Source organism: Notothenia rossii, assembly GCF_949606895.1.
Source record: "Notothenia rossii genome assembly, chromosome: 7".
NCBI classification, from domain to species: Eukaryota; Metazoa; Chordata; class Actinopteri; order Perciformes; family Nototheniidae; genus Notothenia; species Notothenia rossii.
This window is the reverse complement of record NC_136905.1, coordinates 12,119,223-12,191,311: the sequence shown is the minus strand read 5'-3', so window position 1 is coordinate 12,191,311 and position 72,089 is coordinate 12,119,223. Positions and strand designations below refer to the sequence as shown.

The window sequence follows — 72,089 nt, the reverse complement described above, 5'->3', positions numbered from 1 at the left end:
GAAGCAGTTTATGACATTAAAGGTGGGGTAGGTAAGTATGAGACACCGGCTCGAGATACACTTTTTGTTATATTCCATGGAATGCTCTTAACATCCTGATAGCAATGAATATCTGAAGTGCTTTGACAAAAAATCCATAAAGAAACTTAATCTCTGGAAGCCGTGGCGCTGTAAAAAGCACGACCAATCATCTGAGCCGGCCCGGCTAAAGTAACTGGATGGCCTACCTGCCTGTCAGCCTTCCATCTGTGCACAAACTTATCTTGTGCCCTCATTGGTCATGTGCGTGTTCGTGTGTGTTGGAGGAGGGGCTCTGTAAGGAAGTGGCAGATTTTTTCCGGCTGTGTATTTTCAAATTCTAGCGCACTCGAGCTGGTTTCTCCAAAATTACCTACCCCACCTTTAAGTATTAACCAATATAAGTTAACAACAATCTTCAGGTACCTGCTAACATCTTTCTTCAAATACCTCAGCATTTTTGCCTTAATCCGTCTGAAGCAATTTCCTCAGAGACAGGCATGAAGGCCCCTTCATGCAGCTCCTGTTTACACATGTTATCTAACATGAGGGAATAGGACACCTACAAAAGAAATCTGGCAAATATTAGAAGTGAGGTTGTCATGTACTTTCTATCACTCCATGATGCCTCGAAGCCTTTTGGAAGAAAGAAACACACACGCATGGCCACAGTTATTGTATAAAACAACTATTCAGGGGCCGCAGGGTTGAACAGAATCACACACACACAAACGTCCACTTGTATTTTCACTCTGTAGGTGTGTGTGAGAGCTTTGCTATCTTTGGAAAGACACATTTGAGTTTTAAATCCTGATAGTGAGATCAGGAAAGTAAGGACATGTTGACCGCTTTTTTGTTTGTTGGATAAACAGAGTTAAAGGGTCACGTTGTCTAATTGTTTTTCACTTCAAAATGTTTTAACTGTGAGCAAGAACTTCATTTATTTGTTTACTTTTTTCATTGTAGATTTGGATTTGACCCTTTAAATAATACGTTGAGTGATATTCTATAAAAAAACTATTTTGAAACACATCACTGAGCCCCTCTGTTAAACTGAATGGCAACTCTACTCTTCAGTAACGTGAACGTGGACATTGTAGTTTATTTTGAGTTTATCTAACATACATTTTCATGCTGCTGTGAATACTCAAAAGTGAATTGATCCTCAGCTGAAAATAGTCCCTTACACATTCATATTTACTCCGGTCTGAGTACATTTTGTAAAAAAGCAACAGTGCCCAGCTGTTTAAAGGGAATACTGAGCCTTAAAAAATAATGTATCTGAAGTGCAATTGCCTTGGGACTGAGTGCCATAGACAGTGAGGCTCTTGGTTTTGTTCTTTTCAAGAGATAATTTGACAAAAAACAAAAACATAAAATATCAAAATGTCCTCACTCTCACATTATCTTACATTTAATACGAATAGCTAGATTAAAGAGCACACACACACTCACACAAGTACACACACACACAAACTTGAGGATTAATGACACTTCAAAGAGAGGAAGCTGCACCGTGGCCGGCTTCTTGCCCCATCTTGGACCATTTGCTGGCATCTCTGTTGCTGATGCCGGCCTTGTGAGCCATGTGGTGGCTATTTGGAGCCACAGAGGTAATCGTCTGCACCAGCACTTTGTCTTCCGCAGGTTAAGTTCAACAATAAGGGGCCTGGGGCAGCTTAACCTGCTGTGGTATGGCTCCAACTTGATAGAGCCCATTTGTCTGGGAATGAAAAATGCTGAGCGAATGGAGTGAAAAGAGGAGGTTAACGCAATTCCCAACGTAAATGTATCAGATGGCAAGAACACAACTCCAGCTGAATGCTAATGTTGCCCAAGGTTGTTGTTTGCAACACAGTCACCATTTCAAGTTTATGAGATAACCATTTTTTTTTGTCTGCAACGTGTTCCTCTGTTGTATGAAAAAAAATACATAGAAACTGCTCTAATGTTAAGGAAATATGATTTTTTTGGTTAGATAATGAAAAAGTCAACACACACTGTCCTGCTTCAAGTCAGCATGAACCTTCATTAATATTTTAACCAAAAGAGTTCCCACACTTTCTACAAACATCAGAGCCTTAACATAACCATGGCAATGGTAATCAGCTTTAAGTATGTGGAGCAGAAATGGTAGGGAAACAAATAGCTCTAAAATTAGTGTGAACAAATTATGTTTGCACTGACCAGTCTGCAGACCCATTCAGTTTTATTTTGAGGCAGCATTAAGAGTCCCACAAAACAAATGAGCCAATGCAAGTATAAAAGCATCTTTTCTGGCAGCATTGACTCGTCTTCAGTCACTTAATCTTCACTTGTAGGGACCTGATGGTTGACCCAAACATGCTCACACTGGTGTGTCCTCCTCTGTTTATCTTCCCCTTTGTGCTGACCTTTGACCCTCTCCCCACCACACTCCTCCTGCCAGTTACGACGCCTTTTGTTTAGACTTTACATCTGGTGGAGGAACAGCATGTCCCTACATTGTTTTGTTTTAGTGTGCACAATCTTCCTCAGAGAAGAAGAATAAGGATAAAAGGAAATGTGTGAGACAGTATATCAGAACTATGAAGCCACAGTTGTTTGGATGTACATGAAGCATTATTTTTGTTTGATCTCCAACATGCAGCAGCTTTGATTGACATCTGGGTTTCAGCCAAATCTTAGTGTGTTGTGAAATGCTGTGTTGTGGATCGGAGCCATCTACCTGCATGTGTCTGGGCAGCACATAGCCTGTTTTATATGCTGAAGGAATGTACGATGAGAATGGCAAGAATGTAATATTTCCAATTATGAAATATCAATATTTGTGTAAGTACAGAGAGAAGCAGCTATTTCATCACATAGGGAGACATTCACTGGGTATTTCCACTTGGCTCAGGAACTCGTAGCCTTTGGCAGAACATATTTCCTGGGATGAAACAACAGCAGACGATGAAGGGCATTGTGAAAATATCTTTACAACCAGACTTAGAGGTTAGTCAGCCAATTCGTTTTCACATAAACAACCCGAAACAACACATTCATGCCTTCTATGATAACATACTCTTGAAAGTAGGGGGATTTGTTTTGTATGTGGGGCACTGTATGTCAGCTGGATGGTTGTATATATGGCAGCTGAGCCACCTGCAATAATATTGAACACAGTAAAAGTTTGTTGGAACAAGACAAAAAATGAGGACTCTTTGAATTTGGTGCAAGAACCTTTCTATGTTGTCTTATTAAAGTCCTGATAATAAATTGATACTCCACACAAAATCAAACATGGTTGTATCAAAGTCTTCTCTCTGATGTAGGGTTTAAAAGGAGCTGTGGTCAGCTTGAAATTCCAACTTTATTTATAATGCATCTTCCTCTTAAAGGTGGGGTAGGTAAGTTTGAGAAACCGGCTCGAGATACACTTTTTGTGATATTCCATGGAATGCTCTTAACATCCCGATAGCAATGAATATCTGAAGTGCTTTGACAATAAATACATGAAAAAAAATGTCATCTGTGGAAGCTGTAGTACTCTAAAAAGCACGACCAGTCATTTTAGCCGGGCTGGCTAAAGTAACTGGATGGCCTACCTGCCTGTCAGCCTTCCTGTGCACAAGCTTATCTCGTGCCCTCATTGGTCATGTGCGCGTTCGTGTGTGTTGGAGGAGGGGCTCTGTAAGGAAGTAGCAGATTTCTTCCGGCTGTGTATTTTCAAATTCTAGCACACTCGAGCTGGTTTCTCCAAAATTACCTACCCCACCTTTAAAAAGCTTTTACAATTACCACAACATACAGTATACCCTCTGTCCTAATGTTCTTAGTTTTCCCAACAGAAACGTTTTCAGGAAAAAAAAAAAAAAAGAGGTTAAGTGAGTTGTGGTGTTTTTTAGTGTGAAATCGATGTATAGGCTACATGTGACTGATATCTAGAGTTAACATGTGAACAATGAAGATATAAATTGTGCTTCAAGATTAATTCATACATTTAGTGTAACCAACATAATATTTCTAGATATCATGGGTGCTTAATCATAGATGTGAGACTCTATAACCAAGTTAAAAAAGTTTGAGCTTTGGATTTCAAGTGCATTTAAATGATCATGCAACATTTTCTTTTTTTATGATCTCCTTGTCAATTGAACTGTGAAAGCACATTTTCTATTTTCAAGTGTTACCTTTCAAATCACATTTCACACTCTTTGAGGCGATAGACGTTTGGAAAGAACTAGGAAATCATGTGAGGGTGTTTTTCATAATTATAAAACACTGTAATGCCCCATTATGGAGGATGAATCTGGACTGTTAGGAAGCGAGACAGACTTCAAACAGCTGGCCCAAAACAGATGTGGATCTCAATCCAAGATAATCCTCTCTAGAACAACCTTCCACTTAAGACACATCAGAACCAACCTATAAACCTGGGCCTATTTCACATCTACACCACCAATTAGTATCATTATGGAGCGCTCCACATCCGAAACAGGCCACTTCCTCCTCCACAGTACAGCACAGAACCAGGTGAAATCAAAATGGTTTCCACATGCCGGGTGATGTAGGGCCAGCTAATGAGCTACATCGAGCATTAGGGTCATCCGTGAGATGGTTTGCAGATTGGGTCTAATTCCCACAGTGAGCGAACAAGCTAAACAAAGCCTCATTTAAGGAAAGTCACGCTCCAACAGCTTTTCCTGTTGTAATTCACCCTTGGATGAAGTCGAGTGAAAGAGGATGCTGTCCCTCTCTCTGTGGTCCCATGGTTCTCTCTGATTTATCCTCATCCCCTGAAGGAAGACCTCCTCACCTGTGCTGTGGCAGAGGTGTTGAGCAGGGTAAGTGTCCCTGTGACAGGCCTTATTGTCCCCTCAGGGATGGAAGTCCGTCTCTCCTTTGTGCTTGTCCCTCAACAGGAGACGCAGACCTTTTACCATCGGGGTCCCAGCCTGTGGGGACATGCATGGGTTCACATTATGCAGCGGCTCGGCTTTTTGAACAGCGAGGTGGTCGGATGTGGACAAACTGGTGCTTGTCAACACCTATGTTGTCCCAAAACATGAGACTAAGTGGACATACCTTGTAGGGATGTGAAGCGTGGAGACGTGGCACAGTTTGCTCGTCTCTCATTTGTTCCTCCTCACACGAGTATGTCTTTCATGAAGTTGATTTAATCTTTAACAGATCATTTGGAGAAGAACTCTGCATACTCAAATTGTTTTTTATTACAAAGACAGCAAGCTTGCATTATGATATAATTTGAAAACTGTGGTAGGGTAAAACTCAGTTCAAATGTATTGAGGGCTTGTTTGGATGGGCCATGTGTTCACCACACGTTTCTCTGGTTAATGACGGTGGGAGCGCAGCAGCTTGCTTCCAGGCCAAAGGCTTCACACCCAGGTGCCAAAGTGTTTGTTGCCTTTTTGACCAGGATAGTGACAAGCAACCGCCATCATTGCCAACATATGAGTTGTAATTGAACTACTGACCAAATGAGCACCAACCCACAAGTCATGGATCAAAGTCAAGGGAATAAAGCTCTTTAATGTTCATCTCTTCTTATCGGTAGGTCTTGTTCTGTAATGACAGCCACTTATTAAACACACCATTTGAATTTACAACTTTTTATGATGTAAATTCTATTGAGCGAATGTCTGTTTGTCTCTAATGAGTCTGTGGCCTCGGGGGAAACTAATTTACAGCCGCTTAAAAACAACGACGGCAAATGGTTAACTTGTTCAGCTCAAACATGTGGGTATACTTTACATAATGTGTCCCAGTAGGTTATCTGCCAGTTCTTTAGGAACTCTTGCAAGATCTCACAGCGCTCGCAGATCTTTGATTCTGCTCTTTGGCAAATGTCACCGACAGTTTGTGCGCTCCCATGTTTCATGGCTGTCAGTCAATGAGGTGGTCTTAGCTTTTAACCCCTTGGAGGTTCAAAGAGAATGGATTTTCCCAGTGCCATCAGCCTTAATGAAAATCACATTGTGTGCAGCTATTGGCCCATGGTGGAACTTGGAGGCTTATCCAGAATTTAACTTTGATTAGCCTTCGTCCTTGGATTGAGTTGCCCACCGTCCTCTGCTCTTTGATCTGCTGGAGCTCCTGCAGGAAGCTTCAGTACCCCCTAATCAGCAGTGTGGAGCGGTCCAAGCTTCCCTGAGGGCTGCATGGGGAAAAATGACCCACAGTGTGAGCATTAGGGGCTGAGACTAAGCGAGAAAAACAGAGCCAGATTGGCAGACGCACAGACTGGCTCCAGCCAAGGATAACCTCAGGGTACTCCCAGGCCGAATGTCACATGGTCATTAAATCAAGGAGCCTCCATTAAACTGGACACAACTGCTTTTAACGCCATTGTCTGACACACTGACACCCTTTATCTCATCATTACAGGGATCGCTGCCCAGTGACCAGTTATTGAAATAAACGGGAGGTTTGACAATGCTTGAGGGCAGTGTTAAATCTACAAAACACTGGCTATTGCAGTAATTCCAGGTTAGGCTTTGGTTTAGTGTTATCGGGGGTCTTGTTTTGCTTATTGACTTGATTCTAAAACTTGCGCTAACACAAATGGTTAAAGGAATAATTCACCAGCAAATTGACTAACCTGTAGAGACAAGAATTCAAGGTAACACAGGGTGAGTAATTGATATGTAAACACTCATGTTGTGGGTGAGTTTGATTTCCACTGGGACTTGTGCACTTAATCCATGTATCTTACAAATGAGGAGTTCTAAATAATACTTGAGTGAAGTCAAGTATTTGCCTTTTTGGCGAATCCCAGCAGCCTGTACTTCTCATCTGTAAAATTTCCTTCAGAGGTTCTTGGGGGTCAAATCATTTGGGTTAGGCCTTGGTTGGAGTCCCGAGACCTTTCTGTTCTAAAAACATTTCAAATGGAGCTTGACCTAAATGTCTTTCTTTTGCCTCAGACCTCCCACTCACAGGTTGCTTTCAAAGGTCACAAGTCTGCTTTGGTCAGTGTCTTGTGTCATTTTTTGCGCGAGCTTTGCCCTAATAGAGTGACAGAGGATCCTCTCTATCTTGTTGTTTACCTGTTCCTGCTGAAATGAAGACATACACGTGTGGGAATCTTTTGCAGATTGCAACAACAGATTGCACATTGAGTTTGACAGAGTCATATTTCAACGGTGCTCTGCTGCACCTCATGCCAATAACCTTTAATAAAATGTTGTGCTCCAAGGTGAAAAAGCAAGGCAATCAATAAAGTCAAGAACAGATTCATTTCTAGAAGGCAAGTAGCACCATGTTTACAGTTAGTGCGACAAGATTACTGTTGGGGTATCACGAATAAGAGATTAGCTATGTTAAAAACAACACCATCGTAACTTGAAATCTGTTTGTCCTCTTGTTATTCTTAACCCTTCTACTGCCTCTTTTATCAGCCTGAAGTTTCTGTTTTGTCTCCAGGGACAAAGCATTAACCAGGAAGATGCTATAAACAGGAAACAGAGGCCCTCTCTGGTTTCGTTGCTCATTGCTCCCAGGAAGCGACAGCCCCATTTCAGTGAGTGACACAAACCAGAACACACACACACACACACACACACACACACACACACACACACACACACACACACACACACACACACACACACACACACACACACACACACACACACACACACACACACACACACACACACACACACACACACACACACACACACACACACACACACAGTCCTCAGCATCTAGTATCAGGCTTTGTTTATCTACTTGACACCTCGATCCTCCACTTGTCGACGCAGTTAGTGGAAATATACCTTGAGTTTTGCAATGACTTCCCACTCGAGCATTGACTCTGCCCAAGAAAAGTCCAAAAATTCATCATCCAAACAAAAACACAAGGTGAGACATACTTACTGTAAGTCACAATGTTTTGTAGTGATCATATTTCTGGGACAATGTAATGGTAATCAAGTGATTCGTGAACATGGGAAACAAGACAGCCCTGTTATTGCTTCACTTCCTTGTTAACTTAAGGTCGTAGGAGTCATGTTTTCTTTTTGATTCTCTGAATCAGATATGTTGGTAGAAGGACAATAACCTGAGTCTGAACAACACCTATGAATCAGTGGGAACATTGTTATTTCAGACGAATAATATTGGGAAACCCCAAGGAGCATTGCTTTACAGACTTTTCAAACCTGTGAATTATAGCAAATGGCAGATTGATGAAAATTAAGGCTTTCATTAGGGAGAATAATTTGTCTCTCTCAAACTCTCCAGCTTCTATCACTTGGACAAACACACACCCACACACAGATGAGGAGTCCAACCTGACTGACTTGCAGCTGTGTCAGCATAAAAAAGAGAGTAAAGGAGGCAAAGGAATAACTAAAGATAAGAAGAAAAGTGGGAAGGAAAAGCAAGTGTTTATGTTGGCTCGCCTCTTCCTTCAGGCCCTTCAGTTTCATTTGTGTAAATATGGGTGTGTCTGTTATGTGCGTTGGTACATGATTGAGTCAGTGCACACCCTCCTCTGCGTACCTGCATCACGGTTTTGAGTGAGTGAGTCAGTGTTTGCAGGTAAGTGTTAATGAGAGTGATAATGCTGGTGATGAAGTGCCTCTAACGGACAGACTGCTGTAGGCTGATGTGAGGAGGACTGTCAGGTATCAGTAAGCTGTATAATGATGACTCATATCTCTTCTGACTGAGTCTGACTGTAACTGTGTTTGTTCTTTTTATGACTTTCTTTTTCTAATTTTTATTGGGATGACGACAGCTGGCAACAAACAGTAAGTGACATTGTACACTCCAGTTTGGATGCCAGGTATATTCAAGCTGCTAAAAATATTTTCCCCTTCAACTTTAATGGGCTCCACCCTGGATTTCTCATTGTGTTGAGCTCGATGCATCACAGTTGGCTGTTGCTTAGATATGTGTGTCTTTAAAGCTGGACCACTATAGGTTGTTGTAACCCTTAACTCACACATTTTAATTAGCCTATCTGTGCTACTTACTCCGATACCCCAACATTTTTGGCAAACATCAATGTTATTCAATTTCCTTTTTATACAAGAAATGTAAAATATTTCTTCAATACTTTTACAACATTTTTCAGTAGTTTATATAAAATTAAGAAGCTGCACACCTGGATCCGACCAAAGTTTCAGACTTGCCAGGAATCCATCGCCCTACAGATGGTTAATCATCCTGGCAATAATTTGGTTTTGTGACAGCCCTCAAACTGCACATCGAACAGCAACTGATCCGGCAGAAATTCCCAAAATAAATCGAAGGAAATCAGCTTCAAATTGGGAATATAGTCTTGAAACAGACCAAGAAAATACAAGTTGGTAGATTAGAACATGTCTTACTCACATAAGCAAATGAGATATTTTGATGGTCAAAAAGGTCATAGCATGCTCGTGACCCAAAGATTAAACAGTAAATGTGTTATTTTTAAAGAACGACATTCCTATCTGAGGTTAGCAATAATCAACATTTAAATTCAGAGTGAACATTTTGAAGGCCCACTGTGGTGCATTTCAGGTTAATATGACATGGGAGGATGACATTGGAAAAAATGCACCAACAGTGCCTCACCATTTGTTATTTATTTGAGAGATGGGTCTCATCAATAATTGTGCATCTGATGGAGACTGTGATAGACGGAGGCTCTTATTACATACACAGACTGAGTAACATGAGCAGCGATCCAAGAACAACAAGTGTCCTTGAATAAACTCTGGAAGGCTCCATGGAAAACTTATCATTGAATACAGAAGTTCAAAATTAACAAATACACCGAGATCATGCAAAGGACTCATGTGGAGCTGCAGCCAAGCAGGTTTCCTGAATTATCTGGAGAACTTTGCTGACTTGTTAAATCATTGAGAGTTTCCAGGTTTAACCAAGCAACGTTTTCCAGATAACTTGGTAAGCAGAGCTGGATTTGGATTGAAAGGTTAAACCCTAAAATAAGTATTCAAGTATTTGTCAAGAGCTGTTCTTTTGAAAACATTGTATTCGTCCATCGGGCAAAATAAGCAAATGATACTATAAGCATAATGAATATACCTAGCATTCTTATATCACAATGTATAAAATGTGAACTGTATCATGTTTCTGAATATTTGTACTATTATACTTTCTCTGTTCATTGACATTAAAGAAGAATATAATCAGACAAATCTGAAAACGTCAGAATTTCTTTTTTCTTCCAAAGGGCTATGCGCGTAACATTTAAGCACCGCACAGCATGTTTCGTTAGCATTTTACTGCGTGCGTGTACAAAGTGCTGCTAAATTAGCTAAAGGGCCTGAACCTAAATGAGTCCCTATAAATAAATAATAGGGTAGAGAGCTTGAAACTTAGCCAGAGCGCTGCAAAAGCATGCTATTTATATACACAATGTGCAGTGGACTCAAATTGAAGACTAGTTTATAGGGACATGAGGTTCAGACATGCATATATTTTCTGTTTCTGTCACTTTCTCCTTTTCGTAATGCAGACATAGGCCCATAAAATATTTTAATTGCTGTTTTTTGTTATAGCTTGGATTAGATTAGATTTATGTGTAAAATGCAGTCATACAATAAGGTTATCACACCCCCCTGCTCCACCCAAGAACACACACATGCACACACCACATCACACAGCCGCCCTGCTCTCTTCAATATAAGGGACTGCGGTTTAAGTTCAACCCCAAACGAGCGCCATGACATGTTTCTTTGTTTCTCTGCCCCCCTTTTTCTCAGGACCGCTGACGTGGATAAACTCAACAATGGCTGACTTTTTTCTCCTCTTCCAAAAACAGTACAATTGTTATTTGTTTCTGCCGTCTTCCTTTGCTGTTGTTGTTGTTGTTGCTGTGGACCAGAGACTCCAGACAATGGCTCATTCAGAAAAGGTCCTGTGAGTGCATCTTTCCCATCAAGACGTAGACGATGTGGTCCAGACAAAAGAGAGGTTCCTGCGGCGGAGATTAAATACATCTGGATGAATTATTTCAAAAGGCTTACCTCCAAGTACAGTAACTGTCTTTTTAGGGCCCTTTTCTTTGATGTTTGGTGATTAAATATAGCACCTCGACAGTTGCTACAACAGATTTTTAATCGGATGTTAATCATCTAATATCCTAGTGCACTTTGAGTCATCTGAAGTATTCCAGTCAGAAGCCGTTTTGCTCCAGACACCTTCCTGTAAACATTATTGTTTTCCATGCAGACTTGTCTAGTAGATGACATCTGCATTTGGAATCTATCAGTGGGCAGGGCTGATCACAGAGCAGTGTTTGTCTATTGTATTGTCGCGCTGGTTGCCAACACGTCTGGCTCTCCAGTGGGCATTGTTAGTGGCTGTGACTCAAATGAACACTCAACATAGAGTTTTTTAGAAAAGCATTACTGTATGTCAGCTGTTGTGGTTAATGGTTAAATCCACTGGAGCGTGGGGCTTTGTACTCATGTTGTAGATCATGTTGCGTTGAGTTGACAGATGTGCCTTCAGCATCTGTCTTTTACATTTTTCCGAGGTGTTGTGTCCTGCGACCTATACTGTCAGAAATAATTTTCTTACATAATAATAATAATAATAATAATAATCTTACACAACCTATTGAATATTAATTCCTTCCACATTCACCTGTTTCTGTGTCTGAATGTTCTTACACTAATGTAGTTTTCCCCTGAGGAATTCTTAACATCGTCCTGATTCTCATGTGCAGATCTTTATCCCCATTCTACAATCCTGCAGAGTTCAGCCCAGCCCATGCCTGTGTGCTCCCACCCTACACAGCTCTAAATACACTGGGCTTTGTGGTTTTAGGTTTTGTCCAGACTCCAACTCCGAGGTCAGCCGCTACTTAGAAAGAATGAATGAAACAGTGTTTACAGTGTTAATTTTCCTTTCCTCACAGTAGCACCTACATTACATGTCATCAGATTAACACAGACAGGTAGACATACGTCAGCAAACTGTGGCTCACACTCAACTATGAGAAACTCGGACAAAACAGAGGAGTAGGAGCACCTTGTCAGCTGAGTAGTTAAAGTGCATTCATGCATCAACAAAGTCCTCTGTTCCAGCCTTTGGAACTTCGTTCCAAGTCACTTTCCTCCTCACCTCCCCCCAATTCTGCACTGTCAAATAAAAGAGAAAATGCCCCAAAAAAATGTGCTGAGGAAGGAGTTAAACTCTACCAGAGTCATCGTGTTAACTGAGGATGAGTCTCTGTGGACCTTCCCCCAGATAGAGGCTGAGTTGGAGCTCCACAGAGCCTGGGGGGCTCGCTAAGACAGCCCCAGTGTTCTAATGCAATATTCAGATCCAGCCTGTGTGTGATGTAGCAGCGTGCCCGCCGCTGTAGAGCTGTCCTGTCTCATCACCGTCCACGCTGAGTCACGCTCCCTGCCTCCCCGCTGCCTCCGCAGCCTCTTGACATTCTCTGTACTGCTCGAGGGCCACAGGGGTGAATACACATTCAGGAACACGGACAACACACAGGCATGCACATGTGCTGGAAAATGTAAGTTAGCGCACACACTTATTTGGTTGTGATTGCAGTTTAGTGACAGTGTTCATATTTACATTAACCTTCACACAAAACAACTCTTACATTTCAAACCTTTTTGGCAGTAGCAGAGAGAAGTAAATACTTTGTTGTACTCAAATGCTGCAATTCAGCACAGCTTTGAGGTTCTTATTTGTATTGACTTTGTGTTTTACTTTATCCCTCTACATTTCAGAGAGAATAATTGTACTGTATAGCCTACACTTCAACACATCTGACAGCTACAGATTCTACATGTACAGGCCTTAAGGGCATTTTATAAACTTTATTTTATGCATGCTTCTTAGTTTACATTAAGCTGTCTTTGGCTCCTTTCTGCTGCAACAAATGTAAATGTAAATTTCCCCTCGACGAATAAAGGTATTCTGATTCTGATTAAAATGCAGAAATAAGCAGACTTTCAGAGCTCATCTACAATGAGTGCATTACATGTAATACTCCGTGGCTACTCCCACAGACTTACTACTCAGGAAGTATGATTCAGATAGTCAGGACACTGGGCAGAGATACAATGAGAGCCAGGAAGGATGTGGCCTCTGCTGCCCTGTGCTGTGCTGGCCTGTTCTTCCTGTCTCTGTCCATGAAGCATACACTGTACGTTCACAAGGTTACGCTTCACATTCTCTCTTACTCATAAAACAAGTCATCACATTGTAACAGTGAGCCTATAAACCAGTTTAAGGCATGCCCCAATAGGTCCCATAGCTCCCTTTAGCACAAACACGCTGTCTCCCAAAAATAGCCCCCTGCATATTTTATGATGACTTTTATTTTTGGTCTTTTCGTGATCTGAAAACGGGGTGAAGACAGAGTTTTGTGGCTCTTTCTGTGCAACGGGCTGCTCCCTTTATAGACTCAATGGCCACTGTGTGTCTCTCATGTGGTTTCAGTACGCGGCACAGTGGCAGTGATCTCTGGTATTGACTCGTCATCCTGAGCTGACACAGCGGCAGCGGTTATGTGACCAAAACGGAGAACTGCTGGACTGATTAGAGAGGATGACAGAGCATGGTGACATATTTCGCAAAGCAAAAGTAAATGACAGTTTACTCAAGAGCAGCACTGTTTAGAAAGAAATGCATTGTATCATGACATAGTGACCCAAGACCATGTGTGTGTGTGTGTGTGTGTGTGTGTGTGTGTGTGTGTGTGTGTGTGTGTGTGTGTGTGTGTGTGTGTGTGTGTGTGTGGCAGTGGGGGTAGACATTCAGTCAGGAAAAAAATTCATCACTATGTAAATTATAGCTTCTCTGCCCTATCAGAAAACATCCCATGATGGGCAGGACAAAAATGAATTCCAGCTGGGAACAGACTGAATCTGGAGGCTGCTGCTCAAAGTTATCACACATGCAGGGTGATATCATTCAAAGGATGATTCATTTTAAAGTGTAATGTACATAAAATTATACTCATAAATGTAAGTGTCTTGTTAGTAGCGTATAGTGGAAATGACTAGGTTAGCTATGTAAGCTAGCTAGTTTACAACCGCGATGACCTTGTCAAAATGTTGCCCAACTATAAACCCCAAATATTAACAAGTACTACAGTCCCAGCTGTGTGCATCAGTTTTTAGTATCCCAATTTCTGTTGTGTTATGAGCTTCTTCTTTTGAGTTCTTTTATTAAGAGTGTTTTGTATTTACAGTGTTTGCTAAATGCAGGGGTTTAGTAAACCCTGTGCATGTTTCATTAAGTTGGGGGTTGTTTTCTAAATGCTGTGCATATGTTGTCAAATTGGTGAAGATGTTTCTTTACATGTGTTTTGGCACTTTTGTGTTAAGCGTCACTTTTTGAAAGTCAATCCCGTTTCTCCTAATGTAATTGTTTTGGGCCGTTGCTCAGGGTCGGCCACCATAAAATCCAAACCACTCACTTCCCTTCACTTAACCAAATACAATGTAGAGGCTTTATGCATTTTTAAACTCAAATCACTATGTTTTTCACAATTGAGACCTCACACATTATAACATCTGCCTATTGATGTCTTCCTTCACTTTTACATACAATCTCTCTGAAACAGTCAGTGCTGTGAAAACAGAGAAGAGTCCAAATGACGGGTTATTCCGTTTAATAATACATGAAAGAAGAACTTCTTGTGTAGGTAAATTATACATGGAAACTGTGGTGGTGAATTACAGAGCCGCCATGTCAAGGTACATGCTGGAACATCTCCTCCTGGCCGGCTGCACCTAGTTGAAAGGATGATTTGTGTTTGCGCTTGTCGGTTATGAGTCATAACATTGTTAAACCCCAACAACTGTGTGAGTGGCATAATGTGTATGTGTTTGTGGGTGTAGTGTGGATCTGCGAAGAGTAAGGAAAGAAGCAGATAATGCCCATGGTGGCATGTATTTGGATTATAGAGAGATGAGATGTTCTTTTATCTTTCACACTCTGTATGTTAATAATCCTCAGCCTGTAGACTGATATACGGCTCATATCACAACTGGCCTTGGCTGGTGCAGCCTGAGTTAAACCATTCACTGTCTCCTTCTCATCCTCGGCCTTGGGGATGAAGTCATAACTCTAGCAGATGTTCACCAGCAAACATCACTTTGGAATTAAGAGGGCCCTCTACAGGTCAAGTAAAAAACTGACAAATTGTGGCATAAAACTAGTCAGCTCAATAAATAATCCTTCCTTGAGATAATTCTGGTATCTGGTTCTGGTATATTAGGGCAGTTAATATATTCATACAACATCAGAAGCAGAAACCAGTTTTCTGCCATTAAGTTTTACACATACAAGAAAATAGTTTTGATGTATAGGTGTATAACAAAAGCAATGCAAAAAAAACATCCATATAGAGGAAGAAAAATAAAATAAAATAAAATAGGGAAAATACTATTGAAGAAGCAGAGAATTATACATATGGAATAAATAAGACAAAATATGTACACAAAATCTGAATAAAAAATGCAATAGATGTGTAGTTTTTAGGAAATACAGTAGTAGACATGTGAGATGCCTTATCTATCAAGTGCACAATCTATGCTAAATACAACTTCATGTGTGTATACAGTAAAAATACCTCCAAGCAGATTTTACCGCCTGCTTTGAAGTACAAAGTGGGTTCCCTTCTCCACCCCCTTCCACCCTTGTCTTTTCTTTTTGGGTGGTGCCAGATGTGACCTGGGCAGAATCGCTGAGCGAGCGCACCTTTCATGGTAATGAGGTAAGAGTTATGGTTCGCCCCCTAGCCAAAAGGTCTACGTTGAACAAAAAGAGAAGAACACCTTGGAAACTTCGACCTGACAGCTCGGAGCAAAGTCTGGCCCGGTGCACCAAACAGACTTTTATTGAAAAAGTGTGTGTAAGAGTGTGTGTGTGAGTGAAAACAACATGTGATTTTTCATTTTGAGTAAGGCCACATGGCTCCCATCTGAATTTGATTTACACCTCTTAGATATAAAGTGCATAATTGCTCAAGCTTGTCCTCACTAGAGGAATCAAAGCCATTACTAAACCACAAGGACAGTCAATGAAGACTATTTTATATAAATATTTATTTGTACTTCTCACCCAGCCATAGACTGTCTCTAGACCCATTTACCTTACTATCTACATACATGTTTCCACCAGTTGTGAACAGAGTTTGACCTTCATGCTGTGTTATTTTATATTTCCAGGCTGATGGCACCACCTACTGGCAGAGAGTCCTACGTGCACATTTCCACATTTTCACAATTGCAAGCAATGACATGTGGTTGGCTTTAGGAGGCGGTGCTGCATCATCGCGAGGTATTTGAGTGAGTCAGTCTGCATTTATTTAAGTCTCATTATTAGGAGACAAATGGGCAACAGGGAAGGAAACAGGAAGGAGATGGGAGGAGGGACAGCAGCTTATTACTTTTAATCTAATGCCGCAGTGGAGAGGTCGTGGGTGTTTACCCATCACAAATTAAACAGTGAAACCAAGAACTCACAAAAACCACATTCATTCGGTTGGTTTTGAAACTTCCCTATTTGTTTGCTTAATTTCCTTATTTCTCATCAATTGTTGTCCTAATCCAGTCATCTCAAAATTCATTTCACCATCTTTGAGGTGGGTCTTGCAATTTGAACATATAAACCCCACTAATTGACCTTGATTAAAGAGAGCAAGACAAACCCACCCACATTTCATAGTGATGAATTGAGTACTCCAATTAAGACTGCAGCCATATAACAATGTCAAAGTCTAAATGGACTGTTAAGAAAATCAGAATCCGGGTGGTGTACAGGAGGCCCCCTGATTTACGCTATAGGATGGTGGGAGCCAAACTAACCCCTCCATGACCCCCTCACATTTCCTTAGCACCCATGTGGTCACTGCCAACAATGCCAATTTACACATAAAACTGTCTCGTTTCACCAACCTCCCACATGGGTGAGAGATGACATGCTCTACTGCAAGTGTCCTTTACATGCTCAAATGCTCATGTGGATTAGCATTCACAAGTAACACCACCAGATCTTTTAAAAACAGGGTCGCTGAATAGTGCACAACATGTTCTCTCAGAAACAATATACCTCCAGTTAAGTGGCTGTGCATATTTCAAAAGGAGAAACCAAAACACTTTCACTCTCATACTGTATATGTGAGAATTGAGGGAGACATTAACTCTCTGTGCCCAAAATGTGAACTGTTGTTCATACACATGGAACTTTAAGACTGCTAAAAGCTGGAACGAGCGGCAGACATTATGACCATTTCTGTGATTTTACACTCATTTTGCTTTCAGTAAAAGTGTCTTTTGTTCTTTGTTGTGTTCTTTATACTTTTATTATGTTATTTGGTGTGACCTTATCTCCAACAAACCATACTTATCATAATAGATCAATAGACAAAGGCGCCACAAGATTATATGAATGCAATTTATCCTAAACCCTTTGTACAAATACAAAATAATGAGGGGTACAAGACTTTCAAATGTGTATATTGGTAAAAATGTTTGTACATTATTTTGTCCATGTACATATGCAATTATATGAATGTGATTTTGTTTTTCAAATACAAATTTGCCTGGTGAACTTTCATTTTTTTTAATTTACTGATTTATTGCAACAGAGGTGGGCAGCATCAGAGCCGGTGACACCAGAAGAATCAATAAACTGATCAGGAAAGCTGGGTCTGTCATCGGCATCAAGCTGGACCCCTTTGAAGCTGTGATGGAGAGGAGGACACTGAACAGGCTGTTGTCCATCATGGATAACCCCAGCCATCCTCTCCACCTGCAGCTGGACAGACAAGAGCTCCTTCTCCAACAGAGAGCTGCAGCTCCGCTGTCTCAAGGACCGATACAGGAAAACATTCCTGCCCACTGCAATAACTCTGTACAACAAATCACCTCTGGCTGGCAGAGAACTCTCTGCTTCATAGCTTCTCTTGGAATAAAACCACACTGTACATTTTACATTATATAATCTGTTCTATATTTAATATTTAATATCATGTCATATATTTATGTATATATTTATTTGTATATAATAATATGTATATTTTCTACTTTCTTGTTTATTTCTAGTTTTGTTTGATTGTAAAATGTCTTGTCTTTTATGCTGCGGCAACACAAACATTTCCCAAATTGGGATCAATAAAGTACAATCTTATCTTATCGTATCTTATATCATGTGAATGCTTGGAATATACACTCAGTATTTATTTGCAAGCCTTTAATGTTTTATTGGTTCAAGTACTTGGATTTTCTTCATAAGTTCTGATTTGGCTTTTAATACTAGTTGAACATTACATTTTTACATTTGTATGTGTTTTTATATGTTTCTAGTTATTGTGCTTTTTATCATGTTTTTAATTGTTTTATTATTTTACTCCCATTGTGTTATTTTATATTGTATTTATTGCCTGTACAGCACTTTGGCCAACTGAGGTGGTTTTAAATCTGCTATATAAATAAATAAAGAGTGAGATTGATTATGATAAACTATGTATGCTCACATCATAACTGTTGGTCATTTCACAATTATTGCTTTCAACAGTGCATGCTCTTACCATGCTGCTGTAAACATTGTGTTAAACTAGTCATGAAGATTCTGAGCAGCCACCAAATTGCACCAGAGACATTTTGTGGATCAGTGTCTGACTGTGGGCGTGCAATGACCACATGGCCATAATTATGAAAATATCCCTTTGCCTTAATCTAAGATGATGACAATTACACCCTGAGGACACCAGTGGTCTGCAGGAGCTAATGTATACTTATTAAGCATGATGGGATCTGGCATTAGTTAGAGCAGTGACATTTGCAATGGCTGAGAGAAAATGGGGTTGAAGAAGTTTGTGGCCCTTTCTGTGAGAGAAAGAAAGAGAGAAGAGAGTTGGACATTTTCCATGCTTCAGTCAAAAGTGGCTGTTGGCCCAGCGATCCTAAAATAACCACCTCTGCCACAGGGTGCTGTGAGTGTGCTTAAACCGTCAAAAATATTTTTGCATTAGTCCCTGCTGACAGACGCTCTGTCAGAGCTTGTCATCATTTACACAGCTTATAGTAGGTGGCGTCATGTCACCATCTGATGGTTTTTGAAGGTTTTATCCCAGATTCATGCTGGGTCGTCTTAAACTGACAGCTCTGGATCCTGCAGCTAACCTCGAATGAGAAGACATGCTGCTACAGTACAGCCAGGAACACATCAGAGACTCAGGCAGTTTGTTTCTGTGTATGGTTTATTAATTTATTCTGACCTGTGTTAAATAGGAAATATAGGTAAAGCAGGATTTAGGGTGTAATTTACTCTGATGCTACCTGTCGGAGCTGTGTTATTCTGAATATGATTCCACTCTACAGTCTTTAAAGACAAACAAACAGAAAAAGCCGCGAAGCTTCTTCAATTGCTTTGTTTTAAAATGTGAAACAGTAGAAATTGCATTTAGCTTTCTTTCTCTGTAGGTTGAATTGCTGCCTGGCAATAATTGACTTGTTTTGTTCCACATCTCATGCTTTGTGGGAGAAGACACAGTGACTAACTCCATGCAGATAAAGGCAGGAATAGGAAGTACAAAGTAGACATATGGGAGTGAGCTGGTAGAGTACTTGCTTTGATTTTTTATAATTGCAGTTTAGTCTTCCTTCACTTAGAATGGACTTTCTTTGGCTTAACGAATATGAAAGAAAGCCTCCAAAAAGCAAATAAGCCTTGCCTGGTCAAAGAGTTCAATATAGCATGTTTTGCCTGATCTTGGATGGATACAAAGTTTTCAACATGAAACTTATTTTTCTTCGGCCTGGATTTATTTTTAGTAACAGTACAATTTATCTTTGATCAAATGGCCTCAGCTTGGGGGTGCTGAGCTGCCTTGAGCACAGCATTGAACCCATGGGGCTTTGGGTTCATTTTGGCTTGAACCACATATTATCTTTTGCTAAAAGTAGTCTTGGCATGTGTTTAGCTCTGTCATCCTGAGTAATTGACTTCATGACCGCTAACCACAGCATCATGCCCCATATTATTTTCTCCAAGGTTTTGATGACAATTGGAATCATGTTGTAGACATCTTGGGTCCTGCAGCAAAGCTCATGGCATAACATTGTACCACAACAGAGCTGAAGGAGAATGTGTACAATAGGTTATACATTTATGTGTTCCAACATGGACTTCACTGAGGTTACCATCTGTTTTGTATGGGGGTTCATTTACACATTTGGTTTGTAAATGAATGGTCTGGCATGCATGTTCTGTTGCAAAGGTACTGTGTGATGTTGATAAGAACAGCAATAACCCTAGAGATGAATAGAATTCAATTAATGAGGAAGCAAGTTTGAAATAGTTGTTCTCCTTTCTCATGGAGAAAGAAAGATACCTTTGACCTTTGTTTATCATGAGATCATTATCTTTAAAACAGAAAAAGATACCAGCACAATAAACTTACAAGATCAAAGGGACAATATCCATGGCAGCATCAGAATAACTAACAGTACCCCCCTTAAAGGACATCTTAAAGTGCAAATTAAGAGCGCTAAGTGCTGCTGATTCTGCGGACATACTGTACTGTAATGGCATTTGGTTACAAATCTCAAGCATGTAACTATTATCATGAATACTTCCGTTTGGTAAGCTCTCGTCACATTATTTCTGTTGGTCACTAAAATGACTAACCTGGCCTATCTGAAGAAAAAATGTTGAAGTTTAAATTTAGCCATCATTTGACTGAGATTTTTCTCTAGAATATTGAGTTTTGTTAGTCCTCTTAATGATTACAGACATGCAAAATAAATCATATTCCTTTACTTCATGCCTTGTTGATCAGTGAAACAATGGTGACCTCAAAACAAAGTTTTTCAATACATCATTCATGTTTGCCTTCTTTACTACAATGGCCTGATACTGTTGCCTCTCAGTTGCTGCTTTCTTTTCATGAAGTTGAATGTGCAGTGGCACTTTAAAGTCTCTCATAGACTGTTGTTGAATTCTTGTACACTTATGGCAGTTAGTGTATACAATGAAATTGGGACGTGTTTATCAGAGGAGGCTGTCGGCACCCACCACAGAAGATAGCATCCACCACAGTTCAGATTTATCATAAGTTTCCGTTGAACATCAAGCAGCAATAAGGTGGTAAAAAAAAACCACCTTACTGTCATAAAGAGTGGTAAGACATAGATAGAAATGACTAACTGCACAGACAGTTCGTCGCCTGAACTCTTGACTGTGGCTGTTTTTAATGTATGTGTTCTGCAGCACACTGTTATCAACACTGACCATATCTTATTAATGCTGCACCCTGGATCATTAAAGAGACTAGACATTATCTAAGGCATATTTGTTTAGCAGTTTTGCCTCACAACTGTGTAGTCTTCACTGGCTAATCTCTTAAAGTCCAGAGAGCAGCTATTTGAGCACAAAACTATAATCATTGTGTCTCTTTATTGGCGAAATTCTTGGGGACTCAAGGCAGTTGAGAATACAAGAAACACACAAGTTATTAAACATTGCATCACAGTAGAGACAGACAGATTGTTTGGATTGTTTTTTTTAAAGATAAATTAGATTTACAAAGGCTGATCTTCTTAATTTTCAATATAAATGTATCTACCAAGTGTTTTCTTGATTAATCATTTGGTGTATTAAAACATGCTCATTACTATCATAACAGAATAAAGCAGTACATCCACATTTACATTTTGCATTATAAAAAACCCTAAGTAATCTCAAAGATTGCTCTTTTGTTGGCACAAGGTCAACATTACTGTTTTTGATTGTTGTGTCACTTCAACACAAGCAACCCTTCTAAAACAGCAGGCCTACTTCAGGTCTTTGTTGAATGGATGAATAGTTGCTAAATGTGGAAGGCGTGCTTTCACTAGAAGCACATGTTGAGTCATCATTTTTTAACTTGTAATTCAAGTACTTTTCAGGGCCACTCCCACACACCAGGAAACAAAAAACAAAAAATACTCATTAGTATGCTGTTTGTAGCCTACCTTTAAACATAATCCTCCTGGTTCAATACATCATGGGTGTGTCTTTGAGCAATGGGCTGAAACTGCACTCGGGGCCCTGAAGCGAAACTGACCCCTGACCTATTGGTAAACATAATGTCCTTTAAGGATTTTTACAGCCAGAATATATAACCTGTTTTCAATTCCATCTAAAGTGAATTTTTGTAAATGTATGCACTCCCACTCTTCAGCCTGTTATTGCGAATATCATTGCTCATAATGCTGGGTCACATAATGCTTAATGAAGTATTCAGATCATGGAGCGATCCGATGTTCCCCGGCATAATTTCCATCATCTGAGATTAGGAAAAAGACCTCCCTGTGGAAGCAAGAATGACCCGGAGCCATTTTAATTCAAACGTATCAGATTACTGCCTATATAACAACCAGACAAAGCAAATCCCAAAAAGGAATTTATGTGTATCTGAAGAATTTGTTACAGCAGTTACTGAGTTGCTATTCATTTTTCTTACTCATGATGATACACTTTAACCCTCCATTCCTATAGGTGTCAGTATAGTCGTCCATCCCACTCCCCTACCACTCCTCCTCCTCCCATCCACCAAACCTCCGCGAAAGGGTGTGCTTTTTGAAGGTTGTATGGAGCTAAACACCAACGCAGACAAGACCAGTCGCCACTTTTCGTTTGACAACCAGGGAAAAGCCACTGAAGGCTGGGCAGAGATCACACCCCGAGTCCCCCCCACCGCATCCTCCCTCTGGATTGAGTCCCGACCGAGGTCTTCTTGTCCTCCCCTGAACACGGTTCTGGGAATGCCGCATATACGGACACTTGTATCAAAAAGTTGAATTACATAGGCTACGCGGCAAAAATGCAATGTGACAGCAGTGTGGCATCTCTTCAAGGTCAGTATCTGAGCACCTTAGCCGCCTCACGGACGTGTTTCTCGGACAGTCGGAGGGAAGAAGAGGCGTGGAGGGGGATGCCGCTGAGCCTCCAGCATCAACAATGACATCTTTCACCAAGGAGGACATTCATAGCCACTGACACAACTTGTGAAACACTGCTGTAAGAACAGAAAGGAAAGGCTTGCTTCTTTTACAGCACACTTGTCTGCATTGTTGTTAAAAGACATCCAGCATTTCGCCGTTTCCTGCTTTCTCACAACGGCCTGTGTCACTGTTTACCTGGCTACAGGCAACAACGCTAAAGTGGAGCTAGTTAGTTGACAGAATGGATGTTTGGTTCGGTTAAGCCAAATAAGTTGTGTTGAACTTCCTGGAACTAGTTTGGTTTTCAAGCCACTAATTTCTTTTAAAATAACATCGCCTTCTTTCGTTCAACAACATGCCTGCGAGGAGAGATTCACACAGCCCGGCCGGGAAGAGTTTACCTGAGCGGGGGCTGCTCCTGCTGATCGTGCTTGTTTTATTGCAGGGATCCGTGCTTCCTCTCGGGGCTGCTAGCTCTCCCGATACCACCAACAATGACTATGTGAGCAATCCCCAAGAGAAGGAGCAAAAGTACAACTACACTAAAAAGGCATTCCCTGTGCTCACCCTCGACTACCATCACATACAGGCGCCCTTTGAGATCTCATTATGGATCCTGCTGGCTTCCTTAATGAAATTAGGTGAGTATCATGTGAATGTCACGCATGTATTGTTGCTTGAAGCCCTGCATTTTTGTTCAGTCTTTCCAGGAAATGCTAGCTAAGGGGTTAGGTTATAGGTTTGGCTACAGGTGTGTAGTCATTGCGGGTTAGTTAGCATGTTTGCAGCCAGTTGTCCAGATGCACAATTACATGCGTATAAAAACAAACATAGGTCGAGTCTGTTTTACCAGACTGCTCCTTGGATCAAAAGCACATTTTGAAGAGAATAAATATTTCTGATTTAATTTAGATAATTCAACTGATATAGTCTTACTGGGCTCACAATAATTGACTCAGGAAAAAACTCATCTATCTCTCAGTTACAGCATAATCTCTGCCCAGTAGGTCAACCTGCAGTCTGAATTCTTAATACCAATTAAATATGCCACTGGTATGCCTGCTGACATAACAAGTTGGACCAGAATTTCTCAATTTACTCAGCTACTCAATGGTGAATCTATTTTGCTATACTCGTCGTCAGATCTGTCAGCCTCATGTTCAGATGTCCCGTTCTTTTGCCAGTGCTGTCCTTACTTGTAGAAACAGTGATGACTAAGCGGCTTGGTGCAGCAATCTGGATGTCGAATAGCAACTATTTGGCAAGTTGTCAAGGGGAACCTTCTGCTATTTTGAGCAAAGCCTTGAGGCATTGTCATAAAAGATGTCTCAAAAATGACATTTGAGTTGGGCTACTTCATTATTGTGCCAAACTTAACTACTTCTGTCCAGCTCCTCACTTTTCTCTGTTGCTTCGGGTTCTTCCGTGTCCTCACGCTTTATTGCTCCTTCTTTCTCAATTCCTGGTTGCACTCCTTTCTTTCCTCTTACTTTCAATACACTGCCCTTGTTACTCACTCTATGCCTCTTTGCATTGTGCTTCCCACAAAACACTGCATTGTCATCTGCTATCTTTTTTACGCGAGCCAGCAGCTTGTCAGTTGCCTGTGACACCGGGGCCATGACTGAGCACCAGCCTGTAGCCAGGGAAGATACTGCCTTATTGACTGGGCAAGAAGCCCAGGGTCTCCAGGGACCAGACGGGCAGAGAGGAACCACCTTGCTCGACTTGCTCTCTTGTTAGGACGCAGCTCAAGGGCATTGAGGGAAAATGAGAGATGAGGATAAGGAGAGGGTGAGGTTAAGGAATGATGGAAGTCCAGCAAGCAGAAGGGAGGCAGAAAAGAAATTGAAGCAGTAGGAGTTTACCCGCTGACAGCTGCAAACATAAGTGACCTTAAGCCTCTGATTTTCCAAGGGTGTCTGAGAATGGGCTGTGGGTAATTTAATGTGACAGCTACACTGCTCAGCCTCGGCAGAGCGAACTTATTCACGTTCACGGTACTCATATTTTTCAAGCTTAAACGCACAGCAACAGTAAACGTATTTCTTAAGCAACGCTGTCAGGGCGCCTTTCTGTCCTTATCTTTCGCACAAATACTTTACATGGATTGATTATTCCCGGTGTGCAAAATATTTTTGATATAAATGAAAACCTAGATGATGTAATTTCTCTTAGAATATGCCCTAACATTGTGAAAGAAAATGGCAAAGTCCTTTTTATAGTTATGAAATGTCTTCTTTGTTGGCTCCTGTAATCAAGCTTCATGCCAGAATCATACAAAAATACTATTCTTTAACGTTATCAATTTCTTTATCAATGGTCGGATGACATGAGAGCTCAGATTGACACTGCAAAACTATAAAACTCTCATAAAGTGATCCACTGTGTTGAAGGCTTTGTTGAAAGGTTGAGAGGTCTGTTATAATCAGGAATAATCAAAGTTTACAAGCTATTATCTAAATGAACAATTTAATTTCCTGTAATATTCAAAAGGAAACTCATAAACAGATCTTGGTCTGAATGAATAGTACACTGTTTTAGGGTGTGATGCTAATAATTTATGGACTGATCAAATATCCACCAGGCAGGTACCGACTTGAATGTTGACCTTTCAGTTTGGTCAGATCTGATTATATTCACTTGTACCTGTGGGAGTAGGACACACCTTTTTGAATTGTCTCGGGGTGGTTGAAGCTGCTTGGCACCGGTATTTCTTTACTTCCAGCTAAGCTTTTTAACATGTATTATGAGTACAGTTAGGCTCAGCATCCATTTATAATTCAAAACTCTCCAAACAATTTGAAGAGAAGATGTGTGTTACACTATTACATACAGAGCTGCTGTTATCCGATTATAGTTTTTGTGGAAGCGGGAGTTAAACGTCAACCGAAACCTTTATTCCTAGAGTAAAGAAAAGAGAGAGAGCATCGGCTAAACAGAGGCAAAGTCAATGAAAAACAGTATTTAGACCCTTTGTGAGGCTTTGATATGGATTTGTTAAACAAACATTTTGGGAGTGCAAATTATAGAACTGAACTGATTGTTATAATCGCAGGCTTTGTTAATAATTAACAGACCTTTTGTATTCTTATTTCTGGTAGCTACAGCACAAAACAACAATAACCGTGTATCCTATAATCACATTGTTGAAGAGAAAGCTATTCAGTCAAAGTAGAAGTACCTACAGATCTTTGTAGAACAGTCAGATTATGTGTTCTTCTCTGTTTAATCCTTGATCAGGGAATTCCTGGGACAGCGTGGGTTCACTCAGGTCAAAATGTTTAGCAGTGGGCGTATAAGTGCAGATTTTGAAAACATGAACTGAGAAAAAGGTTCTTTGTGAACGTTAAATAAAGCACATATTCAATGGGAACTTAGTCTTTACACTTCCTTAGCGATGTTTAATATGGTTGCGACCTGGTTTCACCCCAATGAGGGAAAACTCACTGCCTGTTGTGTGAACATTCATTGGTTTGTTTTATTTCTTGCACCTAATGAATTGCAAAGATGTAGATCGTGTTTGTCGTTGTAATTACCAGACATGGTTGTGATCCTAATTAAGTGTCAGCGGGTGGAAAAAACAATATAAGACCCATTACAGCATTAATAACACAGTTTCATCAATGCTGCAATTGTTAAACGTGTCTGTTTGCCTAGTAAATGGTTCACCAAGACACATGCACATAGATTGCTTTATCTATAGTGAACAATTGACTCCAACAAGGGTGGGAGACGTATGCAGTAACACTAGGTTCACCAATAAACCACCAGTAAACTGATTCTAGAACAGTGTGTCCTGCTACAATTATCTTTTTTGTTTCAAAATTCAATCAACAGTTTTGTTGATGAAATGTGCATTTAAAGCAGCTCACCAGAATAAACAAAGTATTGACTTAATCCTGAGTCTAGAGTACAGAACATATGATTCTCCTTTTAGAAAATTAAGGTAATACTACATTTGTTGTAGAGTCCAAAGTTACAGGATTCGTTAAACCCATAAAGAGATAAGGGCCATAATATTACCTTATCAATAGAGCGCGTGAAGGAAAGATTAGAGGTGCATCATTGGAAACCACACTGTTGGCAAAGCTTGAGTAAAGGTTTCCCGGGCTTCACATGTTATCTTGAATATGTTTTTTAGATTATGGCTTAGCACAGAAGTTTAATTAATGAAAGAAATGTACATGCTAAGAATCTTACAAATAGATTTCTTTGCCTCACATTTAATGAGATGATTCTATATATCGTCGACGTCCAAGACCTTTAAGTCAATTAAAGCAACAATGAATATTGATTGGTTTGGTTGTCCGCCATTCTGTGCATGCGTCACGGGGCTGCAAGCAGTTATCATCATTTTAGGTGTCCTAGCCGAAGAATATTCTAGCAATTAGTGGTTGCCCATGACGCCATTTTCTGTTTCATGGGTAGATGCCGGATTTGAGGTCTCCATGAAATGAGACAGTCTCAAGACAACTTACAGTATAAAGGTGAAGCGAGTATCTGTACTAATGTTAACTTGTTCTTTTGTTCACTTCTGAAGCCTAAAACTTTCTCTCTATTTGTGCTTTTCCAGAGTATAGTGTGGCTTGTTTCTGTGTTGCTTTTTAATTATACTTAGGATAAAAGGTTCCTATTAATAATGTGAGGAGTAACCTGTGTGAGCCGGTAGTATTGTGCAGATATGGCGACAGGGATCATAATGAAATATACCAGCCACAGGCCATTATTCATTATTTAAACCAACACTGGTCTTTCGCAATCACCTCGAGGAACACAACCATGTGGGTCCAATCATTCAACAATGACTCACAATGACCTTTTTTGTATAAAGAGTCCTGTTGCTCATGCAAACACCACATTGAAATAAATGTGTTTCTGTAAACACAGTATGGTGTGTGGGTGGAAAGCCAGCTAACCACTATAACATCTTGACTTTTTGAAAAAGAATGAAATAAACGTATCACTGATAACTTTTTTTATCAAAGTAACTCTTTAAACGTTTTCTCTCTTTTGTCCTTGCTTGGTCCGGCGTATTTTGGTTGCCAGCCGTGTACAATTAGTAACCTGGCAACAGGCCACAGTTCTTGGCGTTGGGAATGATTGTGTGTAGCAAGTACCAGGCCATGCTGACACTGGGTACACATTCAGAAGTGAAAGAGCTGTTACCCGTTGCTGCTTTTCAATAACGTTGCTGCATAAAGACTCTCAGGGGGGATAAAGATGCAGCGCCTGCCATTATTGACAAGCAGCCAGGATGAACCGCCTGATTTTACATTTCAAGGATCTGCTGGCATTCAAATCCTTTCTTACCATTCTTCTTCTACTCAGTACATCTCCTTCAAACATATGTCTTGACAGCACTGAAGTCGTGTGCTTTCAGTTGTTCTTTGAAGTGTACGGCCCTCCTTCTCACTTATCCTATCCACTCTTATGGCTCTTCACATGATGAGCACTGAAGGCCATTATTGGAGTCATGCTTGAGAGACTTAAGAATGGGTTAACTGTCACCACCTATCCACCAGCTGGTTGGACATTTCAAGGCTCCATCCTCCAAGCTTTTTGTACCGGGCCCTGGATGTGTTGAGATTTCTTACATTTAGAAGAGTGAAATTGCTTTTTGTCTCGATCTCATCCTTGTTGCCCACTATGCACAATCTTCACTTGTCCGTCCTCGTCCTCCATGGATGATAATGGGTCATTTAGAGTCATTCTCTGATCCAGTGTTGAAGCCACTGCTCGAGATTCCAGCAGTAATCCGTTTAATCAATCCAGTCATGACCTGTTACCTCATTCACTCCGACGCAACTCCGGTTCAAGCTCCGTGCTAGAGCTTTTCAGGTTCAGAACCGGTTCTTCGGTTTAGCTCCGGCTCTTTTCACACTGCCCAGAGTCCGACCGGTGCTGCGTCATCGTTTGCGTCATGACTTAACCGTTAACCGTCCGAACCGGCCCTGAAACACCGTTGGTGTGAATGAGGTATGTTTGCTCCTTTACTTCCTCAAGGACTACACTGCCCATCTTTTTATTGAAGGTTGTATTTAAATGGCTTCTTTGCCGAGCTTCTGCTGGGGCGAGCCTGAGACTTCAATACCACATTTGTATTTATTTGAGAAATGTGAGGCATTGCTATGTTATGAAAATTACGACCTCTGATAATATTACATTTGCCACGGTAACCTTGACAGGAAACGGTTTATGTTTGCCTTTAACAGTCTCTCCATATGAATTTCAATTCTCATTTTGAATTGCCTGATTGTACTTTTAATGCCAGATCCCAGTGGCTTCTATTCATGGTTCATGATTCAGAGAGTGAAGGCTCGGAGCCAAAAGTTCGCTGGCTCAGGTCCTATAGTTAATGTCACTGGTCACACGTGACACAAGGGATCATGGGACTCCTTCTCCTCTAATAATACCCCCTGCCACCCTCTGGATCCAGTTATACTTGTTTCTTTTTCTAGAGCCTTGAAGTATGGGTAGGTCTATCGTGAGTCGTATAGAAACATTGTGCATTAATGAACAGAAGTTCTCCCTTTGGCTCCTCAGTGGCTCACTGCAGATCAAGTTTTGGGTGTATGGATTTGTTATACCCTGTCTACAACTCAATGTAGTCCCTGTTGGCATTGTGGAAATTAAGCATGTGTTTATTTGAATTAGTTTCATTACATTCTCTGTGTCTGTCTATTAGGATTAAAACACACCATCAATTATTCTTAGGTAGATTTAATAAGTTACTGTCTTCGTGCAACCCTGCAGCCCGTTGTCATATGCAACACGTTTGCTCAGAGATGTAGAGCACAAGGCCCCTCGGGGTCTGACTCGTAGAGGTAACTGCTCTTTGTTTGCAGATCGTGTTTCTTTGGATCCCATGTCACACTGTTGTATGCGTTGACATCAGCTAATTGGCTACCAGCTGAACAGAACTGACCAAGGTCAACTCATAACAGGCTCACCTTGTTAAAGAGAATGATAAATGGATAGGGTAGCAGACCTCATATACATGCATAAAGTGTTGGCAAACTGATATCATTACATTCTTTGCAATTCTTTACACACATTTGTAATAAAGCAAGGTGATAAACTGATATTGGTTCTTAGTTAATGGCACCATTGTGTAAAAAAAATACTTCCATGGATATCATTTCCATTTTGAAGGCCTGTCATTGTTATCTTTTATGTTCAGCCAATTAGCTTGCTGGAGCTGTGCAGGCCCACCTGTGTGATCCGGTGTCCCCCACGCCGAACAGGGATCTCTGCAGTGTTGATGTCTCAAACACTTAGATGCAGCTTCTTAATTATGTAAGAGTGTCTATAGGGGGTTAAGATTTTGTGAACATAAAAGTTAGCTTTCATAATAGCAGCTTTCTAAATAACATAGGGCTTTGGATAGTGTCCAAATGAGCTATTGAATTTATATCCTGCTACAAAAGCATTTAAGGACAGTCACAATAAAAGTCTGGTTCCTGTGTTTGAAGCAGCCATCACAGAATATCTTTGTTAAACCACCTTCCTGCGAAGCCTCTGTAGAGTAGTGGGTGGTTGCCCTCTTTAGACCATTGAAAAGAAAGACCTCTTTACTATCCTTCCTCAAAGCACCAGGGCTCCAGCGGCATGCAGCTGCATAATCCACAGACATGCACTTGTTAGGTTTGTGTGCTGAAACACTACTACTGTTGTCCTCAAGCTGAGTAACAACACACATCCCCCTACTCTGAATGTCTTCTATTCCCACGATGCTTAAGTTTCACATGCTACAATGAGAAAACCCTGCTACGTTGAAATGATCAAATACAGGTTAAATATAATTCCAGTATGTCTTGATAATTAATGACCTGTTTACTTTGATTGGTAATTTACTGGCAGCATTTGTGCAAGGCCTGAACATGACATAGCAAAGTGCTCAATGTGCTCATTAGTGAATATTAATTAGCTGAGCACCACCCTCATTGTGCAAACGTAATCAGACTGGAGCAGGCCTGAGTCGTGCCCCCCCCCCCCCCCCCCCCCCCGTGGCTCCTGTGCCATATGGTGCTGCTGCTGTCACTGCACCATCCACTCTTGTCCTGAGGAGCTTCAGCTTTGTAGCTGTGCTGCTTATTGATATGTTACCTTGTGCTACTGTGTGCTTTTAGCTTGTAACAGCTTCAAGGGTTAAAAACTGTGTTCGCCATTTACATCTAAAATGATAGGGGTGGGTGGAACACATATTTACATGTAGTGGCTGGCTGTTGCTTCGGGTGGATGTGAAGAATAACTTGTTGGCATGCATCAAATCAACATGATAACCCCTCTGTTTCCATCGCTAATATAATTACACCCACACTGTAACACACAGGTCTTGTTGTGTCAGTCACAAGTTCATTAAATCCTTTTTGAATATAATGCAAAGCAGGGGCCATTTCTCACATGAGCTATGTTTCCCTTACTATGAAATCGGAAAAAAGGGTCAACTTCACAGTGCTGTTGACGTGGCAGAATTATTTAAAGTGCTGACAGTGTTCTTTTTTGTATCTATTGAATAGTATGCAATCTACTATGAGTCACTCTCTACCCCTATGACCTTGTTTAGCCTGTGTGAGCATGTAGCACATTTTGGGTCATATTTCTCTGTTTGTTTGTGTGTCAGTGTTCACGCAGCATGCAGTCAGCTGCGACAGTACCGGATGTCAGTGGGTTGCTGTAGTGTACCGTAAATCAAGCCGGAATGACTTCTCACTATGGGACACATGCTGCTCTCTCTTTGAAGTCTTCATCTTCTTTTGTTGGCTATTTATGCACAGGCTGCAGTTCCCGTCACCTCATATAGCATGTCTGTGTTTTATATTTGTTTTAAACTTTGTTTATTGGGTTTTTTCAACAGCATACAGTTATTCTCTCAGAGCATGTATCGAAAGTAGGTAAAGAAATCTTCACTTTATAGAAAAATAGGTAGAGTAACAATGTAAATACTGCTTAAAGGTGGGGTAATTCACTTCAGAAACACTTATATTCCATGGAGTGCTCTTAACATCCCGATAGCAATGAATACATTAAATGCTTTGACAATAAACACATAAAACATTTCATCTGTGGAAGCCGTGGCGCTGTAAAAAGCACGACCAATCATCTGAGCCGGCCCGGCTAAAATAACTGGATGGCCTACCTGCCTGTCAGCCTTCCATCTTTGCACAAACTTATCTCGTGCCCTCATTGGTCATGTGCGCGTTCGTGTGTGTTGGAGGCGGGGCTCTGTGAGGAAGTCTGAAGGGAGGGGCAGATTTTTTCCGGTTGTGTAATTTCAAATTCTAGCGCACTCGAGCTGGTTTCTCCATTCTTACCTACCCTATCTTTAACACCAGGGCAAACACAATTCCACACAGACATACAAAAACAGACAAACCAAAAATAAACAAATAATCAGTCAGCTAAAACTAAAATGTCAATAATAAACAATACATGTCAGTACGGCAGCACCTCCTCCCCGCGACAACCCGTCCAGTGTTGGGACCCCTCCAAAATGCTGTGTTTTATATTTTCATGTGAAACTTCATAGCAGCCCAGGAGTGAGGGTGTTTATGTTCCCATGTTAACTTGTCAGACATTAAGGGGGGCCTTTTAAAGTGTAGTAACCTTTGTCATTTGTCCGGCAGTAAGTGCTTGTAAATCATAACATTAACAATTTGTCAGGAATCCATACAGATATGTTTGTGCTGTAACTTGTGAGCCAAGCAGCCTCAAGCAATAGCAGATCATTTCACAAGGTTATTTCTATTATGTGGGTCTCAGAGGACAAATAGAAGCTGTAAGGTTCTCTTTTCACATACAGCTTGTCCTAAATATGTAGGATCATGGCAGCCTAGACTTGCTGAACAGGTCATGTGAGATCTGTATATGATAAATATTTAGCATATTATTTCCATTTTTTCCTTCAAGAATTCACAAGGCCATTGTTTTAGCTTTGTCACACCAGTAACTAATCAGCATACAGTGCATTTGTTTCTTTCCACTACCTACATCTATAACAATGAACCACTGTTATTATGTAAATCACTGCTTAGAATATCAGTTCTTTAAAAGCTCTCTTTTTTCAGGTTGTAGTCAAATTTAACAAAAAACATCACGCAAGCTCTGACATGTCTGCACAGCCTAAACAGACATCTGAAGTATTTCCTTCTGCATTTCCGACAAACGATAGCAATGGAGAATACTAATTTCCTGCTGTATTATCATTGATTTGCTTACATGTCACATACACTAGCTACTCTTTTCACCCAAGAGCTCTGCAGAAGTTAGAATTTGTAACGAGGGTGGTGCTAGTACTCACAGAAGTGTGGTATGTCACAGCTCATTGCTCTTCTAATGTTGTCGTTGGCCAGAACTCAGTTTACTTTTGCCTTTCATTTAGTCAGAAAACCAATAGGTACAATTCCAGTTAATCGCAACATCACTCAGACGGAAACAAACAAACTTCCACTTCCAAATTCTCTTGAGGCCTAAAGCAAGGGATCCGGCAGTTGATTTCCAGGTAATTCCCTTCTTCCTGTTCTACATCTCCAAACATGCCACTAAATTGTATCTGTTTGTCTCATCCATTTTCCCAGGGTTCCACATGATACCTCGTGTGTCCAGCATTGTGCCAGAGAGCTGCCTGTTGATCACCGTGGGTCTGCTTGTGGGGGGGCTCATCAAACTAGCTGGAGAAGACGTCCCCCCAGTGCTGGACTCCCGTTTGTTCTTCCTCTGCCTGCTGCCGCCCATCATCCTCGATGCCGGCTACTTCCTGCCCATCCGGCCCTTCATGGAGAACCTGGGCACCATCCTGATGTTTGCGGTGGTGGGGACCCTGTGGAACGCCTTCTTCATCGGGGGTCTGCTGTACGCCGTGTGTCAGATCCAGCCGGCCAATCCCTCCATCCTTCACAAGATCGAGCTGCTGCCCTGCCTGCTGTTCGGCTCCATCATCTCCGCTGTGGACCCTGTGGCCGTGCTGGCTGTGTTTGAGGAGATCCACATCAATGAACTGTTGCACATCCTGGTGTTTGGAGAATCTCTGCTTAACGATGCTGTCACTGTGGTGAGTGACCGCCACAGGGGATATGTGGCTGGTAGCAGACTTTAGAGCGTTTTTTCTTATCAGACAATTTTGTTTTGTTAGTTCTCCAATTTGATTTTGATTTGATTTATTTCGAATGTGTAAAACAATAATACAAACATTTAACATGAGAATTATTATACAATACAAAATTCAAATATAAAAAAATATTACTGATTCTAAATTCTGTGTAAACAAATAATCTACTTAATTACACATCCGGAAAGGGGTGGGAAGAAGTTTACACTTATTTAATCCCACCCCTTCTCCCAAAAACTAAATTATTAACATATATATTATTTTTTTCTTAAAGAAATACATTTGTTATAGGAAAAACATAAAATAAATAAATAAACAAACAAGCAGATAAATAAACAAACAAATACATAACCGAGGTAAATGATATTTAAGAAAAAATAAAATAACAAACCAGATAAATAATTAAACTGCAAACACCCAGTTATGATCCCTGAGAGGCTCCTGAATTAATAGCACAGCGCTAACTGCGTGTCAGTTATTACTCAGCTCTCAAGATTCAGATTCAACATTCAAGGGTTTATTGTTATGTGCACATTAGCTACAGTGTAGATAGGGCAATGAAAACCTTCAGTCTCAGGCTCCTCCAACAGTGCAACATGAATATATAGGACATCAAATAGTGCAAGAGAAACGTCAAGATATTCTCCCTCTGAAACACATAAGATATTTGTAACCCTTTTCCCAAAGAGGGCTCCTCATTGACACAAATTTAAAATAGTGCTGGACATACGTCTTTCGTTTGTGTGTTGTGATCAGATTTAGTTCCATATTAAAAGTTAATTTAGTTCTTATAACCTTGGACTAAAGCTGTCAACACACAGCTTCTGACTGACTAGTCTGTCACCACTGAATTGTCCTCAGCTCACAGCACAGCAGCCTGTTCACAAACGGCTCCACTACAGTATAACGTTACCAACAGCGCTAGCATCATAGCTTTGCAAGGCACTGACTTAAGTTTCCACAACCTTTGTTTCTGACCTGAACTATCACAACACTTATGTAAATGAATACTTCGCCAAGTATTTCCATAACCCTGCTCATTCACCGTGGGCCTCTGTCTCTCGGTCATATTCAACTACGAGTTTGGCTTCCATGCACGCTTTAACAAGCTGGACGGCAACTGTGCCATCATTGGCTTAGGCATGGAGTCGAGGACCCACAGAAAGCGCGAGCAGAGCTTATCAGCCTTAAAGCGTTTAGCATTCATCTGCATGATCATCCTGCCTGGCATCACATTATGCCTGTCATACATATATTCCCATAGTGAGACACTTAGCTAAATGGTTTATACATAAAGTGTCATAACGGTTCCATCTTATCCATTCGGTAAAAGCAATATTTTCCTAATTACTTGCAGAACGTTTAAAGGATGTGCGCAGCCTTTTAAATATACAACAAAACATGTTAAGTAAGTGTGACAACCTTAAATGTTTTAAAACGTATCCATACCTATAACCAATCTTTCATTTTGTACACGTTGTGGATTTGAGTTTGCTTTGACATTCACCCGGTTTTCACATTTCCATCATGACGTCCTTAATCTTTCTTCCTCTTTTGATCACAGTCAGAGAATCAATACAGGTGCATTAAACAACCTAGATTTCTTTTTAAACTGTCACCCCCCTGTTGCTTTTTTCTAATAACTATTCACACTCCTCATCCTCTCCTAGGTGTTATACCACCTGTTTGAGGAGTACACAGGTGCCGGCACAGTCACGGTGCTGGACTGTTTCCTGGGAATCATCTCCTTCCTGGTGGTTTCAATCGGAGGCGTTCTAGTTGGAGTCATCTACGGGCTCCTGGCCGCCTTTACCTCCCGCTTCACCTCCCATGTGCGGGTCATAGAGCCACTCTTTATCTTTGTGTACGCCTACATGGCCTACCTGTCAGCTGAGGTGTTCCATCTCTCTGGCATCATGGCGTAAGTGTTTTATTTTTGTATTACTCAAATGTTCCTTTGCAACCACTTTATCTATTCCAAAGTAATGTGCAACTTAGGATAATCACCAACAATAACACAGACATTTTTAGAGTAAATGAATGAGTTTCATCTCATTCATCATAAGTTAACCACAGTTGACTGTTTTTAATAGTTTTTGACACCAGCAGCATTTATCTAAGCAACTATTGGAAGGATTGCAGCTACATGTTGTTCATGTATGGCACAAATCAGAATACATTTGTCGTGTATGCATTCAGAAGACGTCTTTTAAAGCCTTTTCTGAGACCATGCATTGTCAGCATTGTTTGTCCTAGAATCGTTAAGACTTGTAGTTTTCTGCTTTAGATCCGCACTTACACATGTCCAGCGTATCATGTGCGCTCTCGGGAATACTCCAGCTGTTTCAGTGACATCCCTCTTGGATCACATGTTTTTAGTATGTTGATATTTCCTCAGTGATTAAATGTCCCGGTCAATATCAGCCTTCCGAGTGCAAGAACAATCTATTTCAGTCATTGCCCTTTAACAGTAACTCAGCTTTACACCGTGGCATATTACACTCTGTATCCCCAGTGGTTTCATAAATTGAACTGATCCAACGTCACTTTAATCAAACCTTGATTTATAGGCATCCCAATATTCTCTGACATGCTGTTTCTCATCGGCTCCTGCAGTTTCAATCCTTCGTCAGTTTAAGGTGCTAGGAGTTATTGATGTTGCACACAGGGAGTGATGATATACAGAGTCCCCTCTCTGACTCAGGGCCGAATAATTTGTATTTTCAAGGACAATCTTTTCCAAAGCCTGGGGCTCTTTTCTATCAAAACTACATTTTGTTGTGGTGTTTACAAAGTAGAAGTGAAACTCCTTGCTGGTTTGAATTCCTTTCATCGTTCCCTTAAAGCAGGGGTGTCAAACTCAATTTCATCGCGGGCCACATTCGCATTATGGTTGCACTCAAAGGGCCATTTGTAACTTTAAGACTATACAAAAAGATACATATATAACTATATAATTGTGAAGCTGACCACCAGGATCTCACACACACTACCCGCCAACACAGACAGGGAAACAGAGCCTAAATACCTACACACTAATCAGCACAACAAGACACAGGTGAGAGGGGAGCAATTAGACACAGGTGAGGGGGGAGGAGACAAAATACAGGGCACCAGGTGCACACAATCAGCTACAACATACATGGGTAACAGGGAAGTTGTTGTCAATATACCCCACACAGTACAATGATTATATCCACATGTCCACGTAAGCTCTTGTAACGGTGTCTCGTCGTTACAATAATTTATATAAAATAATGTATTATAATACATTATTGCCTCTGCATTGGATTATTATCGGATAGGGTAATAACTTAAAAATGAACTACGTCTGAAAGCAGAAGTCTAGGGCAAATAATTGCAAGTCTCTTCAGTGCGTGTGTCACAAAACTAAATGCATTGTGGGACATGTAGTTTATGGGCAACGTGCTTTTGTAAAGCGGCATGTAACCGTATAATTAACATATTGTATTCTTTGCAAGCTCTTGCGGATCACATAAAATGAAGTTGCGGGCCGGATTTGGCCCACGGGTCTTGAGTTTGACACCCCTGCCTTACAGCTTTGAAAACCAAACCAATATTGACATGGAGTAGGAATGAGGTGACCGCTGAGCAGCTGCTGGACATGAATAGCGTTCATTTCGGGCCTCCACATTTTTGACATAGACACATTGCCTGTCCAGAATGGAATAGAGAAGTGGTCCCTAGACAAGGAGGAAGACATTTTTGTTTACGTCACATATTTACAAAATCAGTGTAAAAAAAGTCACTGTTGATGATATCTTAAGTAAAACCACCACTTCCTCCTTTGACATTTAAATATGAATCCTACTTCATCTTAACGTTTTAACAGTGTTTCATTTTAGTTGACAGACATCCAAGCATTAGCACATTTGGAAACATTGTTATCCAAATAGATGTTTGTTGATATTTCCCAGAAGTCAATGTTTGAATCTTCTCCTTTCAGGTTAATAGCATGTGGAGCGACGATGCGACCCTATGTGGAAGCCAACATTTCCCACAAATCCCACACCACCGTCAAGTACTTCCTGAAAATGTGGAGCAGCGTCAGCGAGACTCTTATCTTCATCTTCCTGGGAGTGGCCACGGTGGACGGACCTCACCACTGGAACTGGACCTTCGTCACCGTCACCGTCCTTCTGTGTCTGGTGTCTCGCGTCATGGGTCAGCTCTAGTGATTCTCACAACTTCCTCTAATGAAAGTAGTGTTTCCATGCTGGGGTGTGGAGTGTATGGAGGGAAAACGCTTAACCTGCATAGGAAAAAGTGTTTTTAATCTGACATATTTTTCGGGGTTAACTCATAAAACATATTTTTGATGTGGTTTGCTTTCACTGATAGATTTAAACAGCTGTCACTTCAGATTTCAGCTTAAAGTGCCTTTGATTTGTCATTGACAGAGCTTATATGCAAATCAAAAAGCAATTCTCAAAAGACATAAATGCATCTTTTTGAAGTAAGGTCTAATTTACCCAAAAAAGGAAATCAATGCGAGTAAAAGGAACTTCTAAAAGAGGGAAGTGGAAACACTGACAGGAGTTGATGTGGCCTCTATGTTTCATCACACAGCTGTCAGTGTGTGTAAGGGAAGCGCCAACGAGGATTTCCATGTTGACTTCACACAGCGTCACAATCCTTCTGCTGGTGATTTGTTACACTACACAGCGTTGCCCCTAGGTTTACTGCTTTGGGGGGTGGGGTGCTGTCTGGAGAGACAGAGAGTGATAGTGGGGAAAATGACGATGTACCTTCAGTCCTGCAATACTGACGGGCAAAATCACAAAAAGAATAGCTGATAGCGAGTAAACATTTTTACAGTCATACTGGGCTTGGGCTACTTTCTTTTTCCTGGCCCAAGTCAGACCTAGTTCATTTATCTTCTCTTCTTTCATTATCATCATATCTGCCTCTAAGCTGGACACCATACATATGTCATTGGGTTTCAATTATACATTATTAATAAGAAAAATATTCATTACATTCTCGTATGTCAAGAGTTTATTAACCCCTTATGAGCTTCATTAACCACAACCTCTCTGAAGACTAGGGCTGCTCGATTATGGCAAAAATCATAATCACGATTATTTTTGGTCAATAATTGATATCACGATTATTAAAAACGATTATCCATTTACTTTGAAAGCATCCATTTATTGAAAAAAGAATTTGAACAGTATGTTTTTAACAGTTGATTACTCTCTATACTTTAAGTATAATTCAACTGAAAACACAATAAAAAAATAAAAAATAATATTAAAAAAATAAAATAATAATAATGGTTTTATTTAGATTACGTTGTTTTCGTAATCGTTGCAAGCCAAAATCGTAATCGAGATTAAAATAGGATTAATTGCACAGCCCTACTGAAGACAATATCATTTTACACTAGATCTGGTCATTGTAAAATGTGACTCGTTTTATGCAAGGATCTTTTTGCTGATTTTGCTTTTAAATGCATATGATATGTTTTTTCTTGGTAGCTCAGCCAGGAGGGCTTTGTAGAATTACACAGTTTCTTTTTGTCTTGTCGGTGCAGGTTAAGCGGCTGCAAAAGCCGTGCAATAATTTTGTGAATTTGCCCCTTCATTTATTTTGTAGAGAGCTGATGATGCTTTGAGCAACATTTCCAAAGACAAATATGCCGTCTGTGACTGTGGATTGTTGCAATCAATTATCATGCACATCTTACTCACATCACATGAACACATCACATGAACAGTGTCTTGTGTTAGAAAGTAAAAAATATGCAGGTTTTGGTTTGTTTACTATAAATCACTTCTGCAGCACTTCTTTTAAAACTATTCTTAAAGGTCCCCTGTTATACTGTTTCATCAATATATTATAGGTCTCAGATATATACAAAACATGTCTCTGAAGTGTTTGGCTCCAAATACCAAACAGATCATTGAAGCATCCCATAATCCCCTCTGTTTCAGCTCTGTTTCCAAAGTGCTGATTCTCTGTCTGTTAGTTTAGATGAAAAATAAGGAGCCCCTCCCCAGGCCCCTCTGAGAGATATTTGGTTACAAAGAACACAATGGTGCTCTAGGAGGAGATTCAGGTGATAAGGTGTGTGGGGGGGGGGGGAGGTTACACAAGCCAAAAAACAGGATCAGGACAGAAAGAGAGAGAATCTTTTTTTCTGAAACTTTCAGAATCTCTTTGCACATAGGGGAGGGGTCACATGTTTATGTAGAAAAGACATGGAAAAGTCCATGTTGCATGATGGGTCCCCTTTCAGTGTTTTTTCAAATCCTCCTGGCAGCAATTGGTTTCCATGTACTTCAATTTGATATTACATTTAAATTGTATACTTTGGTGGAGATGGCACTCAATTAAAAAGAATGTCTGCAAGTAGAGATAGGTTTAAATGGGCAGCAAAGCATGACCACACATGACTTATGGGGCAAAAGCAGATATGACTTTAATGGATTTGCTATGTCAAGAAAGGCTCAACATTTTTTTTTAAGCACGTTTTTTTTGGTTGTAATTATAACGAAAACCTGCTGTGGGAATCATGAGGGAAAGCTTTAATGTGGTAGTTTTTAGCAAGCACTTCTGGAGAGAAATTCTTTTGATCTCTGCAGGTACCATACACTCACCCAGTAAGTCCCTAACCCAATCTCACTTTCTCATTTCACTGTCCTTCCCAGGTGTGGTTGGTCTGACCTATGTGATCAACAAGTTCCGCATTGTCAAGCTGACGACCAAGGACCAGTTCATCATCGCCTACGGTGGCCTGCGAGGAGCCATCGCCTTCTCCCTCGGCTTCCTGCTGAAAAAGGATCTCTTCCCCATGAGGGAGATGTTCCTCACAGCCATCATCACCGTTGTCTTCTTCACCGTCTTTGTTCAGGTATGAATATGCAGTTTATGTAGTCCGATTTAAACAAACATTAGAAGGAAAAAACGTTGTGTATTTCTTTGTCTGTCAGTGTAATTACGCACCAATTTGAATGAAACTTGGTTGAAGGATTAAGCATGGTTCAAGTTAGCACCCATGAGGTTTTAGAGCAGTTCCGAATGACTGGGCTGATAGATACACAAATTATCTTTTACTTTCGTCAACATTGCATATTGTTTCTTTCACGCGGTGTCTGGTTAAATCCATGTAAACGCCCTCTCAAGTTGAAATGTGTTTTCTTAAACATCTTTCTCGTTTCTGTTGTTTCCACATTACGACTTAAAGCTCATGAACACAGTCCGACTTCCTAACACTGAATATAGGGACATCAGGAGCACCTGCATCCACCATTGGCCTTAGTAAGAGTCTGTCCAAGTGCAACTAGAGTTATGCAATGTTATTATGAACACATTCAATGCACCATGCAAAGAGATACCCCACGCTTCAAAATGTATCTAACCCTGACATTTTTCTTTTACTCTTGGTCGTATGGTGCGCTATTCCAAGTAATAGACGGTCATTTATTCACATGTTTTGTTTGTTACCCACTTATTTTCAATTGTCATCACCGACTATATTGCTTTGCAAAAAAGTTCCTTTTAGGTGTAGTTTATTTGCCTAGTAGGTCTAGTTTGAATTTCCACTCGCATCACTGGAAAAAAACAATCTATCTCAGAACAAATATTTTATTTGCAACCCTTTATTCCAGGTCTGTGAATCTCCCTAATTGTAATGGTCATGCTGAGGATGAGACATCAAAGGAACGCTCGTGTATTTTCAGGAAGACGTTAATTTGCTACCCTAAATAGAACAAAACATATTAATTTCACACAGCAAGTCGATAGGCTTTCTTGGTCTATTTCTTCTTAAAAAAACAGTTTCAGCTGGTTTAGGAAAATATAATTTCAGCTTCTACTTAAAGTATGCTGATAGCCAAACAGGCAGGTGAACAAACAAATGAATCAAATGTAATTCAGGTGCATAAGGAATACAAAATATGATTTTATGTAGACGTTTCTCCTGTATCTCACAGAATGAACATCAACATTATGTACAAAAACAGTACATGATGGCAAGATAAAGACAAACAGGCAGTAGTTCCATACATACTATGTATATTTAGCACCATGAACTGCATCAGCACGGTCCTGTCAGCTGAACCATCTTTTAGTGAAACTGTAGGAAGATACTCGGATGTCAAGTCGAACCAGAATGGAAGCAGACAAAATAAACCCTGAAGACATGTTCACTCTCCTCAGGCAGGATCAGCAAAATGTTTTAATCATACTGTCTGATGCTGAGACCAGGGGAGGGGAGGTGGAGGTCCCTCTCACCTGCAATGTGAAGTTATTTCAAGGTCAACTATTATGCAAAATATAAAACCTGTCTGAAAATGAGCTGATCAGATTTTGACCACTTTATGATGTCATAACGATTTTTTGGCTTGTTTAACCATTAGCCAATCACCAACCAAGGTAACCCCCCCCCCCCCACACCTTATCACCTGAATCTCCTCCTAGAGCACCACTAGCCGCTTTCACACCAAGTACTGTGCCGTACTTACTTCCCAGTACTTAGTCCCGCCGAGCTCTTTAGTCCCAAAACTGTCCTAGTAAATCGCGTTCACACCGGAATAAGTCCCTGATGGAGGATTACGCAAATTAAGCTGCTGACGTCACTCCTTCTTCTGCTGCTTTGGGTTTTAATGGCAGGCCGCAAACAACTTCATGGCGTATACTGCCACCCGTATTCCTGGAGTCCCCCCAGAGTTGGGGACTGGCTTCAGTAGAAGCTGCTGATTAGCGTCTTCCGAGTAAATCGCCAGAAGCGCCGACACCCCCTCATCACTCCACCGCTCCCATGTTTTTTTGTGTTGCCAAAAGTTATAGTCTCTCTCTGTTGGTGCGCTGGGCTAATGCTAATAATGCTAATGCGAGCAAATACAGTGGGGCAAAAAAGTATTTAGTCAGCCACCAATTGTGCAAGTTCTCCCACTTAAAAAGATGAGAGAGGCCTGTAATGTTCATCCTAGGTATACCTCAACTATGAGAGACAGAATGGGGGGAAAGAATCCAGGAAATCACATTGTAGGATTTTTAATGAATTCATTGGTAAATTCCTCGGTAAAATAAGTATTTGGTCACCTATAAACAAACAAACAAGATTTCTGGCTCTCACAGACCTGTAACTTCTTCTTTAAGAGCCTCCTCTGTCCTCCACTTGTTAACTGTATTAATGGCACCTGTTTGAACTCGTTATCAGTATAAAAGACACCTGTCCACAACCTCAAACAGTCACACTCCAAACTCCACTATGGCCAAGACCAAAGAGCTGTCAAAGGACACCAGAAACACAATTGTAGACCTGCACCAGGCTGGGAAGACTGAATCTGCAATAGGTAAGCAGCTTGGTGTGAAGAAATCAACTGTGGGAGCAATTATTAGAAAATGGAAGACATACAAGACCACTGATAATCTCCCTCGATCTGGGGCTCCACGCTAGATCTCACCCCGTGGGGTCAAAATGATCACAAGAACGGTGAGCAAAAATCCCAGAACCACACGGGGGGACCTAGTCAATGACCTGCAGAGAGCTGGGACCAAAGTAACAAAGGCTACCATCAGTAACACACTACGCCGCCAGGGACTCAAACCCTGCAGTGCCAGACGTGTCCCCCTGCTTAAGCCAGTACATGTCCAGGCCCGTCTGAAGTTTGCTAGAGAGCATTTAGATGATCCAGAAGAGGATTGGGAGAACGTCGTATGGTCAGATCAAACCAAAATAGAACTTTTTTGGTAAAAACTCAACTGGACGTGTTTGGAGGAGAAAGAATGCTGAGTTGCATCCAAAGAACACCATACCTACTGTGAAACATGGGGGTGGAAACATCATGCTTTGGGGCTGTTTTTCTGCAAAGGGACCAGGACGACTGATCCGTGCAAAGGAAAGAATGAATGGGGCCATGTATCGTGAGATTTTGATTGACAACCTCCTTCCATCAGCAAGGGCATTGAAGATGAAACGTGGCTGGGTCTTTCAGCATGACAATGATCCCAAACACACCGCCCGAGCAACGAAGGAGTGGCTTCGTAAGAAGCATTTCAAGGTCCTGGAGTGGCCTAGCCAGTCTCCAGATCTCAACCCCATAGAAAATCTTTGGAGGGAGTTGAAAGTCCGTGTTGCCCAGCGACAGCCCCAAAACATCACTGCTCTAGAGGAGGTCTGCATGGAGGAATGGGCCAAAATACCAGCAACAGTGTGTGAAAACCTTGTGAAGACTTACAGAAAACGTTTGACCTCTGTCATAGCCAACAAAGGGTATATAGCAAAGTAATGAGATTAACTTTTGTTATTGACCAAATACTTATTTTCCACCATAATTTGCAAAACAAATTTCTTTAAAAATCAGACAATGTGATTTCCCCCCCCTCATTTAGTCTCTCATAGTTGAGGTATACCGCGGATGAAAATGACAGGCCTCTCATCTTGTTAAGTGGGATAACTTGCACAATTGGTGGCAGACTAATTACTTTTTTGCCCCACTGTAGAATGGCGTCTTCTCAAAACTTTTCAGAGTTTTACGGGGTGTGGTTTGCAATCCGCCCAGCCAATCAGAAATTGGAACCTTTTCCTCCCCAGGAAAGTACCACCTCTCTAGCAGGGACTAAAAAGGGGTGAAAAGGTTCCCATGAACTAGGTTCTAGTTCCAGATATTTTTGGTTTGAAAGCAAAATCCCAGGAACTATTCCCGGGAAAAGTACTCCTAAAGCGCCTATTGTGTTTTTTTAAACCAAATATCTCGCAGAGGGGCGTGGGGAGGGGCTCCTTATTTTCATCTAAAGTAACAGACAGAGAATCAGCATTTTTCGAACAGGGCTGAAACAGAGGGGATTATGGGATGCTACAATGATCTGTTTGGTATTTGGAGCCAAACACTAAAGAGACATGTTTTTGTATATACCTTTTTAAGGTTAGACTCCGAGACTGAGAGTGGGATTGAGTGTGCACGGTTAACGGTTAGAATAGTAACTAATTGCCTTTGGGCTGATTGGCCAAATGGTGTTATTAGTTGTCACTGGTCAATAAACTATAGTTAGCATGATTACACAAATGATCAGAGTAATCTTAAATTGGTTAGGACATTTATAACATAACGTAGATTATATTTCCCCCACCGTAAACTGTGGTACGCACTATGGACGGATTACTCTTTGGGTTATTAAAAATAGTTCTCTTTAATGCCACTGCATGATTCAAAACTCTATTCTGACATTAGTTAAATACCACTGATTGGCCTGAAGCAGCACTTAGAACATTCGAGAAATGGGATAAACTTGACATATTAACATTCTCCATGTTTAAAGAGAAGGAATAAATGTCATGGGTTATCCTTATTTCATGTTTTGTGTGGCTACATTGAAATGTGGGGAGGTGGTAAAAGGTTTTCTTCTACATGCCTGGTAGCAGGACTGGCTATTATTAAAGAGCAAGAGGAATATTCTGTCTTCCACTTTATGCTGTTAGAGTTAACCTGAGGGCTGGCTTAATCTCTTTAAGAAACCACATGATTTGCTCAAGCTTTTAGGTGCTGTCAGGCATGAATACACACACTCTGTGCTTTACAGACATTTAAACAGTAACAACCACACTTGTTGGTCCATTCAATCACTGAAAAAACCCTGTCCAGGGAACCATGGAAACACTATATCATATGGTTTTGTCGATAATACAAATAATTTCACTGGTTTTATCTTTCTAGGATGTGGTTTAGCAGATTTGTGTAAGATTTAGATATTTGAAGGTGATATCTGTGACTTTGTAAGAGACTTACAGCAACATCAACAGGGTTGTGAAAAGTCGTTTTAAGATCTGCCGTTTGTTAATACGCAATTGCAAGATCCGGGAACTGTGACATCACATTGAAGTGGGGCAATACTGTACTTACGCCTGACTTGAAAGAATGAAGAAACAAGCATAGTGGATCTGTTTTAGTTATCTTCAATTGTATTATAAACCTGGAAAGAGTTGTCAGTACTCTCCACACAGAAATGATACATAACATTACAGATGCACTGTAAATCCACATTTCACTCCTGAATACTAGATAGATTGCTGATAAGAGCCTATTTCTGTGTTTTCGCTAGGGTCAGGAGGTGAATAATGATTGTTTCTCTCCTCCTTCGTGCAGGGCATGACCATCCAACCCCTGGTGGAGCTGCTGGCGGTGAAGAAGAAACAGGAGGCCAAGCGGACCATTAATGAGGAAATCCACACCCAGGTACGACCTCTCCCTGCAAACATCCTCAGTCTTCATGATCAGAAGCTGATGACTTCTTTATGGTTTAAACACATGAAAAACCCAGAGCCTTTTTATAGGGGGCGGATAAATTCAATTTACTTTGATCTTTCACCGAGATACCGTGTTTGACAACAGCAACGCATTCCCCTTTACTGTCATGTTTTGTATGATTTGATTTAGCCAACACACAGACATAAGCATTAATAGACATATGATTCAAACTCAAAACTACACTATCACTCACAAGAAGGGGAAATGAGCTACCATCGGATTGTAAACAGAGAACAGCAACAACAAGCAAATACACCAAATAATTTAATTGTGAATTCAAATGTATAGATTGAAACAAATTGAAACAACTAAATGTGAAGGGATGAATGTTTTAAAAAGCAGATAATTGTAATATCAGTAGTCCTCCAGTTACAAGCCTCTGAGGCCATTCAGGGCATCACATGCTGACTGCTGCTTCCACCTACTGGCTGTGTGGTAGTACTACACCTTATATAGTGTGCTCTACGGTGTACAGTTGCAGCATGGAAATATATATACATTTTTTCCAGCATGGTTAATATAAATCCAAATAATTAACATTTCTTAACATTTTACCATTTAGTTAATTTTAACTTGAACACACTATCTCACACACAATTGTTGGTTCTAATCCACAAGTCCCGAGTTCTGTTAAGCTATAAATACAGCTCACACACACACATACACACACACACACACACACACACACACACACACACACACACACACACACACACACACACACACACACACACACACACACACACACACACACACACACACACACACACACACACACACACACACACACACACACACACACACACAGTCCTCAGCATCTAGTATCAGGCTTTGTTTATCTACTTGACACCTCGATCCTCCACTTGTCGACGCAGTTAGTGGAGATACAGCTTGAGTTTTGCAATGAATTCCCACTCGAGCATTGACTCTGCCCAAGAAAAGTCCAAAAATTCATCATCCAAACAAAAACACAAGGTGAGACATACTTACTGTAAGTCACAATGTTTTGTAGTGAACATATTTCTGGGACAATGTAATGGTAATCAAGTGATTCGTGAACATGGGAAACAAGACAGCCCTGTTATTGCTTCACTTCCTTGTTAACTTAAGGTCGTAGGAGTCATGTTTTCTTTTTGATTCTCTGAATCAGATATGTTGGTAGAAGGACAATAACCTGAGTCTGAACAACACCTATGAATCAGTGGGAACATTGTTATTTCAGACGAATAATATTGGGAAACCAAAGTCAAAGTCATCAGTGCTCAGGGCTAGAAGAGCAGGCTCTCCTAATGGCTTCTCCTCCACCATAAACCACCGGTGATATGACCTGAGGACGCACTCCCGCTGCTCACACCGAAGCATTACCTCAGAAATAAAATGCTACCCAGTCACCTGGTTTCGAGACTATTACATTATTTACCAAATTCATACCTGTCCCACAAAGATACTGCAGATGCTTTTTATGATTTGACTTGATGTTTTTGTAACTGAGTCTAGGATGTGAAAGGCAGAAAATGCAGTTTCCCACCTTTCAAATATCAGTTTTATGTCATATTAAACTGAATATCTTGTTTTTATAGGTACAAAATATCATATATGCAGGCATTACCTTGAACTTTAAGAAGATCAATCAATACATCAGCTCATCAATTGACAAGAAAATGAACCCATAGTTACATATAATCATATAAAAGCAGTAGGAGTAGGAGATGTCAAGATGTTTGTAGTTAAAGAGGAATACACCCAGGACTCAGTATCAGTGTAACCAGGAGAACATCCTAACATTATGCTGTATATTCCCACCCTTGAGCTTCTGGACTATTTTGCATAAAGTTGCCTCTTTTGCAAACTGACCTTTTCACCCCCACCCTCGTCGCTGTGCAGCCGTTACATATATCAGTCTCTTCTGACAAGCAGAGGTAAATGATGTGGCTCCGCTTAATGATTTGTTTCCATAGTAACGCTGCATGTCAGACAGGCATCTACAGACTGAGTCAGAGCACCAGGGCTGCGGTCTGAGAAACAAATGCATTTATAAATTCCAGTGAGCAGGCGTGCAGCCACTGCTAATGAGCGCGGTCCCATCAGTCAGCTGGGTGCTTCTGGCTCTCTCCCACAACTTCAGACTTTTAGCTGCTCACCTGCTGCTGTTAGTAATGATGTTGGCTGGGAGGGGGTATTACTGGAGGAATGGTAACTGTGTTGACGCAAATGTAATGTCTGTGGTGCCTTAGTGTACCTGTAATCACAGTTATTAACATTGGTGACCATACATTATGGTTTTTAAAGCAAAAAACAAACATTTTGTCTCCAAGTACTGTACATATAAAACATTGGAAAAAGAAAAAGTACATAGAAAGTCTTTGTCAACATTCCTTTTGATATTGTACTAAAGCAGATTTAGCATGGGACCCTGGGAAGTTGTGTTTATTAGACCTACTGTAGATTAGTTTACTGGACATTTATGTATCTTGATAGGTCTGTTTTACAAAATAAATAAAATAATCCACAGAGAAGGTAAGGGTCGGATGAGTCTTTAGTTTGTTTGTCTTTTCATCAGTCTCCTTTTTAAAAAAACGTTTTGCCTCTTTTCTCCCCAGTTCCTGGACCACCTCCTGACTGGAATTGAGGACATTTGTGGACACTATGGACACCACCACTGGAAGGACAAGTATGGATTATACAGTTAACGCGTCTCAGAGTGATCGCAGTCTATCTCCGGCTCGACCTCTCATCTTACGTAGTGCTCAGTCAGTCTCGCCTATGCTGTCACTGACACAACCACTGAGCTAAGCATATATGACTCCAAGATGCAAACAAGTCTATGACATCATCTACCAAGTTTAAGAGATTTTAGGAGCTAATGCTAGCTACAATTATTAGAAGAAGGCTGGCAAAATTGCAATGCATTTTGTTGAGAGGCGTAACCAATGTTAACACTGATGGTGTCATCAACAAGTACTTCATAATGTTAAGTTGAAACAACCTGCTTGTCTATTTGCCACTTTAAACGTCTCCTTTTTGTTTGCTTCCAATATGCATTAGAGATGTACAACCTCTCTGTCATGTTCTTATTTAATGTCTGTGATTTTCCCTTGTGGTTGTTCTCATCTGTAACTCATTTCCTCCTCCCAGACTGAACCGCTTCAACAAGAAGTATGTGAAGAAGTGCCTGATTGCAGGCGAGCGCTCCAAGGAGCCACAGCTCATCGCCTTCTACCACAAGATGGAGTTCAAACAGGCCATTGAGATGGTGGAGAGCGGAGGAGGATTCAAGATGCCGTCTGCTATGCCTTCCACTGTTTCCATGCAGTAAGTGTGAGCATACACTCTGTCAGAGGTGGGAAGTAGTGGAGTACAAATACTTTGTTTCTGTACTTAAGTAAATGTTTCTGGTACCCGTAATTTACTCCACTACTTATTTTTCTGATGACTTTTTACTTTCACTTCTTACATTTTTAACACAAATACCTGTACTTTCTACTTCTTACATTTTCCAAACAGGCTGGTTCCTTTAGTTTGAATGTGTGTTTGGTGGCGTGATCATTATTATTTAGAGTCATTGCGTGCCTATTGATTTGAACACGATCCGTGTATCCATCATTTCCTGGTCTTCTCTAAAGAAGAGGGACCAATGAAAACGTTGTCATGTTGCCGTTGGTCACCATGGAAACATTCATTAGCTAACAATGACATTATTGTTCTATTAATATAAAGGGAGGTCAGGTACTCTTTAAAACAGTTGGTACTTATCGGTGCTTTTTACTTAAGTGCATTTCGAAGCCCATACTTCTTTACTTTTACTTGAGTAAACAAGTTTTATTTTTAAACACGAGTATCTGTTCTTCTACTTGAGTAAAGGATGTGTGTACTTTTGCCATCTCTGCACTCTGTCTTCTGTCACCCTCTCAGAATACCCAACTGTCCCGAATTCTTAAAGCTTTACTGATTGTTATCGCCACTTGGGGGCAGCAATATGTCATCACGTTTCAAAAGTTGAATTGGAAGAATTGTAAGCTAAAAGTTATTTATTTAAACAAAATTCCCTCACTTTTAGCTCAGATTTTTGTCTCTACAAACTCCTGGGGAAATATCTGAATCTATAGCTAGTCACTCTCTATTGCCGTATGTTATGCAGGTAGTTCCCAGCATAGTTATTATACTTTTTCAGCCAAAACAAGCTTTGAGAGTGACCTTAAATAAAAAAATGTGGGCTAGGCCGCTAATTAATGAGCTGAAACTTGCTATATATCTGCAGTAAGAGCTGACAGAAGCAATTTGATACACTGTAATTTTAAAACATTTTCATTGCAGTCAATTATTTCTTTTTTTAATACTTTGTGTTTTCTGATTAAGTAAAAGGTCTTCTTAATGCATAGTAATAATCAGTTCAACATCATCTCGGGTCCTTTTAACCGCAGTAGTTTCTGTCAAAGCTTTACATGGAACAGGAAGTAACAGTTCCTCTTTCATACGTTGTTTAATAACACACTCTATAGTCTTTTGTTTGATTTATAATACGTCAACTTTTGATTGAGAGACCGGCTAATGGATGTTAGTTCTAAGCAGCTGGTATTACATTAACAGCATTTGAATGATGGTCTCCTCTGTCATGTGTGAATGCACCAAGATGAGGAGTCTTTGCTTTTCATTATTCAGAATGCTTTTATGAATTAGATGATCCCAGTATAAATAATATTTTCTTTTTTCACTCTACCTCTATCAAATGAAGCGATAACACGAGAACAGATAAGGTCAGACCTGTCAGCTGAATGAATTCAACAGGGCCATTAAGCATATTGATACTTCACAGTTAACAAGCCACTAGCTATTAGTCTTCTGATCATTACATAGAAGGAGAAAATAATTAAAGGTCACCTATTATGCAAAATCCACTTATTCATGTCTTTTCTACATCAACATGTGTCCCCTCTGTGTAAAGAGACTCTGAAAGTTTCAGGAAAAAAGATTCTCTCTCTTTTTGTCCTGATCTATTTATATAAAAACCTGTCTGAAAAGGAGCTGATCAGATTTTGTCCACTTTACGATGTCATAACTATTTTTTGGCTTGTGTAACCGTTAGCCAATCACCAACCAAGGTAACCCCCCCCCCCCCTCACACACACCTTATCACCTGAATATCCTCCTATACCTCATTCACACCAACGGTGTTTCAGGGCCGGTTCGGAGCTGGAGCTTGAAAAGCACCGGGTTTTCCTGTTCACACCGCAGCAGAGCAGCCTCTTAGCTCCGGAATCCGGTTTGTTTCAAGCACCAAAAAATTGTCCGGCCAGAGCAAAAGCACCACATACGTCATGCTTACGTCGAGGCGGGGGCAGAGACAGGATCAACTCCTGAACAACAACAAAAAACCAGCGTTGTATCCAGTTTGTACACAACGATGGAGAAACTTAACAAGCAGCAGTGATCCACTGAAGAGACCAGTTACCTACCGGGAATCTGGTCTTCCAAAGAGGTACAGATGAAGCTGGAGCACAATCGGCCATTGTTGTTGTTGTCGGTGTGAGTTGTGAGGGGTTTCCGCGCGGTTTGGCTTTATGAAGCAGGCACGCAAACGGGTACGTCATGACGCAAACGATGACGCAGCACCAGTCGGACTCTGGGCAGTGTGAAAAGAGCCGGAGCTAAACCGAAGAACCGGTTCTGAACCTGAAAAGCTCTAGCACGGAGCTTGAACCGGAGTTGCGTTGGTGTGAATGAGGTACTAGAGCACCATTGTGTTCTTTTTAACCAAATCTCTCTCAGAGGGGCGTGGGGAGTGGCTCCTTATTTTCATCTAAAGTAACAGACAGAGAATCAGCACTTTAGAAACAGGGCTGAAACAGAGGGGATTATGGGATGCTACAATGACCTGTTTGGTGTTTGGAGTCAAACACTTCGGAGACATGTTTTGTATATATCTGAGACCTATAATATATTGATGAAAAACCGGATAATAGGGGACGTTTAAGATAACTGGGGTGTTGTTATTGTCTGTCATGTGTGTCTGTAGTACAAACACGCATAATCCTAACTTGTGTTATATTTCTCAGGAACATCCAGCCCAAGAAGCCTCCTCCTGCCAAGCCTGCAGAGAAAGCTCCGTCCCAGCTGTCTAAAGGCCGAGAGGAAGAGATCAGGAAAATCCTCAGGAGCAACCTGCAGAGGACACGGCTGAGGGTAACACCACTTTATGAGCAATAAAGATGTATTGCCTTATATTACTATATTACTGAGAGCATTTGACTATTCATATTGATTCTCACTGGTTATATGGGACTATAGTAGGGATGCACGATATTGGAAAAAAAACTGACATTGCGATATGAAAACATACAGGAATGGAAGAAAAGACAGGTTTTTTTGTCCGCAAACCATCCTTTCTTGAACTTTAATGCTATACAATTAGTAGTTTTCTAACTATCTTTAACCGAATGAAGGATTTTAGTCACGGACGTCTGGATCTTAAGTTATCAGAGCAACAAGCTGAGCTAGCTCGGTTAGCAGCGCCGAACTGCCCTGGAGAAACACATGAAACTACTTTATTCAGTGTTTTTACCTTTAATCACCCGGTTCGTTTGTTTTGGAGATTGTGATTGGTGGTTTGCTGTCACTCACTCAAGTACCCCTGACATGAGAGACGCTCGAGTTTTCCTTATTTAGCAAGCAGCAAAAGAATTGTAACATGACGTGTTTGAGTTAATTTGCCTACTTAATATCGCACGTCCTAAAAACAATATGCGATCGCGATTATCGTCACGACACGATATATCGTGCCGCCCTAGACTATAGTATTGGTTTTACAGAGTTAGAATTCAATCAGTAGCTCTACTCATACATTAACCAATTCTGACTTTGATTTTTAGGGACCGAAAAATTGTAATTGATTTAACGAGAGAATTCTCATTGATTTAAAACATCAATGTTCCCTTTAACATATTTTCTGCAGGGCCTTGAGATAAACAGAAACAAACAGTGCCACAACTTTCTATTTTATATATATTCTATCCGTTAATCATTAAATTATCATTGTGGTTTATTATTCTGTGAGCGTTTTTCTTTAAACTCAAGCTTATTTGAGTATACCAACAAATCCTCATCCTCTTCTTACATCTGTAATACTCATCAGTTAAATATCAAAAGCTGCCACCGGGAGCAGTGAAGACTATATCTTGGGAACAGAATAAACTGAGTTGTTTCATTTGTGTTTCCTCTCTCAGCTGCGCTCCTACAACAGACACACTCTGGTGGCTGATCCGTTCGAGGATGGCATCGATGACTTACTCATCAAGAAGCAGAAGATGATCGAGCTGGAGAAGAAGGTATGATTATTATTATTATTATTATTATAAATATGATGTTATCAGTCTCTGTGAGGGTAATGGCTCAAATCACAATCAGTCTGAGGCACCAACCTGCTGTGTCGAATGTTATTGACACACACACACAGCTAAAGGTAAAACACATGCTGTTGATTAGCCAACGCCAAAGGAGACTATCTGTAATAAGATAGGTGTGGTACACAGAGACTGTTTTTTTATTTGGTGAATAACAGAAGATGTTATGATGCAGGATGAAAAAGGCAAACGCATCCAAATCGGAGGAAGAGCAGCTCTTCTCCTTGTGTACCGGCAGCAGTTACATGATTCAGCCCAAAACTATGATTTATATTCCAATTAAAGTCCACATTCAGTCCCCGTAATTCATTTCCTCGACACAAATGGGGGCTGATGTATTCACGCAGTTGGGCGTCTCCAACACAAACTTCTGTTCCATCAGCCTGTAATTACATAATGAAAACCGACTCTTGTTTTTGGGAAATGAAATGAGCTAGAAGCCAGTGCAGACTCGAGAGGCTTCCTGCAGAGAAAGCAACAAATAGTTTTAATGAAGTGCCTCTAAGATGTTGATTAATGATGAATCTCTGAAACGCTTTAGTTTGGCTGCTGTGAAAACAACATGTGTGTTTAGGAGGCGTGTGGTGTAGTGGGTTGCGCGTTGGTGTTCGGATCAGGGGGTCACAGGTTCAAACCCCACTGCAGTCAGCATGTCGTTGTGTCCCTGAGACACTTCACCTCAAATTGCTCCTGTGGGGATTGCCCACAGTATTGAGTATGTAAGTCTCTTTGGATAACAGTGTCTAACAAGTGACATGTAATGTAATGTTTATTTTAAAACATAAACGTATATTTTCCCTGTGTTTTCCCAGATTAAAGACATGAATAACTACCTGACGGTGCCTGCTGCTCCCCCCGACTCCCCCACCATGTGTAGAGCCAGGCTGTCCTCAGGTAAACTCATCCGTCTTAGCTGCAGCCAAACACAAACACTCAGCAGAATGTTTTCCATGTCACTGACGACACCCAAAGCAATGTTATATTTTGTCGGGCTCACAACCTTTACAAACCAATAAACACTGCAGGAAGCACCGCGACTGTTCACTGCTGCAGAAATAGATATTCACCCCCTGATGGAAATATGTTTGCACGAGGCTCCCAGCATGTAAACCAGTGTGTGGTTTCATTTTAGGCAAAGATACTGATTTCAAACCTGCTCAGCAGCAAAAGGGAAACAAAACCGGGCCAGGTATGTAGTGAGTGTAGAGAAGATTCATTTTGACTTGATAACCCAACAGCAATCCTAACATGCATGTGTCAATCATGTTGCTTGGTAACATTCATTAATTATTCATCACTAACAAAAGCGATCTCATGACATGGCCAAGTATGGATGATTCATTATAGCTGAGAAACAAACCCAGCTGTCTAGATTAGAGTCAAGCATGATGTGTTATAGAATGTCAGCTTCCCATTTAGTAAGGGAAATATATGAAAATCTGCAAACTAAATCCTTACCAATCAATTTCTTCACTAATGTGTTTGTAAAGGTGTGTAGTAAGATGTATTAAAAAGTTGAAGTTCAAATCCTGTATGTTTTTTCGTAACAACTGCTCAAAGTTGAGGTACCGAATACCGATTTTCGAAAAATCTAAAATGTTCTGTTTGGCCTTGGGTAACTTGTGAGGGGTCAAACTAGGGGTTTTTCATGATTCTGAGTTGATTGCAATCATGTATTTTTCACTAAAATCATTCCTTGGTTGAAAAAAGGCCACGCCCACTATTATATTTAAATTCAAAAGTAGCTTTATTTGTAGTTACAAATAGTTACAAGTGCTGATCACTTCAGGAGTCAATCTCTGAGTCTTCTCCAGACTCACCACCATCATGACCACAATTCTTGCATGAAATTCCTCCACATGCTGAGATGCACTTAACGCCATTCCTCTTGCAGCTGCACCGCCGGTTGCTGCAATCTCCGTTACAGTTGCAGCTTGTGAACTGCAGTAGCTCCTCAGGAGCCATGGGGTCTAGTGTTGGGACTGGCTCATAGCCATGTACACCTAATGTCCATCCATAGTCACTGGGGTTCAGAGACATACTCTGCAGAAGGATCCAGTCCTGGGTTTGTAGGTAGGAAACCGTATCACAACCAGTGAAGGCGTGACAAAAGAGCAGGTAGCATATCTCTCTTTCAGAGAGAGCTTCGCGGATCCTTCTGACATCATAAGAGCCCTTTGATGTTGTGAAGAAGAGTGGATGGTTGGTGCTTGGAATATGGTGTACTAGCATCACCAGCACATCTGCATCTTCCGCCCGCACCTGAAAATAGAACAAGATATGCAAAGCGTGTTGCAATATACATATATATATGTTTGAATACTCAAGAGTGAAAACTTTTGTTTCCAAAATAGGCTACCTACACAAATGCTACTAACCTCAACAGAGTCATCTGTAGCAGTGGCCAATGCCTCTCTCACAATCGAAGTGTCAGCATCATTGTCACACTGCTCCACTGTGATGTTATGTCTTCTGAATGTTGAAGAGAGGAGGTGGATTAGCTCACTCTTGTTATTGGTGTTGTCCAGGAACTTTGCTCTTGGTGTCCAGTGTATCTTATTCAGTCGAATCTGGAGATCACAGCATGACTTCTTAGTGCACCGGATGTGGTCATGATCTTTTGGTGATCGGCTGTAGCCATCAAAGACCACAATGGTCTTCTGAGAGCGGCGGCCAAGACACTGTACGTAGCTCAAGTAACTGTTGGCAATCTCCTGCCAAGTCTGACCTTGTTCCCACTTTACCATGTAGAGAAGCCATCCGCCATCAACTACAAGAGTGGAGCAGGATTGGTTAGTGAAGTCAAGCGGATCAGTTTACTCCTTCAGGCTAGTCTTGGAAAAGCCTGCCTTGTTCGCCTTGTTCATTTTCTGATCTTTATTGCTGAAGAGGGACAATGGGAAGGGAGTCAGCTCATACGCCAAGCTTGTCTCAACTGTCATATCCCGTTGGGCAAAAATGATCAGTCGGTTGAACAACTTGAGTGAGTCAAGGTGTATCTTCTTCTCGTTGATCTTGGGAATCTTTCTGAGTGATGACAGGGCTTGTACCTTTGACTTCACTTCCATGGTCGATGTCACTGACTGTCCATCCAGCTTGATCTGCATCTCTCTCCCTATTTCTGCTGCTATCTCAGCATCGACTGGGTCATCTCCTGTGCTCCTGAATCCTGTTGAGAAAGACACAAGCAACTCCTTGTCTCGATCGGGGTCGAATGGGTTGTTCTCTTCAAACCATTGGAGGGCAAGGTCAATTGCTTCAGCATCTCTCTTCATCTGTCTTTTGCCAAGGTCTCTGTGGAGCGGAGCATGTTTCTTGACACTTTCCTCCATGCGCTGGTTGACATTGGAGAAGTGATTAAGGGTGAGCACCCAGCACTTGTGACCAGAATCACTGTCTCATCCTCCCTCTGCTCAGTCCACCTTCTGACTTGGCTGACTTCATCAATGTCTGCTCGATACAGATGTCACACCAGGTGCCGGACCAATCATGGCTGGAGTAACGGACGACATGGTTTCCATGGGCAGTGAAACTTTCGAATGTCTCCTTTTAAGCAGGCAAAGTTTCAAGTTGCTTCATGAGTTGACAGTACAGCCGTGCACCCTTGGCATATTGATGATGCCCTGCAGCCGCAAAGATGTCCAGCATCCTGTTAACAATGCAGCACAGATGGCCGTTGTGATCTGCAAGCCGCTCAGTTCTGATGAAGACCTTGATCACATCTACTATGTAGTGGTACTGCACCCAGAGAGCAGGCATTCTTCCTCCTTCAGCAAGTCTTTTGAAGGTTTCTTCAAACCGCTGTTCAAACAGTGCCACTACTGGATCTGTGTGTCTGGCTCCCATCTTCCCATCAGCTACCTTCTCCATGAAAGTCCTCATTTCACCGAGTTCCTCCTCGGGGAAGGCATGTTTCATGATGTGCTGATAAATGGCTGCATCGATGAGGAGGTGAGCACGGATTGCCTTGTCAAAACATCCTCCATCCAGGATGTGGTTGGCTGTCGTACTCCCTGGATAGATCAGCTGGATCAGCTCCAGTAGTCCAGAATCCTCCATGATGTTTCCAATGGATCCAAGGTAGGACTTCAGCAGGTGAAATCCACCCAACCTCGGAATGATAGGTAGATTTGTCTGTTTTATGATGTCCACAGCCTTCAGCCAGATCGGAAGATCGAATGTCACTATAGTGACTCTGTCTGCAGAGAGCCGCGTGCACTCTTTGAGAGTGGTGAAGATGTTGTTGAGGTCATTAGGGTCACCTTCAATGATTGGGAGGTAGTCGATCTGTGTGCGCTGCTTGACGTCATCTGCATGGATACTCTTCATCCAGCCATTCCAGTTGGAGTGTGGGAACTCAGCATCCTGGGCTTTGATCACCCACCCTGCTGCCCAGAGTGTATCGCCCGGAGTGAGGAGTAGCTGGTCTTGTGTCACAGAAGAGGCAAGCTCAGTAATGGGAAGAAATGTGATGGTGTTTATCCCTGTCCTTGTTCTGTTGGTGAATGGAAGAATCTTCACTTCAGCTCCTCTGAGGATCTTAGCTTTGTCAAGTGCCTTCAACTTCACTCTTTGGACAGCTGCTGTCGTCTGGGGATCTGGCAAAGATGGTGCCGGAGAGGTGACTTTGATCCAACCCATTGAATAGAAAGGAGTGTTTCCCTGAATAGAGACAATGTTTAAATCTATATTGTCTCCGACAAACTGAGTGAATACATTGGTTGTTTCCCCAACCTCCATGGCCTCCATGACCACCCGATTGTCATGGCTAGTTTCACTTCCACTGGCTGTCATAAATGATAGATCCTCAAGTGCAGAGTCAACCGCAACCTCATCATCGATCTGCTCATCCGTTTCTTCCACAATGGTATAAAGAGTATCAGAAGTATCTTGGATGCCATCTCCATTCCTGTCATTAAGGAAGCACTATTTGTAGTTTTGTGTCTCGGAATATGACTCTGTGTATCCAAGCTGGTGTAACTCGTTCAGCATCTATTTTGACCCATATCTATGATCAAGTTGTATGGCAAGCCCCATCTGGTATGGCAAAACTCCTGATCGAGGCCGACAGGCCTTTATGAAGTTCTGCCCCCAAATGGCTACTCTTTCGTCTTCACTATTGGCCTCAGGAACATCTGAGGACTCTCAGGAACAAGAGCCAGCTGACTCTGGAGGTCAGTCATACTGTGTGCTGTGGGGTATGACTTTGGGTCTAGATCGACCATGGCAATGTTGTTGCATTTGAACTTTAGTGCAGTCTTTATGATCTGAGTCTTCTCATCTCCATGCTCAAGATTAGCATGATGCTCTCGCAGAATGTTGTCTGTGTCATCTTTGAGGCAGAGCACATCTGCCCTTCTCTCCTGTGATGTGAAATACAAGGTGTCTGTCATGGAATTTATCTTGGAGTTTCTTCTTTAGCCAATACTTTGAATAAGAGAGGCTCTTATCTGGTGACGGATCAAACTGCTGTAGCTTTTCGTGGACTTGGTCAAGAGTCCTCACCCCATGCTCGAGTTCTGAGTCTAACCAATCACAGAATTCAACAAAAACAGCCTCTCGTTCCTCATCAATTTTCTTTTGTCCTCTCTTCCTTTGTCCTCTATCTTCAGTCTTGGAGTAATGGCCACCTGTCTCAAAAAGAGTTTTGCAGCGCAAATGGTACAGGGTTTCTTCTGCCACAAGGTCATTGATCCCTTCCAGACGTCCAACAACTTCAGTGCCCCAGTCATCCCCGCGAATCTGTGCTGTCTTCCGCAAGCTTGCCTTCAGTCTATCTGCAGTCAAATGATCTGGCACTCTGTATCTCTTTCTAGCTTCCTCTGGTCGAGTTTTGTAGATCTGTGCAGGTTGGTTGCAAAGAATGCATACATTCTTGTACAGAAGCTGAACGGACCGTGAAATTGTAGAACTGCATGCAGAAGCTGCACTGAAGTCAGAGCAAGTGCGTCTTCTCTTCTTCTTAGCTGCCTCTTTCTCTGCCTTTAATGTTTGGCCTGAGTTCTTGGTGACTTCAAGAAACCTGTTGTATAAATCATCTTTACACTTTTTGTGGTACCTGAGTCTTCCTATGTTCTGAGCCTCCTTCAAACGCTCCAAAATCTTAGCATTTTCAACTACTTGTGCTTGTTCCAAAAAAGTAGGGTAGCCTTTAGGAGTTGGCTGTATCAGCCTCTGAGCTGGTGTCTCCGGGCTTTCACAGATGAAACTATTTAGCAAAGGTGGAGTCGAGTCTTCATCCATACTGCTAGACTAATATGTCCTACAAAGTAGAATAAACATTGTATTATTCAGTCATAATATCATTATTTTGTGACATTAAAGACAATCTCATGTACAGTAGATGATTAACATTGTAATAGATATTATTGCAAAGGAAAATAGAAGATCTGCTTCACAGTAACGTTAAACACAAAAGATCCTGTCAGAGACAATACACCACTGTAACCTAATGGGCCAGAAAGCTAGCATTCAAGAAAATCAAATGATCATAAGATTCAGTTTGAGGTGTGTAATACATCATGGTAGTTGCCTAATCATGGAGTAATACATCATGGATTTAACGTTAGCTAGCTAACCATGTTGCTGCGCCTACTGTTACACAGCTAACAAGTAAGCAAAGTTGACAACTAATCATGGAGTAATACATCATGGATTTAACGTTAGCTAGCTAACCATGTTATTGCGGCTACTGTTACACAGCTAACAAGTAAGAAAAGTTGACAACTTGTACAGTATGTTACATTTCATTAGCAAAGTAGTGACATGAAATATTTCAAGTTAAAAATGTAGATAATACTTACATATCAGGCGTAAAAAGCAGTCTGTCCATGATCAAATGAAGGTTGAAAATGGCTTCAGCATGTTAACTCTAAACATCCTCACTCTGAATGCCAACCAACTAGCAGCTACCACTAAACAATAATAAGTCCTAAAAGGGCAAATAGTAAAATAATCAAACAATTTTTATGCTAGCAGTGGAAAGGCATTATGAGGGGGGGGGGGCGAGCAGGAAAGGTGGGCGTGGCCGTTTTTCCACAAAGGAATGATTTTAGTGAAAAAGAAATGATTGCAATCAACTCAGAATCATGAAAAACCCCTAGTTTGCCCCCTCACAAGTTACCCAAGGCCAAACTGAACATTTTAGATTTTTCGAAAATCGGTATTCGGTACCTCAACTTTGAGCAGTTGTTACGAAAAAACATACAGGATTTGAACTTCAACTTTTTAATACATCTTACTACACACCTTTACAAAGACATTAGTGAAGAAATTGATTGATAAGGATTTAGTTTGCAGATCGGTCAAATATCTGATAAAATGCCCTTACTAATTGGACATTTTAAAGGTTCAGTGTGTAGGATTTGCAAGAATTATTGGCAGAAATAACTGTTTTCATTAGTAGATAACCACCTGAACAGTATTAGAGTCCATGTTAACATTCTGTGGTAGTGCTAAGGTCTGTCTGAATTTCATTGTTTCTTAAATATTCATTATTGTAAGCATGGCCTCTGAGTTAGGTGAAGGTCCTAGAGAATACCACAGACTTTCACTCTGAGGATCACATACCTCTGTGAGGGAAAAGCAAAGTGATATTCAGTTGCTTGCATTCTGCAACCTCACCACTAGATGTCACTAGATCCAACACACTGAACCTTAACTAGAGGTGAAATCATTTCCAGCATGTGCTGCATTGTAAATCGTTGTGGCGTTATTTCTGTTGTGTAGTGAATATTTGTAAAGGTCTTGAAGCCCCCTGTTGTCCTGTGTGTGCAGTGATCGTTCATATTTAGATGTGTTGACACCATTATTTGTGTTTTTATGCACGCTCATGGAATGAAGACAAACGTATTTAAAGCCTTCTTCATGAAGCTAACTAACATGTCCTCCTCCTGCCTGTAGACCCTCAGTCTTACAGAGCCAAGCCGGATTCGGACAGCGTGCCGACCTTCCAGGTGGACCTGGCCTCCCCTCAGTCTCCGGACTCCGTCAACGTGATGGATGAGTTCAGACGGGCCGGCCAGCAGCGGGGGGGGGTGAGGGGGGAGGAGGACCAGGGCCTGATGATGAGGCCTCACAAAACAGGTGAGGGAGCCGATGGCAAAGATCCTCAGAAGCTGACGAGGTGCCTCAGCGACCCCGGGCCCGGCGCCGACGAGGAGGAGGAGGACCAGCCCTTCCTGCCTTGATCCAGCTGGATGTGGGGGGGTCAGCCCCCCCCCCCCACCCCATCACTAATCAGAGAGACGGCTGCTTCACTGCTCCAAATATTCTCTTTGGTTCAGAAACCAATCAAGCCAAAACTGCTAACGCTGTACGAAAACCAGACACACAAAGCAAAAGGAGTCTGAGAAGAGCCATTAGTTTGTTTTTATCATTGCTCTTTATTTTTCTAAGACCGGATGCAAACAGCTGCTATCTGAGAGACGGTGGAGTTTGTGGTTGATAGCCTGAGACATTCAGCAAAGAACTATGCATAACCAAAGGCTTGGACTGCTTTAGTGTCAGACAATGTCGTTTTTACCTTTTTAGTTTTGTTTTACTTCCGTGTTGGGTTTTTTGTTTGTTCATGATTTTTTTTTTTTTATTCTGTCTCTATTTGAGACATTCTGGGCCTCCAGATAAACAAAGCAAACTGCTTCATCCAATCCTTTCATTTCAAACATTGGGTTTAAGGTGCTTGTTTTAATCCAACATCTCACTGAAACTCTTCTTTCTTTCTGTCACTTGAAATAGCTGGATATTCAAACTTTAAATAGTAGCTAGGTTCACATATTTTGCCTTACTTTATGTAAAACCTTTCACTCGGTGCATTTTAAACTTGCGTTCTATTTATTTCAGGGGTTCTGTTTGAAATCACGTTTGTGTAGATGTTTTCAGTCGTGCTTACAGACCTGCAGCCTCGTTTATCGGCTGTGGAGCGAGTTGTCTGGAGTTGAAACATTCCTTACTCTTTGCTTTTCCGACCCGTAGAGTAAAGCTGCGTGTTTGGGAAGCTCGTGAGACAGAAAGTGATGCAGCACAGATGTTTTGATGTCATTGATCATGCTTGATTCCCCCGGTCTTCTGAAGTTAAAGCACATGTTGTCATCATGTCACGTTTCGGTGTAGATGTTTTACCTCCATTTTAAGCACCCTTTAAAACTCACTAAAGGTCGAGTTATCAGTAGTAGATGTCGCTCTTAATATAGATGTAAAGAATAAGTGTCCATCTAACTTCACACTTCTTATATCTTAAACTAATATCTGGTTTTATAATATCAAACTAATTCATATTCACTTTCTTGCCTATTTGCATTCTCTTTTTTTTGTTTTTGAAATAAGCATCTGTGCTCTCCATCACTGCTCAGATTGTTACTCAAGTGAAGGGTAGCTTGTACAATCCATCCACACCTCTAAACCTCTTGAGAATGTCGGCATATCCTGGCAAAAAAAAGTCATTCTATGCAGCAAAGATGTGTAAAATATGTAAATGAATTATGAGAACCTATACTTATAAATTCCCTTTTTAAAACTAAAGTCTTGTAATCTTGCACCACATTGAGGCAAACCACTGCGAAAATCCAACACGGGCATTCAAATAAGAATTTTTGCAAGGAGAGTTATCTGCATGCAGGAATACGTTAATTAATGTGTTGTACAGTGTGTCAAATATGGTATCTTTTATACACGGCTGCTCGGTGAATTAGAGTATCGTATCAATCGTATCAGAGTAGTAGTGGTAGTGGTGGTCTAATGGATAGTGAGGTGGGCTGAAGATCGGAAGGTTGTGAGTTCAAATCCCGCCAGGAACACCACCACTAGTGTGCCCTTGACTAAGGCACTTAGTCACTCCAGGGAGAATGTCCCTGTAATCGGTAATTGTAAGTCTCTCTGGATAAAAGCATCAGCTAAATGTAATGTAATGAGTTGTTGATTCATGTCCAATTGAACATCTTGTCACACAGCAGCCCTATTTAAGAAACAATGAAATTCAGACAGACCTTAGCACTACCACAGAATGTTAACATGGACACAAATACTGTTCAGGTGGTTATCTACAGCCCAAAAAACTGATTGTAAACCCGACAAGTACTCCTTCAATCCAATCCAACTTTATTTATATAGCTCATTCAATGACAACAGAGTTGACCAAAGTGCTGTACATCAATATATATATAAAAAAGGAGCATAAATACATATAGACAAAAGGAAACGAATGTAAAAGCACAAGACAATAAAACCATACTCAGAGTGAAAACCCTCATACAAGATGTACAAATATTTTAAAACACAAACAATATAGAAAACCCCAATTTGGAAAACACAGACTGATACGTCTTCTACAAAAGCACGGGAGAACAAGTAGGTCTTTTCACACAATGATTATTATATAAATTCACTGCAGGAAGAGAGCAGTTCCTCCCTCCTACAGGCCATCCAAAGAACTTCCTAATGAAAGCAAACTTCATCACTGAAACACAACCATTCTCACTGCTCCAGTGTTCTATCTGTTAGCGACCATTGAAACCTTCCTGATCCGCTTCCACCCTGAAGGCTCACTTTACAGCAGAGGGGAACGAGCAGAAACGTTTCGCTCTGTTCTCTGAAGCATCTGTTGCTATGGTTCACTTAGCGAGTATAAATCCAGATGTGCAAATGTTAAAGTATGAGCGTGTTCGCAGGGTGTTTTGTCCCTTTTTATTATCCCTGCTGCTTCCAAATTCCTAAATGGATAATTGCAGCTGAGAGATGGGGGGGGGGTCAGAGCCTTAAGCATCTCATTTCCCTGTCTGGTCCAAATTGAATTTACCGTCTGAAATGTCAGCGCGTGTGTAGAAGTGCCGCAGTGGAGATTGGCTCTAACAGAGAAGGGTTGTTTGAAAGCCAGAAGTGACAAGTTGAATGACGCTTCCCACACCCCCCCCCCCCCCCCCCCCCATCTTTAAATCCTGCTTTTATCGCTGCTTAAAGGACAGAGATATTTCCACACAGCGTATGATTTATGCTTTCATTTATCCTCCCGCAGCTCAAAGCTCTGATAACTCTTCCTCTCCGTCTGTGAGTGGTCGTTTAATTTGCTGCTGGTAGGAATATTTCTAAAATGTCGGCCATTTGACTTCCATTTAAAGTCAGTTTGTTGCCCATTTCCCAAAATAGATATTGGGGGATGTGATCAAATATAAGGGGACAAACTCCTCTCTTTTCGAATTAAAACAATCCTCAAAACAACAGACAATTAAATCCCTCATTACTTTACATGATTCCAAAGACTATCATTTCAATTTTTTTTACAGAAACACTATTTTCATACTATTCTTTTTCAAACCAAATGCATCTCTTTGGGCAAACATTCTCAAACCTCGTGGGGGAATGTTTGGTTCAGGAAATCTTTAATCTGAAGCCATACGGTACAGCCTGTAGAAGAACCTATTGCATTGTATTATAATGTCACATACATGTCATATTGCCTTTGTTTTGCTACACTGGATGTCTCTCCACAGCGCTGAAATGTTTTAAGTCTGGCACTTGTGTTCATTGAATGATCCGAACTGAACTACAAACACTGTTGCCTCACCAGCATTCACTTCAGCTTTACGTTTTTCTATACTTTGTGCTTCATTTCTTTAACTGCTTTGTTGTTTAATTATTTTTGCTATACCTGGATATATATGTACCGTGTTTTTATTGTCAAATGCTTTATCTGGACACATTTGCGCATTACATCACTCCATGTGCTTTACAAACGTTTTTAGGCTTAACTGTGGGTTTTTGTGTTTAACTGTACTCAAAATGCATTTACCACCCAAACTTTAAGCTGTGGAGTTCAAAGAGGCAGCATTTACAGCTAGTAAGACTTAGATTGTTCCACTTGGAAAAGAAAGGTTAAGGCATTCGCTACAAGCAGCTTGCATGCAGACAACTCGGAAAGCCACACTGAAGTTCTTGCATGTTTTTAGATTTTTGTTTTTTCCCAGGAAACCATACGTTTCTATTCACTCAGCAGAGCACAACAAAACTTGCTTCAGATCGCCTTAAAGGTCTGTTATAGTAAATAACTAGTAGATAGATTTACACTCTCACATTTAATACAATCATTGTCCTATGTACATCAAAATAATGTTTTTGGGGCTGTTTCACCTGTTCGTACTGGAGAGAAAAGTGGGGTTCAATTTCAAAAGTCTTCATTCTGTTTGAAAAGGCATTTTTAAGTCTAAGTGAACATACTGTATGAGGCTTCAGCAGTCTGAGTTTAACAAACCAAGCAGATGTCCTTTAGTATGAAAGTCCCCCTTTACTACCCTTTTGGAAGATATGTACTTTTATTTGGTAAACAGCATTTTGAATCAAACCTTATTTGTCCCCCGTGACTTACACTGAAAATACTTCAGGAGGGAATCTTTAAAGGAGGCAGTATGAAATGGAAAATCAATCGCTTCCACTGAAAAAAAATGTAATGTACATAATGGGCACGACACGTCAACATTATTTTACAAAAGTAATTTGGGAAAAACACAGATACAAAATCCTAGCTACAATTACAGTGTGCTCAGAAAACTGTTCTCACTCATTTGGTTACATGATTCGCTCTGCTGACACATGCAAAAACTCCTTTCAGTACTGTAGGATTTCAATGGCCTAGCAGTAAAAGGCAAACAATCACATTACCATTTGACCCTCTCCAATTACAGGCAGTTATTACAGGATGACACACACACCACACACACACACACACACACACACACACACACACACACACACACACACACACACACACACACACACACACACACACACACGTCCACCCAAAGACTGTTTTCTTCCTTCCTTTACCTCTTCGTTCTCCACATTTTCACACCACAACGAGCACTTTAACAAAGCTGGACCTTTATCTCAAAACACCGATGTTGAAGAGAGCAATAAGTGGCTTTAATGTAGTGTACACATTGTGCATGGTTATTATCAGGTGACACATCACAGGGAAAAGGGATGTATTTCATGATGGGCCTAATAAGCGGGTGCTTGGGGTTTTCAGTCCGAAATCAGAGAGGGTTTAAATCCCAGTGAATGCTATGACTTCAAGGTGGGGTAGGTAAGTTTGAGAAACCGGCTCGAGATACACTTTTTGTTATATTCCATGGAATGCTCTTAACATCCCGATAGCAATGAATATCTGAAGTGCTTTGACAAAAAATCCATAAAAAGATTTCATCAGTGGAAGCCGTGGTACTGTAAAAAGCACGACCAATCATTTTAGTCGGCCCGGCTAAAGTAACTGGATGGCCTACCTGCCTGTCAGCCTTCCATCTGAGCTCAAACTTATCTCGTGCCCTCATTGGTCATGTGCGTGTTCGTGTGTGTTGGAGGAGAGGCTCTGTAAGGAAGTGGCAGATTTCTTCCGGCTGTGTATTTTCAAATTCTAGCGCACTCAAGCTGGTTTCTCCAAAACGACCTGCCCCACCTTTAAGAGTGGATTATATTTCCCTTTAATTCTTTGTCTGTTTTATTCATCTTCATGTGCTTGAATTAATGTGTCAATTTCAATTTTGCAATAATTAAGAGGTTTTTATTGTTTTATATACACATAAATGGGAATATATATATATATATATATAAAGAGAAAAATGTATTAGAAATTAATTATAATAATGTACAAATCTGAATCTGAAAGTTAACACGTGTGCACTTTCTTGTTGATTAATCTATAGCTTTCAGCATTCCATTCCTGTAATGACCAGTGAACTAACAAGAGAAACGACGTCAGAAACTATATACCAAATTAAAGTTTTACTTTATAGCAATGATGTGTCAACGTCTCATGATTCCGGAAAGATGTATCTGTTGTTTTCGACCAAATAACAGCATTAATAAAAGTTGGTTAAGGCTTTTCAGTATCCTTTAATCTGAGGACTATACTTAAAGAGGCACTGTAATGCATGTTGGGCTTTCCCTTTGTGTGCATGTTAATGGTCTGCAAAGGCTAAAATCCCTAAATTCAAAGTTCCTATAACTTATGTGATTGGATTATAATTTTGTATGCATTTTTTGTTATTCACTCTTTGTTTTGTATATAGAACGTGACTGTTACTTCCAGGTGCAGCTACAACCAGGCTGTAGTTTATTTTCCTTCCATAAGTACACCTTTTTATACTATACATTATGTACTTGATTTTTAGGTTTTTTAAATCGTAATTTCCAACAACGCACTATAGCTGTCGGCTAAATGCTGTGATATTGAAATATAACGTAACATAAATTGAAATGAACAGATTAGGCATAACTGTAAAAGTAAAAACTTTGCAGGTATGTACTCTTGCTGGTGTGCCTTTAACCCTGTAAGGCCCACTGTTGTAATTTTACAACATTACTTTAAGCTATCCTAAAAATGTCAGTAAATATATATATTTTTTTAAAGACTACATTCACATAGTCAAACGGTCCTTTTGTTCAGCCTCACAATGCTATTGGGTTGTACATGTGTTTATAGGTCCTGCCCTCTGGCACCGAATCTTCAAACTTCTCAATCTTCAAACGAGCAACATCTCTTTTTTTTATTGGACTGGATGTGTCAGATTCAAGTATGTAAAATGCCTCAAATGTTTTTCTGATTATTACAATGTTTAGAACATGTACATATTTAGTTATTGTGGAATGCATTCATCAAATGTGATTTTGACGGAAACAGTTATTTCTGAAATGTGTTGGGACACTTGGATGTATCCCTTTCAGTATGATCATTAGCCAGACAGCATTGTGTTGAACTGGTTTACCTGCATGTGTGTGTAGGTATTCATTTTATTATGATGATAGGCAGGATTGTGTGACTTGTTGAACTGGTTTACCTGCATGTGTGTGTAGGTATTCCTTTTATTCAGTGCTTGAATTGGAATAAAAAAGGTGCCAGTACTCTAAATCAGCAACTGTTTCAAGTCCATTTATTTATACAACCCAAAAACAAGTATTTGGCTCAAAGTCATAGTATATCCTATAATGCTGGTGGGTTTGTCTCTTTACTGCATATTTTAGAAAGGCTCACTGTACTTAAACAAAATGACTCAGGGTGCATCTGAGATTAGAGGGGGTGCAGTGGTAAAGTGCTATTTTTATAAGTGGGGAGTGGACCTGACACCCTCTAGAGGGGTCCGGGGGCATGCTCCACCGGGAAGATTTTTTTTTTAAATATTGAAGTTAGATGCATAAATCTGGTGCACTTTGAGAGCAAAATGAAGAGATATATGGATACCTCTCAACATCCATATGAAACAACTGTAAACAGATTTACTTTTTCTTTATGGATATAAAAGAAAGTAAAGCCTGACTCCTACTGGCGGCTGGTTAGATGACTCCTCGTCCCTGAGTACACTCACCATCTTTCAGCAGGAAAGGAGAGAGGGAATCCTTGTCCGGCGACAACCGCTGTCTTTTCGCACTATTATACTCCATTATACTCTTTTCGCATCCATATACTGCATCTAGGTACGCTGGGCATATTTGTTCATGTGTCATGAAGTGCCGCCGGCGGCTGCCGGTACTCAGTAAAATGCCGGTACTCAGTAAGAAGTGCCGGTACCACATGGGTAAAAATCAGAAGTGCCGGTACTGCGTACCGGTGAGTACCGCCCCAATTCAAGCACTGCTTTTATTATGATAATAGGCTAAGCCAGGTAGTATTGTGTGACTCAAGTGTACAATGTAAATAGGATTCAGATTCAAAGGATTCAGTGCATGGATGTGATTGCTGCCATCCAAAACGGAGAAAGTGGGTGAGAACTGGAATCTCTGGAATGATCTGTGACTTTGATGTGTACCAAGGCAGTGTCAATGGGATACGAGCCAAGTCTGAACTTGGATTGTCAGGTGATGTTGTGATGAACCTTGCCTCCACGCTTCCAGAAGGTCAGAACTACAAGATCTACGCAGACTTCACCTGTGTCCCAGTGAAGCTCCTTGATCGTGGGATTCATTATGTGGGAACAGCCAGGCAGGTGCGCTTACCCAACTGTAACCTTGAAGAGGAGAAGAGCTTGAAGAAAAAAAGGAGAGGAAGCTTTGACATCCGAGTGGAGGCCAACCACAACATCTGTGCTGTCGAATGGTATGACAGCAGAGCGGTCTCACTTGTGTCATCCTTTGTTGGACCAGACCCATGAAGTCCCGGCGCTGGTACGTGTACATCTGTAGGCACACCATCATCCTTGCTTTGATCAACGCCTGGCTCCTCTACGAGTGGGAGTGCAAAGCTCTAAAGATGCCAAAGCAGGAGATCCTGCCAGGAGACAGTTTCAGGCAGATCTAGCATCCTCTCTCATCCTGGTGAGAATGCATTTTTGCTATTTGCCGTTTGTAATATTTTTTTCTATTTCACTGTAATATGTTTGACTTGTATCCTAATGTATTTTTGACATGTTGATTGATTCTGTTCTAATCAGGGGAACACAACTCCTCTGAAAACACACAAGAGAGGACGACCATCTTCAGGCAACGGGAGCCCAGCAGCGACGGTGACATCAAGGAGCCAGTTGAATGCTCAGAAGAGACCATCCTCAGGTGATGGGAGTCCACCAAATGGGGCCCCATCCAAGAGATCAAAACCTCCACTGGATGTACGCAAGGACCTAGTGGCATATTTTCCAGTGAAGAGGCGTGTGGTGCAGTGGCTTGTGCGTTGGTGTTGGGATCAGGGGGTCACAGGTTCAAACCCCACTGCAGTCAGCATGTCGTTGTCTCCCTGAGACACTTCACCCCAAATTGCACCTGTGGGGATTGCCCACAGTATTGAGTATGTAAGTCGCTTTGAATAAAAGCGTCTAACAAGTGACCTGTAATGTAATGTAAAAGACAGAGAGAGGACGCTGCAGTAAAGGGTACACACGATGCACCAAGTGTGACGTCCGTCTCTGCTTTTCCGACGATAGGAACTGTTTTTGGGACTACCATTGTATTCATATTTAATAAATGACTATTCATAACAAATATGACAGATTATTATTCATGCTATACTGATACAGGGCTACAGTAAGTAAGCAATCAATCCTGCAAATCAACCCTTAGTTGTTCAATATATTTATTCAGACAATGTGAGTAGAAATACAGAATTTCTGCTCCCACCTAAGCCAAACGTTGCAATATTACAACATTTCCCTAAAAACTTACCAACATGTGAAAACTCTTTCATTTCTGCTCCAGAGGTTCCCTACAACAACATCTGAAAGGTCAAAAAAATAAATTCTAATTTTTTTCTTTGGGCTTTACAGGGTTACACAATAATACGAGGCAGAGGAAAGTACTAACAACCTCCCTGCAAGATCTACAAAGAGGAAATAAAATAACCTTTTGTGGCCAGACGGGAGAGTGCCGCACAATATAATGAAATCAAAATAATTGAACATTCAGAAAACAGGCACAACAGAATGAGTCCCAGAAGTAAACAATACTGAAAGAGCTGGATTTGTTTATCTGGAGGACGTGTTATAATTGGATACTTTGTTGAGTTTAAATTGACTCTAATAAACTGAGAATGAACTGTCTGCTTTAATGGCATTTTCTCGGCTAAAGGCATTGTGACAGTTTGCAGGGGATGGTGAGATATGATTATGCAGTTCTGTGACCCCTGTGTGTTTATTATCTGTTCAATGGAAATCACAATGATCCTAAACCAGCTTGGCCTGACACCCACATTTTCTGCTGGAATGGATATACCCTATTTACAATATTCACTCGTTTTAATTCTTGGCAGTTGTTGCATTTCATCTAGCAGAGCCTCTGGGTAGCCAAGTTCATTTTTACATCTGAAGAGTTTAATTTGAGACTATAATTACCAGTATAGTTGTTCGTTGGAAATCCTCTTTATATATTTGCATTTGTAAGGATTTGAGCTGATACTCATCCAGAGGAATTAACAGTAAGTAGCCTAAAGCGTAAAACAAGCTTAAATTCGCAGATCAACAAACAGTTCAAGCAAACAAAAGCTAAATTGTGTTTGTGAGATAAGAGTGTCCGGTTCTTAAATCCACAATATATATTAAATGTTTCCTAAGTCTTCAGCGTAACAGCGCTTTATTTAAAGATATTTTAAAATTGAAAGATCTAAGATACCATTTTCTTTAATCTCAGCAAATCAACTGGCCATATTTAATGCAGAAAAGGTATAGGAAGATAAGTAACACTCTCTTTTATGTGTAGTAAATGAAGTTGGCGCCTGCTGACGCTTAGCTTCAGGGATTTCCTGTCAAGAAAAACTCCTGTACACAACCCCCCATTTGTAAAATAATTTAGTTTGGATTGATCAAACTATATAATATGTGATTTATGGCGCTTTTCCACTGCAGGTTTTGGTGCAGTTTGGTTTGGGTCGGCCCGCTCTTTTTTGCTTTTCCACTAGGCGTAGTAACGGCTCACG

At 40.9% G+C, this 72,089-nt stretch overlaps 1 protein-coding gene across 2 annotated transcripts; it reads left to right on the top strand.

Moving 5' to 3' along the window:
• Window positions 1–22,541: 22,541 nt before the first annotated feature.
• slc9a1a (solute carrier family 9 member A1a) lies at window positions 22,542–67,491 on the top strand. 2 transcript variants are annotated; one of them, XM_079640099.1, is made up of 13 exons: window positions 22,542–23,569; window positions 33,509–33,981; window positions 35,709–35,959; window positions 38,006–38,223; window positions 40,713–40,915; window positions 46,152–46,241; window positions 48,914–48,984; window positions 49,449–49,625; window positions 52,367–52,493; window positions 53,534–53,635; window positions 54,523–54,604; window positions 54,843–54,899; window positions 61,613–67,491. In XM_079640099.1, exons 1-13 carry the CDS (start codon window positions 23,284–23,286, stop codon window positions 61,897–61,899), a joined length of 2,424 nt encoding a protein of 807 aa, XP_079496225.1. In that variant the 5' UTR covers window positions 22,542–23,283; the 3' UTR covers window positions 61,900–67,491. The 2 variants fall into 2 exon arrangements, with proteins under 2 accessions (XP_079496225.1, XP_079496226.1); XM_079640100.1 differs by lacking the exon at window positions 54,843–54,899.
• The last annotated feature ends 4,598 nt before the right edge of the window (window positions 67,492–72,089 follow it).

Excerpts from the sequence above, each read along its gene's own strand:
- slc9a1a (XM_079640099.1), top strand. The coding sequence starts at position 23,284 with ATGCCTGCGAGGAGAGATTCACACAGCCCGGCCGGGAAGAGTTTACCT. Across the intron at positions 49,626-52,366 it reads CCTTCCACTGTTTCCATGCA|GAACATCCAGCCCAAGAAGC; the intron begins GTAAGTGTGAGC and ends TATATTTCTCAG. Across the intron at positions 54,900-61,612 it reads GGGAAACAAAACCGGGCCAG|ACCCTCAGTCTTACAGAGCC; the intron begins GTATGTAGTGAG and ends TCCTGCCTGTAG.